We start from the raw sequence: 72,089 nt of genomic DNA on the forward strand, positions 1-72,089 counted from the left end.
CGCTTCCTCAATGATATGGGCTTCTTCTCTTCCTCTTTTATTATTGTCCTTCTTGATCTTAGGACAATCTCTTTTGTAATGCCCATATTCTTGACATCCATAGCATTGAATCTTAGCCATGTTCCTTTTCTTTTTCTGAGAACCAGACTTTCCAAATTTTCCCTTTCTTCTTGTCATAGTAGCATAAGCTTGATTTTGCTCACCTGCTCCTACATTAGATTTGGCCTTTAGTCTAGATACTTCAAATCTTGCACAATGACCATAGATTTTGGAATGGAGTAGCTTCTTTCTTCCCTTAAATACTTGAAGTAAAGTTACCCAACTCCTTCAATAGTGCATTCAGTACAACTGTAGTCATTTCTCTATCAGACATGACTTCTCCCAGATCTTGAAGATGATCCTTGATTTCAGATATCCTCATAAAGTATGAGGCTATTTCTTATTCTTTTGACATATTTAGCTTGTAGAGTTCTTGCCTTAATGAGATGACTTCTCCAACAGTGCCTACAGAATACAACTCTATCAGTTTGTCATATATTTCTTTTGAAGTTTCGAGTTTTGATACATATTGGATGAGGGGGTCCTTGATTGATTCTATGAGAATCCTTTGAGCCCTAAACTCCCCTTTCATATACTTTGCAAGTGCTTTAGAATCTTCCTGTGTTGATTTGGAAATAGATCCTTTGACATGTTCCATAACCTCATTTTCAATGAGATTCAGATCTGTCCTTTTCTTCCATGCAATATAGTTTAAAGCCCCAACCAATTTGTTGATTTCCTTGCAAAAAGAAATTTTGATAGATTCATATGTGGACATAAATATACTTACTTGATAGGATTCTCCTTCTCCTTGTTGCTTTCTTGATGTTGATGATGATATAGAGAATAGAAAACTTCTCCTTGATGAAGGTAGTTTTCTTCAATAATGATCCTTGATCTTCCCACAGAGAGAGATATTTCTTTATATCCTTCAATGGTGATGTCTTTGTTGATGATGATCAATGATGACATCTTGATGATGTCTTCAATGGTAATAACCTTGCTTCAATGAGAGAGGTATCGCCTTAGAATCTTGATGACAACGTTCTTGGTCTTGCTTTTCTAGAAAGGAACTTGATATATAAGTCCTTCAACTTGAGTAGGGTCTTTGAGGTCTCTTGAGATGGCTTGAGGGTTCCAAGACTTCTTTCTAGTGTAGACTTCTTCTTTGATCTAGGATTTTTTATACTTCTTTTGTAGATCTTGACTTCAACATGATCTTCTAGATTTGCTTTGATGCCTTCCTCGAGATTTGATCATTGAGTGTCCCTTGATAAGATTTCCTTCCTTGACTTTGTCACCTTAGCTCTGAAACCATGTTGAGAAATCTAGGGCATAGCAATTATGGGATTTCTCTTTGTTAAATAATTGCTTGTGAATGCTTTTTACTTCTTAGATTAACTTAGATTATTATAGTGTTATTCTTCATCAAACATCTACCAATCCATAAACCTTAAAGAAACGAGACACATAATATAGGCAATCATCAAGGGCCAAAACCTCTCCCACTTGAGAGGAAAACCAAAACAAATTCTTCTTCTTATAGAGACTTGAATTGACAAATACCAAGACCAAGACCCTTGACCTATTTGACCTCTCCAAGACCCAAGTTACAAAGCTTCCTCTTCTTCCTTAAGTCAACGATAGGCAAACTCCTTGTTTCTTTCTCCTTCTCGGCTACCTTGTACGGTTTCGACTTCTAGGACAGACCTGAAACTTTCGGCCCTAATTCAAAGCCCTAGTTGCAACACCTTGTTACTACTTCGCTTTGAATGAGGAGACTTTCCTTCAACACTTTGGCTTGATGATTGCAATGTCTTCTCCTTGGCTTCAAGAATGATCTTACCAACCTCAGCCCTTTCTTGCAATAGACAATGATACTCTCGGCTCTTCCTGCAGCAGATGATGCCTCTCTTCTTCGCACGTGAGAAGAAACAATCCTAAAACATATCCAAAGAGAATACCAAAGGCTTTGCTCTTCCTTCACCTTTCTTCGCTTGGATAAAGGGCTTCTATTGACCCTTAGATTTCGGCCCTAATTCATAAGCCCTAGTTACAGCGCCTTGTTACCACTTCGCTTTGAATGAGGGGACTTCCTTCTACACTTTGGCTTGATGATTGCAATGTCTTCTCCTTGACTTGGCTTCAAGAATGATCTTACCAACCTCATCCCTTTCTTGCAGCAGACAATGATACTCTCGACTCTTCCTGTAGCAGATGATGCCTCTCTTCTTCGCACGTCTGACAAGAAACAATCCTAAAACAGATCCAAAGAAATACCAAAGACTTTTCTCTTCCTTCACCTTTCTTCGCTTGGATAAAGGGCTTCTATTGACCCTTAGATCGAACTTCTTCACACCTTTCTCACTCAAATTTCCTTGACCGAAATTTTTTCTTCTAAAATGAGGCCAAGCTGCCTATTTATAGTTGTTTTCTTATCAAATAAGCCGACTTGTTAGAGGGTGAGCCAGCATGTCCATTGGTGAAGATTATTTATTCCATCTTGTAGCCCGACTTGAAGGAGATGCTTTTGCTTGGTCTTGGAGGGTCTTCTTATACTTTTAATGACAAACAAAAATGTAACATGCCCAAGAAGGGTTCTTCAAACATGACATTGATTCAATTTGACTTCTATGACATGATGACAAAAACCTAAAGGCTCACAATGGGAGCCATAACTAAAAATAAAATTCCTTGCTCATGAAACCCATGAGACAAGCTTTACAATATTAATTTTATTTTTTCTTATTTACATCAATTACATAAAATCACAATTACACGTCATTATGAAGACTGAACCTAGTTACACGTTTCAACACTTGTGTGCCCTACATTACAATCACGCCTATGCACTCTTCGTGTTTTTTTATCTTAGACATCATATCATTGTGGTCGCTTTAGAGGTTGAGACTAGCGACAACAAGCCCCAGTGAATTAGAGCGGTTAGAGGAACTACTCCCTGCCTTACGATGGACGTATCTATCCTCTTCATATTCCAAGCCCTCTAGATTTAACCATAAAATCCTTTGAACTTGTTGCCTTTTTAGAGACCTACTTTGTTGAACATTATCCCTAGGTATTTTATTTGGCAGAAACATTGGAGGGTATTTAGCCTAGGAATTCTTGGGCCATCTAATCTCCAAAGATCTGTTTGGGAAGCCTCCCTTGTGGAGAAAATATCCATCCACATACCAGCAAAGGAACAATTAATAAAGTAATAGTGGTAATTGATCTCATTGTTGCCCTTAATCTAGAGTGCTTAATGAAGTTTTGCACTAGTGTGCTAGATTTTGCAATAACAGTGCTCTTCAACCTAACTCTAGTTAGTGATGGAGCTCTTTATTTTGGATTAAAATGTCCTATAAAAAAATATCAAGTGGTAGTGCATGAAATGAAGAGCAGGGTATTGTAAAACACTTCAAAGGATCATGCAAGGGTTCAAAATTATTTGCAAAGGCATTACAATTACGAGAAGATGATGGTATTCTTTAGTCTACAGTTATAGTCTAGTTGCATGAGTTGGAAATGGCTACTCTAATTTGTTTGAGTTTTGATGCTAAAAGAAGAGCCCTCTGAGATTTTAAGCATGTTTTTAAACATAAAGTCTATATATTGAAGTATCATCCATGTCACTTGTTTCATCTAATCAGCGTGCAATGATAATAGGTAAATTCAAATTTGATGAGAAATATTGTGGTGGCAAGTTTCAATGGTGGATGGGAATTCAAACATTGACATTGTTGAAGATGGAAGTCTTATTTTCATTCCTATTGACTTAAAAACATAACATTGTGGAACTTCTAAACCCATTTTGAGGGAAACCATCCAAACACCTACAACTTTGTTCATGCCAATTGGAATGTTGATGAAAAGTAGGCATGAAGACATGCACGAACATCTAGGTAGCTAAATAATGACTCTACAAGAACAAAGAGAAAATATCCCTCCAAGATCAAGGTGTCGAAGATGATCCCCTTGTTTCATAGTTTGGTTGTTTTCCTTCCTTTTATGAATTCACAAATGAGTCCCACGGAAGAAAATCTAATAATGACTTGAGAATATATGCATAAAATATGATGTTTAGGGCATTGGAATGCCTCACACACATTTGACAAACTCTCCGCCAAAATCAAGTCTTAAACCTAAACAGAAAAAGAGCATTGTTACATCTATTTATTGTCTCCATTCCTCAATGTCTAGAATTCTACAACTTGCGTGATAAGCTACTATAATTAATAACAATTACGTCTTATGCATAACTTTCACAAGAAGGATTTGATATCGATTTAGTGTGCCATGTTGCAAGATTATGACAGAGTTAAAAAAAAAACTCCACAATCAGATTAGAAATGCATTGACACAACCAAAGCTTTATGGTGGTTTTTCACTACTTCTCTTAAAGTATCAAGCTAAGATTAAGGAGACCAAATCCTAGACTTGTAACATGGTAGAGAAAAATATACATGTCAGTTACAAGGAGAGCAACGAGAGCGTTCAGGACAAAGTCGAGTGATTATCAAAGACAAGGACCTGACAACCTCTATTGAAGAATATGGCCTTTTAGGAATGGACCATTCCGAAAACAAGCAAGGGAGGAGGCATATATGTACTTGAGGGTAAGCCTTGGCTGCAAATGCACATTGGTGGAGAAGAAATATAATTTCAAATATTTTTATTAAAAATGAATTCTCATCGTCCATTTTTGGAATGAGGATGAATCCATGTAAGACTAAAGAGCCGAGTACGAAGACCAAGGGTCACCCCAAAGGTTAAGCATCACCCTATTTTGCATAAAGAGCAGTTTTACTTTTCATTTGAGAGGACTTTTTTTCTTTCCAATGCATGCTATCTTCCATGTAAATAAAGAGGTTATAATTAGTCAAATTCTTCATACTCCTGAAAAATAGGTTTAGTTGTGGAATATTCCCTTCTATCCTAGTTTCTCTAAGTGCTTGTGTGTTGTAACATGGTTTCATGTGCACTGTTCTCTTCACATTGTCTTACAAGTCGCAAATCTTTCATGCTAGCAATATGATATACTCTTGGGGATTTGTAAGATATCTTTGTTCCTCAAACCAAGCATCGTTTTTGCTGCAAATGTAGATGGGGACTCTACTCCCTTCATCTTTGCAGATATCTTTGTTCATCAAAGCAAGCATCGTTTTTGCTGCAAATGTTAGATGGGGGAATCTACTCCATTCATCTTTGCATTTCTTTTATTGATTTATTTATAACAAACAGGTCTCTCGGTGACTGAAGCTACCATTATGTGCAGAGAAAAAGGTTCACTTGGAGTTCTTCCAATGATCATGGGCTTTTCTAAAATCCACTAGTAACATCTTGAAGTTTGATGTTGACCAGGGTCAATAGACAATTCTCCCTACTTCCGGTACCTTCCAATTTTGTTTCATGTCAAGTCATTCCATTATTTCACTCCGATCAGATTAATTTGCACTGTGTATAATTCGTCTTTTCCGTAGCATAGCAGATGCACTATTTATTAAAAAAAACAAAAAGCAAAACAATGTAATAGAATTCAACCAATAAAGCAACAAAGAATCAACGAGAAAGGTCTAATTAGACAATCTGACAGTTAACCTATGATGTTGACAATGAGACATTTTCTCACATCATGTTGACACTGAAAACAGAGATGATAAGCTTCATTTATAGTATTGCATTTTGCTTACAAATGTTGTTTATGGCTTGAACCCAAATCCATGCATGGGAAGCCTATCATCGAGCTTGCAACGGCCTTTGTATGATTTTCCATAAAACATAGTTAATTTCTTGATGAAATTTGATGGTAATGAAAGACAACCACATTTAAGAATATTCGGATGTGGGTAAGTTGCATTTGCATAATATCGTCCATGAGGATGTTGTTCCTAAATTGTTTCGTTACAGCTTCAAAGGAAATGCATGTGATTGTGATTGGTATGATGTACTACCAATTTGGACAATCCAAAATCAGTTTCAATTCAAAAAAGTATTTCAAAATGCTTATGGCAATATTGATAAAAGTACACGTAAAAGATAAAGAATCTATCGAAAAAGTTCAACACAATTCCAACAAATGTATTAGCGCCTTCATGACAAAATGCCTTCACCCAAAATAATTTGAGAGTTAAATGTGCACTCTTCAAAATCCATTGCTATTTTCATTATACAGAAGGGAATAACCAACTTGTCTGAAGCTTATGAAAATGCATAAATCCTTGAAAAGGATTCCAAGAAGTATTCTTTGACCTCGACTTCTTTTCCTGATTCCAAAGAAACAGCATGACAAAGATAATCATTTAAATCAAATATATGAAGTGGAAAATCAAACCCTTGAAAAGGATTCCAAGAAGTATTCTTTGACCTTGACCTTTTTTTCCTGATTCCAAAGAAACAGCATGACAAAGATAATCATTTAAATCAAAGATACGAACTGGAAAATCAAGCGAGCATTTACATCAAAGATATGGACTGGAAAATCAAGCGAAGGCATTTGTTGCAGGTACGTGCTCATACACGATGATAAATGAGAAGAAGAAAAGCATGGTGTGCTGTAACAACAAACAACATAACCGTTTTAACGTGAAACGAGACTCGCTATAAATTTGATTGATGAATATTATCATAAAATTCCTCTACCACCCACGCCCTTGTATGCCAAATGTCTTATACCAAGCAAATGTTGTTTGAATTATAATATTGTCATTCCAGAAAGAAAAGATTGCATGTATTAACATGATTTGTTAAATGACGAGGGATGTATTGCAAGTTTTTTATTATTTGCCTTTCGCACGATTAAAAGGATGTTCAATGCCAGACATTCGTGTATCAAATGACTGGAAGTTAAGGATAATGAGTTTGAAGCCCAATGACAATCCCTCGAAACAAAAAATAATATTCACCACTAATGCTGAAAAAGGTGAATTTCGTTTCAGTCCCAACACATGCATGAAATCCAAAATTGAGAACCAAATTGCATTGGAGATTGCCAAGGAAGTGTTTGATGTGGCTACATCATAGTTACAATCATATTTCAGCCAGTCATTAAGTACCGTGACAAGATGTTTGCATTTGAAGCATTCAATAAAGATTACCATTCTGCAGTGCTTGGGTGACCTGCAATCGAAGTCGCATAGCAGAGCAAACACAACAACAGTGAATCTGCAAATGCGCTAAATATGAACAAACAATTCACAAACATACTCTCTTTACAAATTAAAATTTACAGCAAATAGTTTCACCGAAAATCTTTGCAACTGTACCAAGTCAATGGTTTATGCTCAGGCATCTTCACATTCACTAACCCGATGTACAGGTCTCAGGTACCCCACAACAACCAACACTGCACAAACCTGAATAAAAGAATTGCCAAATGGCCATTGTTCATTCGTAAACTTCATATTTATGACTGTATTCCTTGGCTTTTAACATCACGATTTGAATTTCAAATGCAATGCTTCATATTCCAAGGTTTTAATTAAAAAAATAAAAAAGGACAAGAAATATTTCACCACTTTACAATTGTTTCTATTTTTAAGGCAAAAAGATTCAATAATGGTGTAATAAAATAATTATGCCATGGTTCTATTCACTCTTTTGTAGCCAAATAGTTTACCCACATAAAATATAAGAGAGACCATTCTACAAAGTACAATCTAAATGTCTAAATCTGTGGAGAATGTGGGAACTGTCACACGCGTATCAAATTATGATCTAAGAATCAAATGGGTGTTAATACAGGTGCTTAATACAGGTGCCTGTTACTTCTGTATTCACAAACTGGAATATCTTTCACCATATACCAGTCAAAGACCTGATCTATTCTTGTTCTCACAATCTACAAATAAACCTGTCAAAAGCTGTAAAGGGATAGTGTTTTGTGCATGACATTTATAGAGAGAAATGCAGTCGTACAATATAAAGATATTTTGTTCTTCACATTGACAAATCGGGTTGAGAATCAATTCACATCATTGAAATGCTTTCTGCCCCTTCCTATCCTCATTGACCATAAGATTTCTCTGCATTTCAACAGCTCTCGGGACAGATTTGGGTTCCCTGAACAACACCCTCACTTCACCTATCCGAGATACAGAAAACATGTGGAGAGACTTGTGCGAATACTCACCAGAATAATGAGTTCTGTATGGTTCACGAGTTCTGTATGGTTCACAATATTCTGACCTTTCTTGTAAGCTCTGAAGGCCATGGTATTTGCAGCCTTAGTTCGTGAGCAAGGGCATAGTGTAACACAGGATTATAACATACAAATTGCCATTATCTCAACACAATGCAACTCTCCAGGAATCAAATTTGTGACCAACAAAGCAATAAATTTGTTTAACACTATCTAGAAATTGCTCCCGCCTGCAAACAAAAATACTTGCACTAAAATATGACCAACGTAATTCTTTCCACACTAATATGGCCACCACAGCTTAGTATCCAATAGTTTTTCCCCTTTCAGGAAAAAAACATAAAGATGGCATTACCCAAATTTAGCAATTAAATGAAAAATCTTTCTACTTGAAATTGCAAGTGAGCCAAAGTTCCAATAGTCTGATACAGATTTTGAAACCTCGATAACAAACTCTACACTCTCCGATTTCAAATTTCTCAAAGAAAAATTCTCTAAAATGAGAAGAGACCAAACAATGATACTTTCACACCTCATAAAAGAAATTATGGACAATTCATTATTCATCTAAATAATGCATTGCAAATTTTTATAATATAGATATCAGAAACCCACATTTTAAGCTTCTAATTTTAAAAAACAAAAAATTTACTGCCACAGAAGCATCCTATAATTCTTTCCGAAGAATAATGCTTCTGTTCAGATAACTAATGACTCATTCAAGTGCACATGAGCATTCCTTACCTCAAAACAGAGGAGAGTGAAGTATTTTTGGGCCTCAGATATAAAACTGTAAGGGCAATCAAACCATAAAATTTTACCGTGTTTTGTTTCGCTAGAATAGTTCTCTCACATGCCAAAAATGTTACTCAGTACATTGATGTTGGCAAACACCAGAATATAATATTATCATTAACCATGGATATTACCTCCCATAACATATTAAGAGCCATAAAAAACACCACCATTCGTGAAGATATTGATGGAAGGATCCATGTTTGGTGGCCCCAATGAATATGTAAAAAAACAATGCACTGGCACTGCTAAACAATATTTTGTACAACCAAGTACACATCCCTTGTTGAAAATACTGCATCTTGCAACTACCTCCCACGCCCACGACCACGGCCGCGACCTCGTCCACGTCCACGTCCAATAGGTTTTCCTAGACATTGAATATCAAGAGAACAATTCTAGATCAGATGAAAGCCAACAATGGAACATTTGTATTATCAAAGCGCATGCAAAAAGTGTATGCTCTCCTCTAGCAAATATAACTTATACCAGCTGTTGGCTTCTTTGGTTTGATTCTCGGTGTATCCTCCACCAGCAGGGTTTCTAAATTTAAGCTGTCAGGCAAAATATAGTATCGAATGTTATTGCCCCTCACACTTAGGTGGTCAAGTGTTACTGGATTTTTCCCCTTTAATGTTAGTTTCACTGTCTTCAAGTGTGTGTTCATGCTTATGTCAACTCCTGTTTCATAATACAAGTGCAGCATACACAATAGTGAGATGCAAACCACAAGCCACAATCTTTTTAACTATTTCAAGGGAAAAACGCCGTCGACACAAAACAACTATATAAGAGTATTGGAAATTATTGTCAAATAAAATCTAAATAAAGGCATGACACCATAATTTTTAGGAAATACAATCAAAATATAGACACGCTGCCATAACTATCATAAAATAGAATCAAAACAGGCATGATGCCATATCTGCACCATCTCTTGCTAACCAAGGCTCTTGGGTGGACGAGCACAAAGCACCAATTTTCAATACTCCAGTAGTACAGCATTCCAGCAGTGTTTTCAATATAATATATATTTTCAGGCGTGTATATTCAAAATAAAAACATGCAGATTGTCAAACTAGTTGCAGAAAACATGAAATCATAGATTTAACTAGTAGATTAATGATATAATCATTGTAACATCAACCATTAGAAAACTGATGTTGACCATCTAGCAGTTTAACTTGCAACATTGTCATCAAATGATCAATCACAACATCAATCATCAACAAACCAGAACAGATAACATCAACCATGAAATGAAATAAGGCATCATGACCAAAGAGATCAAATTTCAAAATTAAACTTCCATGCCACCATAACAAAGACATAATTCTACTATCTAGTAAGTCTTTTACCTGCCATGAGCAACTTCTAATTTCTTTTCCCTTGGTCTAACAACCGTTGCAGATGGAAGCAGTCATGGAATGCTAGGACAAGCAATGTTTTACAACTCGGACTCGGACTCGGACTCGGCCGAGGATCGACTCCGACTCGGACTCGGACTCGGTAATGACTCGGCCGGCTCGATTTCAATGACTCGGTCGTTGTAAAAAATACAGATTTTCATTCAAGTTTCCAAACACACAACATTATAATATACATGGAAGACAACCATTCAATTCCATATTAAGAGGTGAGTCACATAAATGAACATTTCACACGGTTATATCCAGTAGATAGAAGGTTCAAAAATCAAATGCTGAATCAGGTTTCCCTAAAGCTGCCTGAATTAGTTTGCTGAAAGACTTTAAAGAGCTGCACTTGAGTATTTGACTAGCATTTAATCTTTGCCTTGTGTCAGACAGTTAATTTTGATTGTGTCAGACAATTAACTTTGGTTATAGAGTCCACAGACTAGTATGAGAGTGCCAGCTTTACATCCTGGAAATTAATAAGTTTGCGTGTTTTTCATTTTACCCAACAGATCATATCTGAAGGTTGTGCAAAAATGTTTGCAAGGATACCGTCAAATACTGATTGTGGTATAGGCATCTATGGTGAATGAGGATACCATGAGATAGTGGTAAGCAAGAGGTCAAAGCAAAAAAATGTGAATGGCAAACTAACAGGAAAGATTGGAACCTTAAACAACAAGAAATGAAGCACAATGTAGCAAAAGAGTGCAGAGTGTGTAAGATTGCATCACATTGGCTATTTGAGTGTGATTTGCATGTGCAACCCCACTGATGCATCCAAGTGAAAATTTGCTTGACCCCTACTTACCTTTACCAAATATCAGCAAAAACATGAATTTTTTTTATTAAAATCGCTGCCCAGCCGTCCTTTCCATGACTCGGCCGAGTCAATACGGACCCGGCCGGGTTGACCGAGTCAGCAATGACTCGGCCGAGTCATTGCTGACTCGGTCAGCCGAGCCGGGTCATGGGCCGGGTCAAGCTGTGGGCTAATGAAACGGTCCGAAACGGCCGTTTCCGTTTCAACCCGGACAACAACCCACCACATGCTAGACAGGCCCCATGTAACAGTGGATGTTCTGAAGCAGAAGCTGCTACAACCTGAATCCAGCTAGTACCTACTACCAACAATGGTAGAGGATGGAGGTGGCACCTCTGCTGCATGATCAATGTCATGAGTCTCGTCAACCAAAAGTTCAGCCTCCAAATGCCCTAAACCTATGGCTACACCCTTGAAATTGTCATCCATTAAATAGTGGTCCCAAGCCTTATATGTTCTTTTTCCATCACCTCTCAACAATGGGACAACAACCTCAAGTTGTAGTGCACAAAAACAAAACTTTCCGCCCAATCTTCATTAAAATTCCTTCTCTTCATTATTTTTGAACAATTGTGAACTTTTTTTTTTGGTTTTGCCTAGGTTGCACGAAACGGGGAAATGGGTATGAGTTTCCAAAACGGGAAGCGATACGAAACGCGACCTCCCCAAATTTTGGAAACAGGGAAACGCGAATATATATATATATATATATATATATATAAAAATATTTAAATGTATATATATATATATATATATATATATATGTGCAATCATAAAGCATAAATGATACATTATAATTTATTACATTTAAACATTAAGATTTAATTTACATCACATTTACTCATGAATGATCACATGTGAAAATAAAAATATCGGAATATCCAAAAGCAACTTTTATTATATATCCAAATCTCAAAATCAGCCTTTATGTATATTAATATATGAGGCTGCAAGTACAATAAAGACTATAAGGCTGCAAGAGAGAGATCCAAATCAGGATTTTCTGCATCCACATCCCATTCTTTAGAAGGACCACTGTTGTATTGGGAGTCTCCTCCTACATAGTCGAACGACCTTAGTGCTCTTGATTAAATACAAGTTTCATACCCTAGTACCCTAAATGCTCTTGATTATTGGGAGTTTCCCTTGCATAGAGGGCTTGGTTCTCTTGAGTAAATACAAGTTCCATACCCTAGTACATGATAAAATCCAATGGAAACATTGCAATCCCCCCAATCCTGAAATCCTGAAAAACAGATAAGTCTACTGGATTTTGAGTGAGATGTAAAATTCTACTCTCTCCATATGAAATCCAATGAAGGCGAAACCACTCTCAAACATCCTGAGTCATTTCATGGTAATGTTAAAAATTTAGGTAAAAGTGATATTCTCCTTTATTTTTCACTGCATATCAACACTAGGGCAAAAATTCACTTTTATAACTTTAGACACGCATCTAGAAGCAACTAGAAGTCACTAGCATACCCTAAAAATAAATTAAAAAACAAATTTAAGAAAAATATAAAAAAATAAAAAAAACACACACACACACAAGTAAACGCTGAAATGTGTTTGGTACGGCCGTGAAATGCGTTTCTGGCCGTACTGGCCACGTTTCAGTTTCGTGAAACGTGGCAGTACGGCCGGAAACGCGTTTCACGGCCGTACCAAACACGTTTCACCGTTTCGTACCAGTTTCCGTACAAAAACGTACCCTTGACCCACATTTCCTGCAACATAGGGTTTTGCTTGGTTTCGAGGGAAGTTTGTCACCGAATTTGTGCCCTCCTTATAGTCAAGTTGGCCTATTGATCTTGTGAAGGAACACATTTTCTTATTCTATGAGCATCCATAGAATCTTGCACCATCATTGTAGTTTGCATTAAGTTAGTTTTCACTGAAGGCATTTTAGTCTTTTTGTTAGATTTTGAGTGTGTGGAGCATATTTTCTGAAAAAAAAAACTAAGAATAAATAACAAAAAAAAAAGAATGGCTTATACAAGTTTATTCGTAGAACCTTGTAGAAATCTCTTTTCATCGAAGAAAAATAGTTGCATTTGCATATAGCTAAGTTTCTATTGATTTCTTTTGCCTCAAAACACCATAAGTTTCACTCTCCTTTTACCCGTGACCTAAAGAACAGTGTTTTAAAATCAAGCGATTAATTAAAAAGAACTAGAACATTTTTTGATTTGTCATTAGTTACATCAACAAGTCTAGCTCTTTAGGGCCTTGGAATAGGTGAGAGGAGAGTTAACTCTCCAAGGCCACTCAAATAGTTAAACATAGATGTTGAATAATGAGAGAAATCCAGTGTCGTTAGAAAGATTAGGAAAGCTCCGTGACTGGGAATCAAGCACGAGGGAGAGTGAAGACAAGGAAAGAGAGATACCCACTCTCCTACTTGTTGGATCCTGCCCCGAAACTGTTCCGCCCGGCTTTTGATACGAACTGGTGTCTATAGTTGCTATTCCTAGGGACCACATAGGTCATTGCAGAGCGGAATCCCGCGACAACTGAGGCAGACGTTGCATCACGTTCATTAGTACTTCTGTAGGGTACCCTTGTGAAGCTCGGGTACTTGCACCGGTAAAGGCTTTTCTTTGGGGGTCAGCGTCACTGTTTATGTTACCTTCACTAGTAGGCTTGGGCCGTAATTATCCCAATCTATCTTGGGAAGGTCCCTTACTTCACTTCTTGTATTTTGGTGTCCAATCCTCGTCACCTGGAGCGGAAATAATTGGAAGTTGCTCGATTGGTTGCATCTTTAGGGACTTTATAGTTGAATGCTCTTTGCTCTTTGTATTTAGTTGGTTTTAGGTGGATTTGTCTTGTCATTTTTGGACCTTAGATTCTCAGTGATTGACCAACCACTCCACTAGTCTTGAAAGGCTTTTGATCTTTCTTTTGAAAGTTGTGGAGTTGCCTCCTTAAGGGCAAAGGTTTGATTGTGCATCTCTCTTCCTTGGAAAGTCATTTGTACAATCTCGTAAGGGAAGGATCTACGTATAAGTTGGGTATGGCCAATATTCCTGTGGAGGCCAACCAAGGGACCCTTCCAAAAGGGGATCCTTGTGCTTTTCCTTTCTTTGGAAACGTTGGTACCCCCTTGATGGCCACTTTGAATATTCCTGGATTGAATGTTGGACTACCAGTTTGGCTGTGGTCCACTCTGAATATTCCAAATGTTCTTGAAGCTTCTCAGATGAATGCTTTATTTCAAGGGCATCAAATGGGTGTTAATTGTTCATCTTCTTCAAAAGAGAAATCTAGGATTCCTCTTTCTCCTCCCTCTTGTAATAAGAGATCTAAAAAGAAGAGAAAGAGGAAGAAGAAGAAGAAGAATAGTTCTATCCATGAATCATCACCAACCCCTGCAAGTCATGTTGGAGATGAGCTTTCAGCCGCTACAAGTCATGCTAGGGGCATAAGTCTAGTCACTGCAAGTCATACTAGCAATGAATCATCACCAACCCCTGCAAGTCATACTAGCAATGAATCATCACCACCCCTGCAAGTCATGTTGGAGATGAGCTTTCAACCACTGCAAGTCACGCTGGGGGCATAAGTCTAGTCACTGCAAGTCATACTAGCAATGGGTCACCAAGTCACGCTGGGGGCATAAGTCTAGCCGCTGCAAGTCATACTAGCAATGGGTCACCTACCTCTGTGAGTCATATTTTTGTTGACTCACATGCTTTTGTGAGTAGGGTTGGGGGCACAAGTCCTATCTCTCTTGAGAAAGAGTCACTAACCTCTGCAAGTCATGTTGGGCACCCCACCAACCACTGCTAGTCATGTTGGTGGAATGGATGTTGATCAGAAACCTAGGCGTAGAAGATTTAAACCTAAGTTCCCTTGTAAGTTATGTAAGGGAGACCATCTTACTCATTTGTGCCTTGGTATTCCAGTGGTACAAAGGATATGGTCCGAGTCTGAAGATTCTTCTACTCCTGAATCTGTTATGGTTTCTCAACAGTCTCATCAACCATTGGTTGATGAAGTGGTCGAGCCAATGCAATCTTTGGTTGATTCCACTCCTCTTTTGGGGGGTGAAGTGCCTAACAACAGAGTCTTCTTGATTTCTAGTACAGAGTCTTTTGGTCTAGGGGGCATTTCGGTCTCTTCGAGTGTACCCCCTCCAAGTTCTAGGAGTGTCTCCTTTGATTGGGATAATCTTGTCGAGCCTCATCTTCCTTCTACTGCACCTTTCCAAATAAGGGTTAGAGTTAATTCCACAAACGTCTATCGATGTATGGTGGATGAAGGATCCTCTACAAGTATTATATCCTCCTTGACTTGGAAAGCTTTGGGTTCTCCAAAGTTGTTGGCAACTTGATAATCAGTTGTTAGCCTATGATAGAAGACCTGGTGAATCTATGGGTGTTCTTCCTCAATTGCTTATTACTTTAGGTGGGAAGATTGTCTTAATCGATATGATGGTGGTTGATCGCCCTTTAGATTTTAATATGCTACTTGGGCGTGATTTTGTCTATGCTATGAATGTTGTGGTGTCTTCACTCTTTCGAGTGATGTATTTTCCTCATAACGGAAATATTGTCACTATTGATTAACTTACATCTGATAATCACCCCCTAATTCGAATTTACTACAGAATACCCCTTGGTATGTTCCAAGTGTTCAGGTAGACTCTACCCGGTCACGAGTGAACTATGTGACATTGTATCCTCAATGTTCAATTGCTTCTGAGAAGGATCCTTTGAACTATTATTTTCCTTCTCGGGACTTGGTCCCGGCAGTTGACCGAGTGATTTCTCTTATGGGGACATGGGACCCCTTAATTCCTTCTTTTGATCCTTCTAGTTCTCATGATTTCTTGGAAGTTGAGTTGCCTTCACAGGAGGAAATTTTTTAAGCCATGAGTTTTAACTACCAAAAGAGTCATTGGCATGAGCTTCGCAAGGGACTTGTCCTGAAGAACTATTACGCATAAGCCACAAGGCTGCGTGGTTCGTTGTAACATATTGTACATACAAGGTACGCATTTTCAAGTTTTGTATTCTATAACACAAGCTTTTGTCTGAAGTTTATATATGAGATATATTAAGTTCTTGTCTAGTGTTCCTAATTGTGTCTACAGAACTTGGAAGATTTCTCCTTTGGGCATTTTTATGGTTGATCCACTTTGACAGGTATTGGTTCTCGAAACTGGCATACAAGTTAGGTTTTTCACCTGCATTGTGCATTTATCAGTTTCCTTTCCCATTTTGGCCTTAGGATCAATCCCACCAAGATATGACGCAGAACCTTCTCATTGCTTAGAAGTGGCATAACTTGTGTGGTAGAGCCTACCTTATCATGGGCGCCCTAGATAGTACCTTCTTGTCACTTGGCACCCATGTTGAACTCTTGTTCTTAGGCTCGGGAGTCCTCTTTAGTCCCGCCATGACTTTTGCAATGAAGCTTCATTTTCCTACTTCTTTGCTATTTTTCTAGCTTTATACCCTAGAGCAATGTTGCACGAAGCGGAAGCGCGGAAGCGTCATTTTCCAAAAATCTAGGAAGCGAAGCGTCCGCGGAAGCGTCTGCTATATATATATATTTTTTTATATTTTTTTGCATTTATACTCAAAACAAACATCCCAAATACCAAATTAATTGTAGAAGACATGAAAACATGCATATTTTTGCATAAATCAAGATAGATATGGCATCCATGATTCCATTGTAGTTACTAGTATGTACAACAATCATCTATATTCTAGCTATTACAAACATACATCAAATTTTTAAGCATATTATAAAACATAAAACATTTAAGCATATTATAAAACATAAAACATAGAGCATATTATGATTTATCTAGCAAGTGAGCAACTGTCAACGTTTGTCACGTCCAAAATTCAAATAATAATGTTTACAAAATATGTCACTTGGTCACTGCCAAGCCAAAAAGGTTCAAAATTCTAATTCACAAGTCTACAAGTCTCTTCCGGGCCCGAAGCGTGGCGCTTCCGGAGGCCCGAAGCGCCCTCTCAGTTAATAGAAATCTATTTTTAATAGAAATAGATTATAGAAAATAGAAATCTATTTTTAATTGATCACAATTTTAAAAAAATATTTGTTATCATATAAATAAATGATATTAAATTTTATAAATAGTTTTAGTTTTTTATAAATTTATTTAATATTTACTAGATAAATTTTTGAACCTGGGAGATTATTTCAAACATATTTTTTATATTTACATTTAATTTTTGAGATTTTGTTATTGTAAATAATAATTTTTATATTATATATATTTGTCCCTTCTAATATATATTTTTTTCAGTATTTTAGATTATTTTAAATTAAAAATATCTAAAACATTTTAAACACTATTCATAAGTTTTCTTTTCCATTTCCTAAAAACAAATTAAGTATTTATAAGATGTATACTCCAGAACTTTCCTTACTGGTTTTTAAAGAATTTTCGTACCAAAATTCGAATTGGAACTTCACTACTATGATCCAAACTACCTATTCAGGACTTGTAGAAGAAGTCAGAGGATATTCCAGTGCCCAGTCCATTTCGACGACCGACCACACATTCTCACGAAGGTTGAAGAAGACACATATAGCAGCAGCTTCACGGAGTTTTCCATTGACGAGTTTCAGGTTTCAATACATACATACGTTTTGATGACAATAATGTCAAATTTGCAAGATGATTTGCATTACCTATCCACACCATTGACCATCGTTTCCTGTGTCGAGCATTGCCATAATTCGAGCAATGTTATAGCGGCCTGCATCCCATATTAATTAGAATCCTTGACAAAGAGCCTGCCAGTTCGAAGCGTGCGCTTCCGGGCCCGAAGCGTGGCGCTTCCGGAGGCCCGAAGCGCCCTCCGAAGCGCGGATCCGGGGCAACGCAACCCATATTCCAGGAATCGTTTTAAAATTTAGGAATCGCGCTTCATGAAAACCGGAATCGCGCTTCGCCTGGAGGTTCCGGAACGCTTCCGTACGGGACGCGATTCCGGCTTAGGATCCGGGGGGGGGGGGCGATCCCTGCAACTATGCCCTAGAGGCTCCCACATGTTGAGTTGTACCGCTGCATTGCATGTTGACTATTTGCCTCTTTTTGGCCTTAAGTCGACTTCACTTGGACTCGTGTTTAAGCCTCTTTTTTGGCCAGACCCTTCTATGAAATCAACCCTGCAATCATTTAGTCTCTGCAACTTGACACCCGTTTATCCGTGGAAAGAACACTCCTTCGAGTGTCATTGACTAGTTTTGTCACCTTGCATTGAGCATAAGAATGTTCCCCTCCCAAGAACTAGAACATTTGTACTTCGACATTCGTTTTTTCCACTGTACTATAGGCATTCTTTTATTATTTTTCGGTCTTTCTAAATATGAAAAAGACAAAAAAAAATTATTCCAAAAAGAGCGGGAACGGGATATTACTTTCATAATTGATGGCAGCTAGAGTCAGTTGTGTCACCCTTGAACAAAGCACTCAAAATTAAGTCTTTCCTCCATTGGGATGGGCTTTAGTTTGACTTAGGAGAGCCTTAACCTTGTTATTGAGTCAGTACTCCTCCGGTTGGTTATCTCTTCCAATCATATGGAGAGTTTGTTTGTGCCTCTTGCATGACAAACTTATACAAAGTTATCATATGTTGCCATATTGTCACATTTGAGTCGTGCTTTTGTTCAAGGGAAGTAAACCTGAGTCGGCCTTTCTGCTGTCTCTTGACTTATTTTCAGTCGGCCATCCCTGGTTGTCAGAGTCATGTTCACTATCACATCAGCTATTTGGTCCTTTGCTCGTGCTGGTTTGAGAAGGTCTCCATTGACTTCTTGCTAGCGGGTCTTGCTCTTATCGACTACGACAAATTGCTCTAAGAGTAGACCTAGAGCTGCACCCTGGCCCTATTTTCATTATTGATAGGTCACCTTGTGCTCAGCATCGATCAATATCATGGGTCTTTGACTGAGTGGTTTCCCTTGTGTTCGACGTCAGCTTTCATTATCACACATTGGGATTCGTGCAGTACCTTGGTTTCCATTTGACCCTATTGGTGGATTCCTCGCCTCTGTGTCAGCTTTCATTATTGGTTGGTTCAGAGGGTTTTTGTCGTGCGCTAACTACATCTTGTGTATGCCGGAAACGTACTTTCGTTTGGTTACTACATCTTTTTTCGTCTGATTCCTTCCACATTATTGGCCTGTGGGTTACACTCGCACTGGATTGATGAAGGATGCCTTAATGCCTTCCTTCCAGCAGATCTTTTCCCATCGACTTCAACTCATTGCTCTGGGAACAAGGTCTAGAGTCCATTTGGCAGTACCTTAGGGTTTGCAGTCATCAATGGCAGACTCCTTCACTATCAACAGTGGGAAAACATCATTGTCTCCTGATTGATAGATTCTTCCAAGTGTTCGACTTCAGATCATTTATTCGCACTTGTTAGATTTTACTGGGTACCTTGGCTCTCATCATCATTATCGGTGAGTAGTCTCGCGTTTGTTAACGGTATACATCAATGACCGATAATCAAACGATTTCTCACATGGTCAACTTCAGATCATTTATTCCCATTGTGTAGAAATGTACCACAGCAGTCGGTGAATTTATTCCCATTGTGTAGAAATGTACCACGGCAATCGGTGAAGACCTTGGGTTTGCATCAGCATTTGTTGGATCACTTGCCAGTTCCTCCTGTTTCTGCTAGTGACACCATCTACCTTATATGTTGCAGTTCATCACAACGACATCCTATATGTTGGCACCCGAGTTGCGTGCAGTACCATTTGTTCCACTATTTGACTTAGTACTTTTTGGATCAGCGTTATGACTTTAATGATCAGCGTTCTACTTTAGCATCAATGATCAGTTCTTTATATGTGATATTGTGACATGTACTTCTATGGATATGATTGGATGATCCACTATGTATTTTCAGTTCTTTTATACTTGTATACATATTGGGTCCGCTTTTGTATTTGATATGTGGACATGCTTTATTATCTATGAGCATGGGTATGCCCGCCTCAGACAGCAGCTTTCTTTCTAATCTCTTCCACTGGCTTGGCAAGCTGAAATCTGGTGAACTCCTTTCAAGTCCTGGCATGATTCTTTCTATACACTTAATACATTTCGGATATCATGTACCCCTTCTAACCTCATATATTAGGGGCATCTGTTGTAGCACCATTTACCACCCTTAGTAGATTTGATGCTCTATGATATGGCCTAGGGCAACCCTTCCCTACCAGACTTGGTTCAAATTCTAAAAAACAACGTTTTAAATCCCATACGTGATTATGCCCTATCTAAAGCGCGTGTACACGTGGGTCAGTCTATACCCAACCCACATATATGTGTTAAAACATTAAAAATATATATAATCTCCCTTAATTCAGGCAGAGTTTACAGGTTTGACCTGATACTCACCTACTATAGCACGTGGCCCAACTATTTCCCAACTGAAAAAACTAATTTGGAAAAGTATAAATAAACCTCCATGGGAAGGCCTAAGAGAGGAGAAAAGATTAGATATTTATATTATAGTTGATTACATCCCTGATCAAGTCTAAAGATATCCCTGTGCCTTTTGCACTCCCAAGTCATAGGAAACCTTTGTTTCCTTCTTGAGATGTCCATCATCCCTTCATGACATCCTTGTGTATACTTATGGAGGAGGATTGTTAAGGCCTGGGCAAGACGGATCTGGAGGACGATTTCGCTTGGAGTCAGCAGATGACTCAAGTTGTAGTTCTTCCGTATTTTCTTTAGCTTACATTAATAAAAAGGCGTTGTCTTGTTCCTAATGATCATGGTCTTTATGCATTAATTTATGTCATGATTTGCTTATAAAAGCTCATGTTAATACTTATTTGCTTACATGCTTATATGATCTAACACTTGTATCATGAGAATGTTTTCTATTACTGTTGTTGTATATGCTTTGCTTGAATGAATTGTAGGTTTTAAGGCATTGGAAGAAGCAAAGGGTTTGGACCCTACGGGAACGACCTCAAACGTAAGACCTCCATGTCATACCTCTTCTTCCTACTTCAGTAGTTTAACTATTAGGGCTGCTTGTTTGCGTGTCTCTTTATGGTGTATGCCCTCTGCTCTGTTGGGGTTCTCAACCCAAGACCCTAGGGTGATTCTACCCAAAACACCTGGGGTCTAGGGACCATATCTCAAACATCATTCTTCATAATTGACTCGTATTCTTCATTCATAGCATCCTTCCATACTTGTTGCTTCACGGCTTCTTCGAATGATGAAGACTCATTTTGAATGATAGTGCTCATGGCAATCAAATATCCTTGATCCTTGTTTGGCTTCTTGCTTTCACGGAAAGTCCCCCTTAGTGCAATGTGCCTCTCAGCATCTTCGAGAGTCTCCCTAAGCCATGAGGGTCTCCTCTTGGAGGAGGAAGGCTCATGAGTAGTGTTGAAAATATCGATAATGGCAAAATATCGGCGAGGGTCCAGAAAACATCTTATCGGCAATATCGGCAAAAATATCAGCAAATATTGGCAAGCATAAAATATCAAGGTTTGAAGATTATCTATTGTTGCATCCCCTGATGATGGACTCACTTGGCAGTCTGAAACATTGGGTTCAAAAAACTCTATAATAGGTCATTCCTCCTCTATCTAAAACTATCCTCACCTGTATGGATTCATTATTTAACAATATTCATTTTTTTCATATTTTTAAACATATAAAGCAATAACAACATGAACTAAACACATTGGCACATAAATATGAAGAAAGCACTGATATATATGATGTCAAATAGAAATGATAAATCAAACTTCAAAGGCGATACCAAGTCCTGTTGATCCCTGATAATTGTCCAATCAAGGACTCAAACAAAATAACATCACATATCTTGTTGATCTCTGATAATTGTCCAATCAAAGGACTCAAGCAAAATAACATCACATATCTTGTTGATCTCTGATAATTGTCCAATCAAAGGACTCAAGCAAAATAACATCACATATATAAAACTTTAAAAGTATTTCATCATCATGAGTTATAAACTTATATGTAGCAAAACAAATAAAACTAGCAGTTATCTATTTGAGACCAATGGCCTCTCCCTAGCAGCTTTCTTTCTCTCTTGTTCAGCAATTGCTTCAAGAGTTTTTTTGTATAACCTCCGCACTAGAAACCATACAAGGCATTACATCTGCATCATGTGCAGGGAGTCTAGCCAAATGGTATTTCAATCGCGTAACCCCTCCTGACATCTTGGTCCCACACAATTTGCATGATATATATGCCCGATTTGCCCCACCAACAGCCTCCCCATACTCCCAAAATGGGTCCAAGGCTTTTGGCATATTTGACATTTGTAGTGAACTAATTCAAACCTAGGGCACAAAAAAAACAAAAATTGGCATTAAACCCCCCAACACAAAAAAATAATAAGTAATAACCACCTCATTTAAAAAAAATTACTACATTATTTGCATTTTGCAATGTAAATGAAAAATGGCAATAACAGTGTGCATAAGAAAGTTGAAAAAAAAAAATGAAGTTTGCTATCCAAATATGGAGAAAACTCTTGCATTGGCTCATGGGCATGAAAATCATAGCAAATGGAAAAAAAAAAAAAAAAAGAAACAAAATGTTGGTAGGCAAAGAGGCAAGCAAGCATAACCCTAAATCTATGAAAAAATCATTAACATAGGGGTTTTTAAGAACATACCTGTTTATGGAAGAAATGAAGTTTGTCTCATTGTTCTTCAATCTTTGATTCACAAAAAAATCTTAGTTGGTGGTGATAATCGTTGTTTGATCCTCAATACCTCCTTGACAACCACCACAAAACTCTTCCCCTTCTTTCTCCAACACTCAGAAACAGAAATGAAGAAAAAAAAAACGATTTTCCCTTTTTCTAGCCGTAGCATAACATGCCCGACGATATTTTCTATCGTCTCGCGATATTTTCGGGAGCCAAAATATCGCAATATTTTCTTGGCGATATTTCGGCTCGCCGAAAATATTGCAATATTTTCGATTATCGACGATATCTCGCCAATATTATCATCACTGCTCATGAGGGAGTGGATCAATAGGATCCATAGATTCATCAACATCAAGCATTGTTTCGTCATCTTTTTCACCCTAATTACCAGTGTCAGCTTCTTTGTCCTTCCTTAGGATAGGAAGGTTGTTGATCTTCCTGAGGGCCATATCTTCGTCGAAGGTGACATCATGACTTATCTCAACTTCCTTTTGACCAGCCACATAAATTCTATATCCCTTAGAATTTTCACTATAGCCCACAAAGATTCATTTCTTCCCAGATACACCCAATTTGCTTCTTTTCTCTTTCGGCACATGAAAATATACGGGGCTTCCAAAAATTCTAAAATGAGAGACATCGAGTTTCTTACAAATGAACATTTCTTCAGGAGTCTTAGAGTCCAATGCTTGATGAGGGCATCGATTTTAAACATACACGGACGTATTTGCAGCTTCAACCCATAGAAACTTCGGAAGGCCTTGATAATGAAGCATGGCACGGACAACTTCTACAATAGAGCGATTCTTCCTTTCAGCCACACAATTCTGCTTGGGAGTGTATGGCGTTGTAGTCTCCCTCTTAATGCCAGCTTCTCTGCGATAAGCTTGGAATTCATTGGATTCATACTCGGTCCCATTATTAGTCCTCAATATCTTGATTTTCTTCTCGAATTGGTTTTCGATCAAGGCTTTGAAATGTCGGAACCAGGTGAACACTTCATCCTTCTTCTTCAAGAAGTAGATCCAGGTCTTGCGAGAATAATCATCCACAAAGGTGAGATAATATAAGGACATAATACCAGATATGTTGGAGTGAATCAATTGCAATATGTATGTGGCCTTGCTTCGGCACATCCTGAACATACACCTTCATGCTCTACTTTGAACTCAGGCATACCTGTCACCATCTGTCTCACATCAGGTAGGGCCATATAATGAAGATGGGCAAACCTCCGGTGCCATAGTTCAGATTATAGAGATGTGTTGCAAAACATGGCTCCAAATGGACTTCCGCCAACTTGATATAAAGTGTCAACCCGGAACCCAAGAGTAAAAGCATCCTTGAAATTTCTTTTCCAAACACGTACCTTTCCATCAATAAGCCACCTTGAATCCTTTATCTTCCATTGTTGAAATGGACACCAGGCTCTTCTTGAGATCGGGTACATATAGTAGTTCTTGCAAATGAATAATGTTGCCTTGATTCAATTGAAGGGTAACATTCCCTACTCCCTTCACGGAATAGGTGGCATCGTCTCCAAGGATGATCTCCAAGTTTGTCTCCTTTTCTATCAGATTAGAGAGGGCTTCCTTGTATCTGGTGAAGTGCCTTGAGGCACCACTATCAATCAGCCAATTTCCCAAAGTGTCCGGAAGAGAGGGAGTGGAGAGGGAGTGGAGAGGGGCGATATAAGATAGTACTCTTTTTTGCTTATTGTTAACAACATTGGATTCATCATACCTGGAGTTCCTTGATTTCTTGGAGGGTCGACCATTTCTTTGATGTCCGGCATTCCTATTTCCTTTGCCATTGGACCTGCCATTCCTTTGATCGTTGTTGTTGAAGTTGCCCCTAGAGTTGTTATGAGTCATGATCTCGAGGTGTATCCCTTTTATTTGGACACTCCCTTGCATAGTGGCCAAACTTATTGCAAACAAAGCATCTTCCCTTCCTTCCATTTTTGAATCTCGGTCTTCCTTGACTTTGCTTCTTTGAAGCTGCATCGTTCTTCCTCTTGGCATGAGCAGAGAATGCAGTGGAGTTGCTTCTATTAGAAGGCATTTCTTGCTCCATTCTTGTTTCTTCTTAAATGCATCTCGACATCAATTCTTCAAACCCTGCAATTCGATCATTGTTGAGTACCATACTAGCAGCTAGTATCAAAACAATGGAATTCTGCCCAGTCAAAGTTTGGTCAAACAGTCAACCTGCGATCAGCCTAACCACAGTCAAAGTTTGGTCAAACAATCAACCTGCGATTAGCCCTAACCACGGTCAACGTTGGTCAAACAGTCAACAGATTGCCTCAATTTTTGTGCCCAGAAATGCGGCCTGCCCAATCATAGATAACCCTCACAAAAATGCAGTCAAACAAGTCAATGCTTGGTCAACGCAGCCCAAAATAGTCTTCTAGAAATTTGGTCAAACCTAGTCAACGTCCAAAATAGAAATTTAGTTGTCCTTTCCTTCGCACGTGTGAAGAGATAAGCTGCCCATAAATCTGTACCCAATCAGATGAGGAGAGAGAGAGATGTGTGAAGATGAGTGTGTTGAAATGAGGATGAGGCATCATGTATTTATAGACTAACATTGAGGATGAATAGACGTGATTGTTGGGCTTTTGAGCCTACATGAGTTTGTTGGCCGACCTTGACAATTTGTTCATAACATAAATAAATTCATATTTTCATTTGTATATGTCAAAATCGGATGATCTTTAGATCAATCCTACACCTCTCAGAGAGAAAAATCCAAGAAAAATATTAGTTGTCATAAATAAGATGACCCATGTGGAATTTGGCCCTAGTTGCCAATTTTAACATAAACATCTAAGGAGATGTATGATAAGCTAGTTGGGATGTTCAAAGTAAACAATGCAAATCAAATCCTCTTTCTCAAAAACAAGTTGAAAGACATCAAGATGGATAGAGGAGGGTGTATTCAATCCTACTTTATGAGGATTACCGAAATCAAGAATGATCTTCTATCTATTGGAAAAGTTGGTGCTGACAAAGAGCTCACTCTCATTACACTTGGAGGTCTTACAAGAGCATGGGATGTGTTTAACACCACCATCCTCAACAATAACAGGATTTCGGGTTTTGATGAATTATTGGCTAGATGCACTCAAGAAGAAATAAGGATGATGAAAAGAGATAAGACCTCTAATGGAAATGATCCTACTGCTTTCTCTGCTCATGCTAAGAGGAAGAAAAATGTTGGTCCAAGGAAACAAGGTCAAGGATTTAAGTCGGAATTCAAAGAAAGAAGAAATGGAAGATGATACAATTGCAACAAGTTTGGCCACTATGCTAGAGAGTGTCCTCAAAAGAAGGATACTCCAAAGGATGATGACAACAACTACAAAGGCGATGGCAATCAAAAGAACAACAAGTTCAACAATAAAGGAAAGAGGAATGCTCCTGCTACTCGATATGGAAATGGTCGACCTCCCAAAAGATCAAGAAATTCCAGGTATGAGGAAAGTAATGTTGTAGAAAAACAAAATGAATTTTATCTTATTTCCGCTTTATCTACTGCCTCTCCTCCGGATACATTGGATCATTGGTTGATTGATAGTGGAGCCTCAAGGCACTTCATTGGGTACAAAGAGGCCCTCTCAAATTTGGTTGAAAAGAAGACTAACTTGCAAATCATACTTGGAGATAATGCCACCTATCCCGTGAAAGGAATAGGTATTGTCACTCTTCACTTGAATCAAGGTCAAACCATTCATCTACAAGAAGTATTGTATGTACCTGATTTGAAGAAGAACCTGGTATCTATTTTTGCAATGGAAGATAAAGGCTTCAAGGTAGCATTCATTGATGGAAAGGTACGTCTTTGGCAAAGAAACCCTAAAGATGCATTTACACTTGGATTTAGGGTTGATGGTCTTTATCAAGTTGGAGGAAGTCCTTTGGGAGCCATGCCTTGCAACACCTCTTTTCAATCTGAATTATGGCACAGGAGATTTGCCCACCTTCATTACAAAGCCTAAGGAAGACGGTCACAGGTATGCCCGATTTCAACATGAATCATGAAGGTGTTTGTCAAGGTTGTGCAGCTGGGAAACTTACAATGGGACCATTCCCCTCAAGCGAAAGTCAAACCTCTGATATTTTTCAACTAGTCCATTCTGACCTATCTGGTATGTTGCCCATAACATCATTAGGAGGATACTTATATTATGTTATCTTTGTGGATGACTTCTCTCGCAAAACATGGATCTATTTCTTGAAGAAGAAGGATGAAGTGTTCAAATGGTTTTGTGCTTTCAAAGCCTTGGTGGAGAATCAAACAGGGAAGAAGATCAAAATATTAAGGACCAACAATGGAACCAAATATGAATCAAATGAATTCAATGACTTTTGCAGAGAGGTTGGCATTAAGAGGGAGACAACCGTTGCATACACTCCTGAGCAAAATGGAGTTGCTGAAAGAAAGAATCGAATGATCATGGAAGCCACCTGTGCCATGCTTCATGATCTAGGTCTACCGAAGTTCTTATGGGGAGAAGCTACAAATACTACCGTATATGTTCAAAATAGGTGTCCACATCAAGCATTAAACTTCAAGACACCTGAACAAGTTTTTAGTGGTAAGAAACATGATGTTTCTCATTTTAGAATATTTGGTTGTCCCGTGTATTTTCATGTGCCTAAAGAGAAGAGAAACAAATTGCGAGCATGCAGGAAGAAAGGAACATTTGTGGGCTATAGTTAAAACTCAAAGGCATATAGAATCTATGTGCTTTGTCAACAAGATGTGGAAGTAAGTCATGATGTTACATTCAATGAAGACACTGCTCTTGGGAAAGCCAGAGACCTCCCCATTCCAGGAAAAGAGAATGATGATGCTACAGGAAAGCAGGATGAACCTTCGTCTAATGAGCCTATGCCCATGAAGGCCCAATAGATCCCATTGATCTACCTCCTAGTGATCCCTCTACCACAAAGAAAAGACCTTTGTGGCTCAAAGACACTCTCGAAGATGTTGAAAAGCATATTACTCCAAGAGGGACATTTCGTGAAAGTAAGAAGCCCAACAAGTATCAAGGGTACCTTGTTGCTATGAGTATCATTGTTCAACATGAACCTTGTAGGTTCAAAGAAGCCGTGAAACACCAAGTATGGAAGGATGCGATGAATGAAGAGTACGAATCCATCATGAAGAATGACGTCTAGGATGTGGTTCCTAAACCCAAGGACAAGCCTGTGGTCACTTCTAAATGGCTTTACAAAATCAAACATGGAGCTGATGGGAGTGCTGAAAAATACAAGACCGGATTCGTTGCTCGAGGCTTCTCTCAAAAGGAAGGAGTGGACTATGATGAGATAGTTGCACCAGTTGCCCGATATGCCACTATCTGTTCAATTATTGCTCTTGCTGCCTCTCAAGGATGGAGCCTACACCAAATGAATGTGAAGACAAACCCCAAGAGCTTGGTATGAGAGGATTGATAGCTATCTTATGAAGCTTGGATTTACAAGAAGCGAAGCTGACCCTAAACTATATTTCAAGGTTGAAAATGACATGCCTCTCATTTTGGTCCTTTATGTGGATGATCTCTTTCTGATAGGTGCAGACCCTCTCATTTATCAATGCAATAGAGAGCTAGCTTCCGAGTTCGAGATGAAGGACCTAAGGTTGATGCACTACTTCCTAGGCCTAGAGGTCTGGCAAAAGCCAGGTGAGATTTTCCTTTCTCAAGGAAAATATATTGTGAAGTTGCTCGAGAGATGTGTGATGATGGATTGCAAGTCTGTGTCTACTCCAATGGAACTCAATGTTGACTTGTTTAGCTTGGGAGGTACTCCAAGTCCTAGGGTTCAAGGTTTGGAGAGCAAAGCGCCACAAGGGTTACTTGTGGGCTTAGAACCCAAGGATGGGGTTTTGCACCTAATTGTGTTTGGGGAAATTCTCGAGAATCGTCGAATTCCAAGTTGTAGAAGTGGAGAAATGAATTTTTTGAAGTTGACAATTAATTATTAGTTTTCAAGTCATGTAAGTTTGATGTAAAAATTAGCCAATAGATGTGTCTCTTCATCTATTCATTGGAGCCCCTTTATTGGCTTAATTAAAGGGTGATGTGATGTGTTTTAAGGCATCCAAGTGTGCAACATCTTCTCATGAGAAGGAGCTCTGAAATTGCCCTAGCAGCAGCAAGAAGGAGAGGCCCTAGGCAGCGTGAAGGAGCATTTGAACTTTATGATGAAGGTCTAGTAGTTGAGGTGACAGCAGATTGTCTTTGAGCTAAAAGGAGGACCGAGATTGTTGTTTTGAGGCCGAGTAGACTTGTTGTCGGGTCAATTGCTAAGGGTCAAAAACATTGTTGTTGGAGTGTGTTTGGGCCCCAATAAGGGGACCGTATCACGATTTTAGGGTTGTTGTGCTAGGTCACAAGCCATAGCAAACAGTTGGGCTTGTTTGTGGGTTGTCAATGTTTAACTAGTGCCCTAAGCAACCAGTGTGGGTGAGGAGGAGACCTTTGAGGGTATGTCGTAGCACTTAAAGGGCTTGTTTGGGGACCGTCAAGAGGGTTTAGGGCTGTAGCACGTGCCCTAACCAAGGTTGTCACAAACATCAGGAGCAAACACCATTACAACAGTGTTTAGGAAGGAATGTTGGGTCAAAGGAGTTGACCAGTTTGGATCGTGATCATTGTAGCTTGTTGAAGTCGTGTGGAGGGTCTTCCAAGGAGGTGAAGAGTCTTCCTAGGAGCAGAATTGACAATGATTGGATTGAGTGCCATTGATCTTATTGGAGGGCGATGTGTTGGCTACCCAAAGTAGCCCTAGAGCAGCATACAAGAAGGACATTGTTTGGTGCGTGATTGGGTGAAGGTTGTAGCTTAATGAGTAGCTCTTTGATGGACGAAAGAGGCTACTAGAAGGTAGTTTCGAGCTCTGGAATTAGGCCTACCCAGGGAGCAGATTTATGAGCCCGTGTACTTGCCGCAGAAGTTACATGCAACATTGTTAGGTGGCAGCCCTCCTGGAGTCTCGATGTGTAGTGGCCTTCATGGACTAAGGCACTACTAGTGAGCAATACGGAAGCGAAGGATCGGCAGGACAAGATACGACATAGAAGTTGCAGCGACGTTTGCCATTGTATCTTGTACACCATAGACTGTTGTATTATTCAGATTTGGTTTAATATAACGAAGATTAGCGACTGTACATTATTGTACAATTTTGTTAAAAAATTGTCTATATTATGTGCATGTGTGATTTATTGTTGTTTATATTCCCGATGTGCAAAGTAGTATCGTTGAGACTCTTGGTTTGGTAGCGTCAGAGATTTTAAGATTCTATCCTAGACCCAAGGTCGTGGAAATTCAACATAGTATCAGAGCGTGTCTAAGCTACTTTGGAAGTAAGTAAATCAGAGTTGTGCGTAGTGAAGTACGGCGTGAGAAGGTGTTGGTCACATTGTAAGTGAAGGGCTCACTACAATGTCAAAGTTGCAGGCAGGTCTCCAATATGAGGACAAGTTGGAGGGGTTGCCCAACTATAGTCCTTGAAAGGAAAGGATCAAGTTGGTCTTGCAGGTCAATAGGCTCTGGGAGTCCGCCGAGAAAGAGATCAAGAAGCCAAACGACCCTAAGGAACTAGAAATATATGAAGATTTAGATGTGAGGGCGAGATTAATCATCCTAGATGGTGTGAAGGATGCCCTAATACCTCATTTGTTTGAGAAGAACAATGCACATGAGATGTGGATGGCTCTTCAGAATTTGTTCCAGAATAAGAACGAGAACCGGGTATTGGTATTGGAGGATAAGTTGAAGTCCACCAAGATGATAAACGGTGAAAGCATGACCTCATATCTGACAAGATTGTGTCAAGTCAAATATGAGCTCGCTGCCATTGTTGTGTCTACCTCAGATGGAGATATGGTAGGGATTGCTTTGAAAGGGTTCACCGACGAATGGAAGACCACCATTAAAGGAATTGTTGCCAAGGAGAAGCTGTCAGACTGGGATAGGTTGTGAAATGACTTCTTTCAAGATGAGTTGTGAAACAAGGATCTTCATCCAAAGAAGAAGTCTTCAAATGATGACATGGCACTTACAGTGCGAATGAAGGGTAAGCAAAAGAAGGACTTAAGTAAAGTCATGTGTTTCAATTGTGGCGAGATGGGTCATTATTCGTCGAAATGTTCCATTAAGAAGAAGGAAGATGATGAGAAGAGGAAAGGAAAGCAAGTCACCAATGTTGCCACTTCAACTGAGATAGATAATCTCTCCAGGAGATTGGACGAGGAGGACTTTGCTATGATTTCTCATTTCTCGTAGGGTACGGTCAATGAGGATGGATGGTACATGGATAGTGGTGCGACCAAGCATATGACAGTGTCACAGGAGGTTTTTGAGACTCTAGCTAAATGGGACTCAAAGTTGCACATGGTGTTGGGCGACAAGAGTCAATTGGAGATCCGAAGATCGGGATTTGTGCCATTCAAGATGGAGACATGACGTGTGATGTGGGTCCAGGATGTACTGTTTGTACTAGGACTCAGATATAGCGTGCTTTCCATCTCAATGATTGAGAGGAAGGGGTTTGAGGTCTTGTTCCAGGATGGGAAGGCAAGATTCAGGCCCAGAGACTCTAAGTCCGATGGGATTGTACTCGGAGTTAGAGAGCATGGTCTCTACAGGTTAACGTGCAAGCCTGTGGATCATCGAAAGAAGCAAGTGGAGCAAGTGCAGGTTCCAGAGAAGCAGGAGCAGGTGCAGGCTTCAGTGGAGCAGGTACAGGTTCTCAAGAAGAAGGTACACCTTCCCGAGAAGGTCCAGATTCCAGAGATTCAGAGGGAGTCTAGCTTGAGAGGGAGCTTGCAGATTCAAAGGGAGACTCTGCAGTCCAAGAAGAGCGCATGGTTAGTGGGGAGCAAGGGTGCTCCTACAACTACCAAGAAGGAATCATGGAGAGAGTGGAAGACGTTACAGGATAAGAAGAAGAAGCAAGGTGCTTCCAGCAGTGACAGCGACACTTCCGAGAAGGGCATAGTTCACCATATAGGGATTGCTGCGATTGTGAGCGCCACGAGTTGGGCAAGTGTTGCGAGCAGTGATGACGATGACGAAGTACTTCCTAGTCTTGGAAGTACCTCCCTCGCTAAGAGGGAGTGTTGATTTGTGTAGCTTGGGAGGTACTCCAACCCTAGGGTTCAGGGTTTGGAGAGGAAAGTGCCACAAGGGTTACTTCCAAGAATGGGGTTTTGCACCCAATCGTGTTTGGGGCAATTCCGGAGGCACATTTCTACATGTGATGGCATGAGACGATAGAGGGCGGAAAGGAGCATCCAACGCTTCGAGAATCGTCGAATTCCGAGTTGTATAAGTGGAGAAATGAATTTTTGAAGTTGACAATTAATTATTAGTTTCAAGTCATGTAAGCTTGATGTAAAAATTAGCCAATAGATGTGTCTCTTCATCTATTCGTTGGAGCCCCTTTATTGGCTATAAATAAAGGGTGATGTGATGTGTTTTAAGGCATCCAAGTGTGCAACATCTTCTCATGAGAAGGAGCTCTGAAATTGCCCTAGCCACAGCAAGGAGAGGCTCTAGACAGCGTGAAGGAGCATCTGAATTCTATGATGAAGGTCGAGTAGTTGAGGTGACAGCAGACTGTGTTTGAGCTAGAAGGAGGACCGAGATTGTTGTTTTGAGGCCGAGTAGACTTGTTGTTGGGTCAATTGCTAAGGGTCAAAAACATTGTTGTTGGAGTGTGTTTGGGCCCCAATAAGGGGACCGTCTCACGGTTTTAGGGTTGTTGTGCTAGGTCACAGGCCATAGCACACAGCTAGGCTTGTTTGTGGGTTGTCAAGGTTTAACTAGTGCTCTAAGCAACCAGCATGGGTGAGGAGGAGACCTTTGAGGGTATGTCATAGCACTTAAAAGGCTTGTTTGGGGATTGTCAAGAGGGTTTAGGGTTGCAGCACGTGCCCTAGCCAGGGTTGTCACAAACAGCGGGAGCAAACACCATTACAACAGTGTTTAGGGAGGAATGTTGTGTCAGGCCAGGGTAACTCCAGAATGAGCAGAAGAAAAACTGATGTCTAATTTCATTAGAGAACTATTGATTATATACAAGAAGGAGACGGAACAGTTCATCTTCTTGATGACTGTTCACGTTCCAGTTCACCCATCCGTTGAGGATTAGGTGTCAACATTCCCCCCCTTAATCTGAAGGGATGTTGGTGAGTCCAAGCATCGTTCTGAATCTTTCAAGCTTTTCTCTTCCAAGTGCTTTGGTGAAGATGTCTGCAATTTGCTCGTTTGTGGAACAATGACGGAGATGGATTGTTTTGGCCTCAACATGATGTCGGATCAGATGATATTTAGTATTGATGTGCTTAGTACGATCATGGAACTTTGGGTTCTTGGCCAACTTTATTGCAGAGGTGTTATCAATCATGAGTGGAGTTGATTGTATTTGTTTTACCTGCAAATCTTCAAGAATTTTCCTGAGCCACACAATTTCTTTCGTTGCTTCAGCTGCTGCCACGTATTCTGCTTCTGTTGTGGAATCTGCTGGTACTGATTGTTTGCGTGATCTCCAGGAGACAGCTCCTGATCCAAGACTCATAGCATATCCTGAAGTAGATACCCCAGTTTCTTTGTCTCCATCGAAGTCTGAATCAGAGTATCCAATCAAGTTGAAGTCGTCCACCTGTGTATACTTGATTCCAAGGTCTTGAGTTCCCTTCAAGTACCTTAGAACTCTTTTTGCAGCAGACCAATGTCCCTCACAAGGCTTTTGCATAAACCTGGAGAGGATTCCAACAGCAAATGAAATGTCTGGTCTGGTAGTAGTGAGGTAGATGAGACTTCCTACAAGCTGTCTATACTTTGTTGCATCCTCAAATTCCTTTCCTTCAATAGATGTGAGCTTCAAGTTTTGTTCCATTGGAGTAGAAAGAGGATTGCACTCTGTCATGCCAAATCTGTTTAACAAATATCCAATGTATTTCTTTTGAGAAAGAAATATGGATTTTGGATGTTGGGTTACTTCAATGCCAAGATAGTAATGAACATAGCCCAAATCAGTCATTTCAAAACTTTTTCCTAATTCTTTCTTTATGGATGCAATATAGCTTTCATTGTTCCCTGTCATTAAAAGATCATCTACATATACCACAAGATATACAACTGTTTTGCCAACTTTCTTGACAAATAAAGTTGCATCATCAAGATCAAAATGTTTGAAGTTGAGTTTCAGAAGATGCTCAGTTAGTTTTTCATACCAGGCTCGTGGTGCTTGTTTGAGGCCATACAAGGACTTCACAAGTTTGCATACTTTGTGTTCATGTCCTTTCACAGCAAATCCTTCAGGCTGGGACATAAAAACATTCTCTTTTAGATCTCCATTCAAGAATGCAGTTTTTACATCCATTTGATGGACTTTCCAACCGTTCTGAGCAGCTAGTGCAAAGAGTGTCCGGATGGTGGCCCATTTTGTTGTGGGGGCAAAAGTTTCCTCATAATCGACCCCTTCCTTCTGTGCAAAACCTTTTGCCACAAGCCTAGCTTTGTGCTTGTCAAGTGAGCCATCAGCTTTGTACTTGTTCTTGTAGACCCACTTGCAGCCAATTGGTTTGGTTCCAAATGGAGGATCAACCAGCTTCCAAGTGCCATTCTTTATGAGGGCATCATACTCCTTCTGCATCGCTTCTTTCCATTCATCATGAGAAGCAGCTTCTTTGAAGGAAGTTGGTTCAAAATCTGTAGACAAGTTCAATTCACAATCATAAGTAACATCCATATCAACAGGTGAATTAGAGTTATCTACATCACCTCCATCTTGTCGGTTTGTATTTTTGGTTCCTGTTTTTCCAATTTCATCAGGATGAACACTTTCAAGTGTCTTTGTCAGCCACTTTGGGGACCTTTCTGAGATGGTCCAGGCTGCTCTGTTGATTGAGTTGGCACTGAATCAAGATTAAGTCTCCCAATTCTATCAATTACATCACTTAAAGCATCATCCGTTGTTGGAGTGTCATGCAGGGGAGATTGTTCTTCAGAAGAAGAAGATTCCACATGTTGATCTAGTATAGGAATCCCCCCTTCAAGATGTGGAATCTGATTATCAAACTCTTGAAATGATTTCGGTTTTGTGAATCTATCCAAGCGATCAAGTTGCCGCTCAACAACACTGTCAGATTTGGATGATTCAAGAAAAATGACATCTCTAGATACAACAAACTTTTTATTTACTTCATCATAGAGACGGTATGCTTTAGAGGTGTTTGAGTACCCCAGGAAGATACACTTACGACTTCTAGCACCAAGTTTGTTTCTATGTACCTTTGGTATTAAAGCATAACAGGTGGAACCAAAAATCCTGAGATGTTTTACCGAAGGAACATGTCCATACCACAATTCATAAGGAGTCTTGTTTCTTATAGCACTAGATGGACATCTATTCTTTATATATGCAGCACATAGAACAGCATCAGCCCAAAACATTATCTTTACATTTTTGAAGAAAAGCATGGATCGTACCATATTCAAGATTGTTCTGTTCATTCTTTCAGCTACACCATTCTGTTGAGGATTATAAGGCACAGTTGTTTGATGTTTAATCCCATGTTGGCGAAGATAGTGTTCAAATTCATTTGATGTATATTCTTTTCCATTATCAGTGCGAATAGACCCAATATGAGATTGTGCATCATTTTCAATCCATTTATGAAAATTCTTGAATGTTTGAAAAGCATCAGATTTGTTCTTCAATAAATAAACCCAACACATTCTGGTGTAATCATCAATAAATGTCATGATATATTTATTTCCATTTGCAGAAGGAACAGGCATTGGACCGCATAAATCTGAATGAATGAGTTCAAGCTTCCTATGTGCTCTTGAATGTGAATCATGAAAAGACTGTTTGCTATGCTTTCCTAGAATGCAAGCATCACATTGCTTATGTTTTCTAGGAATTGTAGGCAAACCAGCAACACCATTTTTCTTTAATAAGCGGAGACTGTCATAGTTTAAATGTCCAAATCTAGCATGCCATAATAAACTTGATGGAAGTGTACCTTCTTCATGATGAGAAATATATGAGAAATGTTGTGCATGAGCAGAAGTTCCTTGCAATTTAAGAAGTCTTTCTTCTTCTATACCCCTCATGACAAGTGAGTGGTCAGATGCCTTTCTTACCTCAAGCTTGCCATCAAACATATGAATGGAGTGACCTTGCTGGCGGATGTGGACCAGGGACAGCAAGTTTCTCTTGAGCTGTGGGAGATATAGAACATGGTCCAGAAGAAAGTCTGGCAGACCAGGCAGTTTAAGCCTGATTGTGCCAAGCCCTAATGGCTTGATTTTTGACTGATCTGCAAAGTATACTGCTCCATCAACATTGTCAGTGAAATCTTCAAAAAAATCTTTCCTATGAGTCATATGACAGGTTGCTCCTGAATCAAGCAACCAGTCATTTTTCGAAGAAGCAAGTGAAGCATTAAACAAATCTTCATTTACTCCAATGTTACATTGTGCTTCAATATAGTGAGCGGATTCAGGTGCCTTACCTTTGTCTGTGTCATCAGTTTTACCTTTCTGCTGATTTCTTCTCTGCTCAATTTTTGTCCCATGGTAGCTTGCATGTAGAAGCATCATGTGATCCATTTCGTTTGCAGCGAATGCAATGCAGATCTGCCTTTTCTGCTTGAGAATGTCTGCCCCCCCTGCCTCTGAAGTATCTTCCTCTTCCTCTTCGTCCACCTCTTCCTCTTGTAGAATCTTGAGCAGGATGCTTTTCTTTATGAGCAAGGCAAACAGTCTCTTCAGAAGATTCAGGGACTGTTTTCTTTCCAAAGGCTTTCTCTCTTTCAGCAAACTTTTTCACAAGAGACTCAAAGGTTATGTCTTTAAGATTTCCATTTGCTTGTAAAGACTCAAGATAATTGGAGTAGGTAGGATAGAGTGCTTTGAGAAAGGCAATAAGAGAGATATCCAGCTCAACCTTAGTGGATTTAATATCATGCATTATAGACTTTATTTCAGATGCAAGAGCAAGGGGATCATTATTTTTCAGTTCAAGAGTGAAGAGTTTAATCATGAGCTGAACAACTTCAAGTGCAGAATGTGAATCATAGAGTTCTTTCAGCTTTTGTAAAGCTTCAAAGGCAGTGGAATAGGATGAAATATGACGACTTACTTCTTCATTTACAGATGCTGCAATCAATGCATAGGCTTTGCTGTTCTTGTTTTCCCAAATGACAAGTTCTTTATCTGATGTAGGCTGCACAGGGTCTTTGTCTTCTTCTCCGACACACACTCCTTTCCACAACTCATTGTAGATGAGGGTGTGTTTTACCATCCGAGACCATTCAGAATAGTTCTCCTTGCCAGTAAGAACTATCCCGACCATAGAAATGATTGAATGCATTCTGTAAAAATTCTTCTGCTGAAAAAAAAATCCTTATGCCACAGCCTTATGCACTTTATTTTCTTCTAAGGTTTAATAGAAGCATCAGTATTTCTTATATCTCTGCAATACTACTATGTTTTTGAAAAAAAAAAACGCTCAAGAGATCACTTCAATATATCTCTTCAATACATATCAATATATCACTGCAATACTATTTTGAAAGCAGCGCAGTATTTGAGAGTTCAATTACAGAGGGTGTACAAAAAATTAGTGCCAATTTCGGCTCGATATGTATGCTCGTTAAAATCCAGAGATAAAGAAAATGATGAATTCGTGCAGGATTCGATACCAAACGAAGTGCTCCGATACACTTTCAAACGATGATACCACACGATGATTCAAAACACGCCAAGCAGAAATCAGAACACAATGGTTAAATATTCAAGCAAGCCTGGTAATCCTTTGGCTAAGGCTAAAGCCTATCTTGAGGATGTGCTTTCCCACAAGCAAGCAATACCTTTCCGTCACTTTTGTGGCGGGGTAGGACGTACCGCCCAAGCAAAGTCTCGGCATTCAAATGGCCAGGCCAGGGCCGCTGGCCACAATGTAGTCCGTCCAGCAGCTTAAAAGTCGCGAAGAGCCGATTCCGCTAAGCCTTCGATTTGAACAGATGAAGCAGAAATTCCGGCACAGCATCGACTTCTCAGGGCGAGTACTACATGCACGACCAGGGATCCCAATTCGTTCCGCAGAACTACGTGGAGAACACCTTCCAAGATTGCTCTGCAACGATATAAGGCAGCATTTTATTGTATCGGATCTGTCAATTGGCTGTATTTGTTCGCACAGGATTTTGGCTTACAGCTAAGGGACAGGATCAGTTTGATATTCAAATTGAAGGAGAGAATTCTTTTGAAGCTTTAAAACAACAGATTGGAGAGTTGGTTTTGGCTATCCGCTTCAAAGACAAGAAGGTCGTGGCTCGTATAACGATAGATGCATGTTACCTGTCTCAATGGAGATGAATGTTCTTGGGCAGAACATTCACAGTAATATTCAACAATATGGAGTACAACGGAAGCACGTTGGAGGTCCACGGAACTGATGGGTTTGATCAGACACAGCGCAAGTATGTTGTAGTTGGAGGAACGGGCAAATTCAGAGTTGTTACCACTGAGTCCCTCTCTGGCCCGGACAGAGCGTATTCAATATCAAAAAAAAACGCACATTCAACAGCGCATAACTATGGACAGTGCGCAGTCTCAGGACAGAGGCGCTCAGGACAGAGGGCGCAGTCTCAGGACAGAGGCACGCAGTCTCAGGACAGAGGGCGCAGTCTCAGGACAGAGGGCGACTATTTTTAGAACCTGGGACCTGTGCTCTGATACCATGTCAGGCCAGGGTAACTCCAGAATGAGCGGAAGAAAAACTGATGTCTAATTTCATTAGAGAACTATTGATTATATACAAGAAGGAGACGGAACAGTTCATCTTCTTGATGACTGTTCACGTTCCAGTTCACCCATCTGTTGAGGATTAGGTGTCAACATGTTGGGTCAAAGGAGTTGACCAGTTTGGATCGTGATCATTGTAGCTTGTTGATGCCGTGTGGAGGGTCTTCCAAGGAGGTGAAGAGTCTTCCTAGGAGCAGAATTGACAATGATTGGATTGAGTGCCATTGATCTTATTGGAGGGCACTGTGTTGGCTACCCAAAGTAGCCCTAGAGCAACATACAAGAAGGACGTTGTTTGGTGCGTGATTGGGTGAAGCTTGTAGCTTAATGAGTAGCTCTTTGATGGACGAAAGAGGCTACTAGAAGGTAGTTTGAAGCTCGGGAATTAGGCCTACCCAGAGAGCAGATTTATGAGCCCATGTACTTGCAGCAGAAGTGACATGCAGCATTGTTAGGTGGCAGCCCTCCCAGAGTCTCGATGTGTAGTGGCCTTCATGGAGTAAGACACTACTAGTGAGCAGTACAGAAGTGAAGGACTCGCAAGACAAGATACGACATAGAAGTTGCAGCGATGTTTGTCATTAAATCTTGTATTCCATAGACTATTGTATTATTCAGATTTGGTGATTGTACATTATTGTACAAGATTTGGTGATTGTACATTATTGTACAATTTTGTTAAAAAATTGTCTATATTATGTGCATGTGTGATACTATGGTTTATATTCCGCTGTGCAAAGTAGTATCGTTGAAATTCTTGGTTTGGTAGCGTCAGAGATTTTATGATTCTATCCTAGACCCAAGGTCATGGAAATTCAACACTCGACTTCAAGAAGCTATGTGGAAGTGTTGATGGGCCTGAATTGGCAAATCCTTCCGAATATAGACAACTTGTGGGGGCCCTGATGTTCTTGGTAAAGTCCCGTCCTGACATATGCTTCGTTATGAACATGTTGAGTCAATTTATGGTCCATCCTCATCACATACATTGGATTGCTGCTGAGAATCTCTTGAGATATCTCTGGGGCATAATCTATTATGGATTGAGATACACTGTCAAGAATTTGAGGTTGCATGGATATACAGATGTTGACTAGGCTGGTAGTGTGGTAGATCATAAGAACACGTCAAGTTGTTGCTTCTCATTAGGATCTGCTTCAATTTCTTGGATGAGCGGGAAGCAAAAATCAGTTGCACTAAGCACCGTCAAAGCCAAATACATTGCACTAGTATGGCCTGTTGTGAAGCCATTTGGTTGAGAAAGCTCTTCAGTGAGCTATTTGAGCACGTGTTGGATACCACCGTGATCTTCTGCGACAACCAAAGTGGGATTCACCTTTCAAAGAATCTCGTGTTCTGCGACCGCTCCAAGTACATTGATATCAGGTACCACTTTATCCGGTATATGGTACAACGGGGAGCAATAAGGTTCCAACACATCAGCGCTAATGAGCAGGTCGCAGATATCCTGTTAAAATTGGCAACTAGGGCCAAACTCCACCTTGGACAACTCATATGATGGAGATAATATTTTTATTAGAGTCCTCTTTCCGAAAGGTGTAGGATTGATCTAAAGATCGTCTCATTCTGACAAGCATAAATGGAATTATGAATTTATTTCTTCTATGGACAAATTGTCAAGGTCGGCCAAAAGTCTAATGTAGGCTCATGAAGCCCAACAAATGTGTCTCTTCACCCTCAACATTGTGTATAAATAGAAGAGGCACTTTCCTCATTTGGTCACTCATCATCATCACACATCTTTCTCTCTCTACATTTGATTGGGTCATACAAAATTACAAGTAGCCTGTGCCTCTCCACATGTGTGAAGGTTTGACTGGGATTTCTGTTCTCTACGTTGACCGAGTTGCAGCTAGCTTTGACCAATGTTGACAGGGAGTGTTTGACTTCAATGACTGCGATTTTTGTGGGAGAATTTTTGTTTGGGCAAGCCGCATATTTTGGCACAAAAACCGAGATTTTCTAGGCAGTTTGACCAACATTGACTACAACCCTTTGACCGCAAAAGTTGACTATGTGTTGACCAAGTTTGACTAGATTTTTCAAGACTATTTTGGGTTGATTTGGACTATATTTGGAGGCCGAGTTGACTAGGTTTGACCGAGATGATTTGGAGGAGATTTACTATTGGTTTGACCAACGTTGACTTTCTGGTCAGCGCATCCTGTTGACTGCAGTTTGACTAGACTGTTTTACAATGATCAGGCAAGTAAATTTTGTATATTGTACTCTCTCTTTGTTGAATTTTTGAAGAATAATAAGAAGATTTGATCAAAGGGTTTTCCCCACATTGGGGTTTTTCCCTGGCATTCGCCAAATATTGTGTCCTCTTGTCTTGGCTTGTCTTCTACTTATTATTTATGTTCTATCTGCATTTACTATCATGTTAATGTGATTGTTAATTTGGAAATTGATATTGGGCTAATAAGAAAAATTGAAGTAAATTGCTCTTAAGCACAAAACATACCATTGTTATCTAAAATTAACATGGGATCAGAGTTGAGGTGAAGACAAAGCCCAAACAAGAGTGAGAAGAGCAATCACTAAGATTTGTTGATCAAGGACAAGATTCAATGGCCTCATCATCTTAACTTCAAATCTGATAACAAGCTCAATGATAATTCTGATTATCATGCACGGAAGATGTCTCTTGACTTGACTTTGGAAGAGCATGATGTTATGGACTATGTGCAGGGAAAGATTATTGAACCTCCTTCAAATGCACCGATTGCCGCTAAGACAAAGTACAAGAAAGGTGAAATCAAAGCTAAGAAGATCCAGATCATCAGGGATTCTATTCATAGGCATTTAGTTGCTTACATCTCCGATTTGGGCACATGATGTATGACAAGTTGGTTAGCATGTTCAAAGCTAGCAATGGAAACCAAATCCTCTTTCTCAAGAACAAGTTGAAGGACATAAAGAAGGGAAGAGGAGAAGATATCCAATCCTACTTCATGAGGATTACCAAAATCAAAAATGATCTTCTATCAATTAAAGAAGTTATTGCTGACAGGGAGCTCACTCTCATTGCCCTTGGAGGTCTCCCTCATGAATGGGATGTGTTCAACACTATTATCCTCAACAATGACCGGATTCCAGGTTTTGATGAATTGTTGACTAGATGTACTCAAGAAGAAACAAGGATGATAGAGAGAGACATGCCTTCAAATAGGAATGATCCTATTGCATTCTCCGCTCATGCTAAAAAGAAGAACAATGCAGGTTCAAAGAAGCAATGTCAAGGAAGACCGAGATTCAAAGATGGAAGAAAGGGTAGATGCTTCATTTGTAACAGGTTTGGCCACTATGCTAGGGAGTGTCCTAATAGAAGGGATACACCTCGGGATGATGACAACAACAACCGCAACAATTTCAAGGGCAACAACAATCAAAGGAATGGCAGGTTCAACAACAAAGGAAAAAGGAATGCTCCCACTACTCAACATGGAAATGGTCGACCTCCCAAAAGATCAAGAAACTCTAGGTATGATGAATCTAATGTTGTAGATAACAAGCAAAAATAATTTTATCTTATATCTGCCCTCTCTACTGCCTCTCCTCCGGATACCTTGGGAAATTGGTTGATTGATAGTGGTGCCTCAAGGCACTTCACTGGGTATAAGGAAGCTCTTTCAAATCTGATAGAAAAGGATACAAATTTGGAAATCATTCTTGGAGACAATGCCACCTATCCTGTGAAAGGAGTTGGGAATGTTACTCTTCAATTGAATCAAGGTAACACCATTCATTTACAAGAAGTACTATATGTACCCGATCTAAAGAAGAACCTAGTATCTATCTCGGCAATGGAAGACAAAGGATTCAAGGTGGCATTCATTGATGGAAAGGTACGTGTTTGGAAAAGAAATTTCAAAGAAGCATTTACTCTTGGATTCAGGGTTGACAACCTATATCAAGTTGGAGGAAGTCCATTGGGAGTTATGTCTTGCGACACATCTCTTCAATCTGAATTATGGCACCAGAGGTTTGCTCATCTACATTATAAGGCTCTAGCCGATGCAAGGAAGATGGTGACAGGTATGCCCAAATTTAAAGTAGAACTTGAAGGTGTTTGTCAAGGATTTGTCGAAGGAAAACATACAAGGGGACCATTCCCCTCAAGTGATAGCAAGACTACCGATATTTTGCAATTCGTTCATTTTGATCTATCTAGTATGTTGCCCATGACATCTTTGGGAGGATATTTATATTAAGCTATCTTTGTGGTTGACTTCTCTCGCAAAACTTGGATTTATTTCTTGAAAAAGAAGGCCGAAGTGTTCACATGGTTCTGCTCTTTCAAAGCCTTGGTTGAAAATCAAACAAGGAAGAAGATCTAAATATTGAGGACCGATAATGGAACCGAATACGAATCAAAATATTTCAATAATTATTGCAGAGAAGTTGGCATTAAGAGGGATAATTCTACCGCATATACTCCTGAGCAAAATGGTGTTGTTGAAAGGAAGAATCATTATATTATAGAAGCCACTCGTGCCATGCTTCATGATCAAGGCTTTCCAAAGTTCCTATGGGGAGAAGTTATCAACATTATCGTGTATGTTCAAAATAGATGCCATCATCAAGCATTGGACTCCAAAACTCCTGAAGAGGTTTTCACCGGTAAGAAATCTGATGTTTCTCACTTTAGAATTTTTGGCAACCTCATGTATTTTCATGTGCCGAAAGAAAATAGAAGCAAATTGGATGCATCTGGGAAGAAAGGAACATTTGTGGGCTATAGTGAAACTTCAAAGGCATATAGAATCTATGTGCCTGGTCAAAGAGAAGTGGGAATAAGTCATGATGTCACTTTTGATGAAGATTCTACCCTTGGTAAGATTAAAAACCTTCATATTCCAAAGAAGGACAAAGAAACAGATACAGGAAAGCAAGGAGAACCGCAGGATGAGCCGATGCCCGATGCTGAAGGACCGATGGATCCCATTGATCCACCTCCTCATGAGCCCTCCCCTCAAAAAGGAGACCCTCGTGGCTCAGGGACACTCTCGAAGATGTCGAGGGACATATTGCACCTCGGGGGACATTTTGTGGCAGTAAAAAGTTGAATAGATACTAAGGGTAATTAGTTGCCATGAGCACCATTGTTCATTCTAAGCCTTGCACATTCGAAGAAGTTGTGAAGCACCAAGTTTGGAAGGATGATATGAACGAAGAGTATGAAAGGAAGAATCATTATATTATAGAAGTCACTCGTGCCATGCTTCATGATCAAGGCTTTCCAAAGTTCCTATGGGGAGAAGTTATCAACATTATCGTGTATGTTCAAAATCGATGCCATCATCAAGCATTGGACTCCAAAACTCCTGAAGAGGTTTTCACCAGTAAGAAATCTGATGTTTCTCACTTTAGAATTTTTGGCAACCTCGTGTATTTTCATATGCCGAAAGAAAATAGAAGCAAATTGGATGCATCTGGGAAGAAAGGAACATTTGTGGGCTATAGTGAAACTTCAAAGGCATATAGAATCTATGTGCCTGGTCAAAGAGAAGTGGAAATAAGTCATGATGTCACTTTTGATGAAGATTCTACCCTTGGTAAGATTAAAAACCTTCCTATTCCAAAGAAGGACAAAGAAACAGATACAGGAAAGCAGGGAGAACCGCAGGATGAGCCGATGCCCGATGCTGAAGGACCGATGGATCCCATTGATCCACCTCCTCATGAGCCCTCCCCTCAAAAAGGAGACCCTCATGGCTCAGGGACACTCTCGAAGATGTCGAGGGACATATTGCACCTTGGGGGACATTTTGTGGAAGTAAGAAGTTGAATAGATACTAAGGGTAATTAGTTGCCATGAGCACCATTGTTCATTCTAAGCCTTGCACATTCGAAGAAGTTGTGAAGCACCAAGTTTGGAAGGATGCTATGAACGAAGAGTATGAGTCGATTATGAAGAATGATGTCTAGGATGTGGTCCCTAGACCCAAGAACAAATTTGTTGTCACCTCGAAATGGCTCTACAAGATCAAGCATGGAGCTGATGGAAGTGCTGAAAAGTTCAAGGCCACGTTTGTTGTTCGAGGCTTCTCTCAAAAGGAAGTTGTGGACTATGATGAGATATTTGCACTAGTTGCCCGATATACCACCATTCGTTTCATCATTACCCTTGCTGCCTCACAAGGATGGATTTTACATCAAATGGATGTCAAGATTGCCTTCTTCCATGGCTCACTTAAGGAGGAAGTCTATGTTGAACAACCCAAGGGGTTCGAAGTTCAAAATCGGGAGACACATGTATGCAAGTTGAAGAAAGCCCTCTATGGGTTGAAGTAAGCTCCCTGGGCTTGGTATGAGAGGATCAACAGTTATCTAATGAAGCTGGGTTTTACAAGAAGTAAAGTTGATCTGAACCTTAAATTTAAGGTTGAAAATGATTGACCTCTCATCTTGGTACTTTATGTGGACGATCTCTTTCTGACAGGTGCAGACCCTCTTATTTATCAATGCAAGAGGGAGTTTGCTTCCGAATTCGAGATGAAGGACCTTGGATTGATGCACTACTTCCTAGGCTTTAAGGTCTGGCAAAAGTCAAGTGAGATTTTCCTTTATCAAGGAAAATATATTGTGAAGCTACTTGAAAGATTTGGGATGGTGGATTGTAAGTCCATGACTACTCCAATGGAACTTAACTTCAAGAAGTTATGCGGAAGTGTTGTTGGGCCCAATTTGGGAAATCCTTCTAAGTATTGTCAACCCGTGGGGGCCCTGATGTTCTTGGTGAACTCCCATCCGGACATATGCTTTGCAGTGAATACATTGAGTCAATTTATGGTCGATCCTCATCACATACATTGGATTGCTGCCAAGAATCTCTTGAGATATCTTCGGGGCACAATCACCTATGGACTGAGATACACTGCAGGGAATTTGAGGCTCCATGGTTATTCTGATGTTGACTGGGCTGGCAATGTGGTGGATCGTAAGAGCACATCGGGATGTTGCTTCTCACTAGGTTCTACTTAAATATCCTGGATGAGCAGGAAGCAGAAATCCATTGCTTTGAGCACCACCGACACCAAATATATTGCTGCTAGTATGGCCTCCTGTGAAGTTGTTTGGTTGAGGAAGCTCTTTAGTGAGTTGTTTGGGCATGTGTTGGATACCACCATGATCTACTGCGACAACCAAAGTGGGATTCATCTTTCTGAGAATCTCGTGTTTCATGACCGCTCCAAGCATATTGATATCAGGTACCACTTTATCCGGGATATGGTACAACGAGGAGCAATAAGGCTCCATCACATTGGGCCTCCTGAACAGGTCGCAGATATTCTTACAAAGCCCTTGGGGAAGGTCAAATTGTTAACCTTCTGTGAACGACTTGGAGTCATGGAGAGACCCTCTTATGAGGGTCTCATTTGAGTTGCATATTGAGCTCTGGGAGCTTCGGGGGGCTTAGGGGTGCTTCTTGGAGCTATGACCGACCATAAGGTGAGTGGTTCACCTTCCCCAAGGGGTGTGTTGTGTACAGGGTGAGTGGTTCACCTTCCCCTTTGATACCCCATGATGGTTGATATATGCATAGCATGAATGGTTCACCTTCTCCTATGGCATATGAGCAAGATGAGTGGTTAAACTTCTCCTGACAATACATCCTACCCATGCAGTCGGGGACTCATGAGAAGTACCTCTCATCTGACCAATGAGTAGGGAAATGAGGATAGGGACCATAATACTATCGATGGACGCATCGTGTACTACTGTACTCCCTATGCTAGGATGTTTGATATTGACTTTAGGTCAGTGGAGAGTGGTATGATACACTCTCGATCATTTCTTCTTTATTATTTCTTCATGGTTCAATAGAGAAGGGACGACAAGGATGGTACAAATTGACAGATGGTTTGGCAGGTGGAGTTCTCCCTAGTTGAGAGGGACTGATAAATTGGCAACTAGGGCCAAACTCCACCTTGAACAACTCATATGATGGAGATGATATTTTTATTGGATTCCTCTTTCCGAGAGGCGTAGGATTGATCTAAAGATCATCTCATTCTGACAAGTATAAATGGAACTATGAATTTATTTATTCTATGGACAAATTGTCAAGGTCAGCCAGAAGTCTAATGTAGGCTCATGAAGCCCAACAGATGTGTCTCTTCACCCTCAACGTTATGTATAAATAGAAGAGGCACTTTCCTCATTTGGTCACTCATCATCACACATCTTTCTCTCTCTACATTTGATTAGGTCGTACAAAATTACAGGCAGCATGTTCCTCTCCACATGTGCAAAGGTTTGACTGGGATTTTTGGTCTCTACGTTGACCAAGTTGCAGTTAGCTTTGACCAGCGTTGACCGGGCAGTGTTTGACTTCATTTCACTGCGATTTTTGTGGGAGAATTTTTGTTTGGGTAGGTCACATATTCTGGCATAGAAACTGAGATTTTCTAGGCAGTTTAACCAGCGTTGACTACAGCACTTTGCCGCAGAAGTTGACTGTGTTGTGACCAAGCTTGACCAGATTTTTCAGGATTGTTTTGGGCTGATTTGGACTATCTTTGGAGGCCAAGTTGACTGGGTTTGACCGCGCTAATTTGGAGGAGATTTATTGCTGGTTTGACCAACGTTGACCTTCTAGTTAGAACATCCTGTTGACTACAGTTTGACTGTACTGTTTTACAGTGATTGGGCAAGTAAATTTTGTATATTGTTACTCTCTCTCTGTTGAACTTTTGAAGAATAAGATTTGATCAAAGGGTTTTTCCCTGGCATCTGCCAAATATGTGTCCTCTTGTCTTGGCTTGTCTTTTGCTTATTATTTATGTTCTATCTGCATTTACTATCATGTTAATGTGATGGCTAATCTAGAAATTGATATTGGGCTAATAAGAAAAATTGAAGTAAATTGCTCTTAAGCATAGAACATACCATTGTTATCTAAAATTAACATATCCTCATGAAGCCTTTGGGGAAAGTCAAATTCTTAGCCTTCCGATAGAGACTTGGAGTCGTGGAAAGACCCTCCCATGAAGGTCCCGCTTGAGTTGGACACTGAGCTCTGGGAGCTCCTAGGGGCTTGGCGTACTTCTTGGAGCTATGGATGACCATAGGATGAGTGGTTCACCTTCCCCTATGTGGTGCACTATGTATAGGGTGAGCAATTCACCTTCCCCTCTGATACCCCATGGTGACATGTGTGTAGGGTGAGTGGTTCACCTTCCCCTCCGATTGACATATGCATAGGATGAGTGGTTCACCTTCTCCTACGGCATATGAGCAGGATGAGTAGTTCACCTTCTCCTATTGCCCCAACATACATCCTATCCATGTAGTACGAGACTCATGGGAAGTACCTCTCATCTGGCCAATGAGTTGGGAAACGTGGATAGGGACCATAGCACTATCGATGGACGCATTGTGTATTGCCATGCTTCCTATGTCTAGGATGTGCATGGTGTTCAACAACTTCATCTGGGATCATCTGAGGTTCTACCTCTAGACTGACTTTTGTCAGTGGAGAGTGGTAAGGTCTTGTAACTCACTCTCGATCAATTCTTCTTCATTATTACTTCATGGTTCAGCACAGAAGAGATGAGATGACAGAGATGATACATGACGACAAGATGGCATGATGATCGATGACGACAGATGGATTGGCAGGTGGAATTCTCTCTAGTTGAGAGGGAGTGTTAAAATTGGCAACTAGGGCTAAATTCCACCTTGGAACAACTCATTTGATGGAGATGATGATTGCATTGAATTCCTCTTTTCGAGAGGACCAAAATTGATATAAAGATCATCTCATTTGGACACGCAGGCTGCAGAAGTGTGATTTTGAATTTATGCCCACACATGTTCAAATTGTTCAGTTTGGCATCATCATCATGTAGCCTCAAGAAGCCCAATGAATGTGTCTCTTCACCCACAAAGAATTGTATAAATACAAGAGACCTCACACCTCATTTGGCATCATCATCACTCACACATTCTTCTCTCTCTTCATCTGATTGGTTCATACAGCTATTGGGCAACTTCTCTCTTTCACATGTGTGGCAAGAAGGACGAGTTTTCTGGGTAGAATAGCAGACCAAAATTTTAGAGTTCTGTAACAGGTTTGACCAGCATTGACCGAGGGCTGGTTGACCAAGTTTGACTGCATTTTTGGGGTCAAAAGTTTGATCTTTTTAGGCCGCATTTCTGGGCACAGAAATCAGGGAATTCTGGACTGTTTGACCAGTGTTGACTTCAGGGTTGAGTGCAGTTTGACCACAGAAAAGTTACAACAGTTTTCTCTTCCCTTTGACCGAGTTTAACCAAGCTATTTTGGGCTGACTTTGACCTCCTGATCAGGCTGAGCTTGACTGAGCAAGACCAAATTGCTTTGAAGTTGATTTACTGTTGTTTTTACAGCATTGACTTTCTGGTTAGGGATGAAGTTTGACTACAGAAATTGTTTTGGTTTTGAATTGGGCAAGTCAATTTGACTTTTGTACACACTCTCTCTGCTGAACTTTTGATATAATAATAAGAAGAATTGATCAAAGGGTTTTCCCGGAGCATCTGCCAAATCTGGTGTCCTCTCTTGTCTTGGCGTGTCTTCTGCATTTTGTATTTTGTTTCATGTTCTATCTGTCTTTACTGTCAATATGATTATTGTGATTGCTATTGGAAATTGGAAACTGTTATTGGACTACTAAGTAACATACCATTGTTAACTAAAATTAACAATTTCCAATCTGGAAACTAGCTTTGGGGTGCAAGTCCCCGTGTTAATGAGAAAGGTGCAGACACTTTCGGTTCCATGCCTTGCAAGCCATCTTTGGCATATGGTTGTTATCTGTGTGACATTACATGCTATTGCAAACAGTCTTTGGAATGTTGTTGTCATCTGTGTGATTTTACAGGCTATTGCAAGCTGTCTTTGACATGTGGTTGTCATCTATGTGAGATTACAGGACATCAGGTTATAATGGCATGTCCCTATGTCGGGATTTCCTCCTCTTCTTCTTCCGATGGGTTTTTAGCAAAGCATCTCCTCAATGTGCATAAGAAGCCCAAACTCTGGTACCGTCAGCATAGGCCACTACAATGCTAGGAAGATTTATATGTCCAGCTAAAGAGAATCTTGATCACCTTGTTTCGGTTCATCTTCTAGGTTTAATACGTTTTCTGTTCTTGAAATCTCTGCCACAACAATACTTCCCCGTATCGCCAAACCCTAAACCCTCAATCTAGCAAACTCGGATTCATTCAGGGGTAGCAAAAATCCATATTTTATCTGAAGAAACAAAGGGTTAAGTATAGAACCTGTAATGGTTCCATGGACTACAGTTCCGTTCTTGAGCTCGATGGAGACTGTCTCATTATTCAGCTTCATCAAAAATCTGTCAGACGTGCACAAAAGGGCTTAAGTTTATAGCACCATCTTCCTAAAGGTCCTTGTTGTGGGGCAAAATCCCACAGAAATACTCAAATTTCACTGGAACTTAGTCTTCTAACAATCTGCAGGAGACAACCCTCGGTAGCATGCAAAACCTCAAATATACAGCGGGTATGTAAAACCCATAAACTTTAAAATGAAATACAAGACGCCATGAAACAATACCTGACGAGCTTCATGCTTGCAGAGCGTTGAGAAAATGCAGCGGTAGCAGATGTTCTGTAACAAAATGCAGCTTCCGATTCAAACTTCTGGGTTGAGCCTCTTACACTCTAAATAACTTCATATTAAAATGAAAATTTGAAAAACAAGCTTTCGGATTAAATAGAAGGGGGTTTCACGTAAACGAAGCGTAAGTCCAAGCGGTTAACGAGCTTGTTTTATTGATTCAATTATGAAATACAAAATAAGATTTTAATTTTAAAAAGTAGATAGCAATACATTATAATAATAATTTAATTTAATTTAATTTTAAAGTTAAATTGATGTTTCATTTTAAAGTTAAAGTTAATTTCGACATAAATTGGTGTATGAAATTTAAATCTGTTTTTGGAGTCATTTCACTGCTAGAATTTGCAGAGGTATAGTTAGAATTTTAGGATTATAGTTTAGGTGGTTGAGTGTTCAGTTGTTCTCCTTTCTATTAGGTTTAATTTCAAAAGATATGTTGGGCCTAATGTGATAAGGTCATAAGAGTAAGCATCGTCACCTATAGGATGTATTGGTTCTTGCTAAGTCATAAATTATTGATATATCTCGTTTGTCAATAGTTGGATACACTCTTGGTGTTATAGTGGCAACTAAAAGATTTGATCATGGGCCTCACCCAAATTATGGCCTCATCTAGATTGCAGTTGGATATACTCTTGGTATTATAGTGGCAACCAAAAGATTTGATCATGGGCCTCACGGAGATTGCTCCAACATTCACTATGGCTCAAAAAAAATAAAAATAAAAATTGAGAGAGGTATACATACTCTACCCCTTTTGATTTGAACTTGTGATCTTTTGCAAAAAGTGAGTTAATGATGTAAAGTTCTCTCTTCTATTTAATTTTTTAAAGCTAGATACAAGTGTTTTAAGATGCTATAGTCTAACTAAGAGACGAAGTGGTTTTTTTTACAGGAAAACCAATTATACAATTTCAAGCAAGATTGTGAGTTTTTGTTGTTTAAAATACATTTTTGAATGCATGAATGGATTCGGCGAAAACCCCTTCTACAAATTAACTTAAACTCGAAGTTTTTTAAAATATCTGTCACATTTTGGTTAAAAGTAATCGAAAAAAAAAGTGTCATATTCATCAACTAGCTAGACTATGCTTTTAAAAAAGGGTCAAAACATTTTATTGCAAAAATTTATGGCCAAGGTTCTCATTAATTAGTAGAATTATAACTTTCTTTGAAATTTTTCAATAAGAAAAGAGTTGAATTTGTCTACCTATTAATTTATTCCATGTATTAATTGTGAAGAGTAGGAGAAGCATGAAGGGTTTTTTTGGAATACAGTATAGTGCTATATGTTTTATTGATATATAAGCTACACAAAGTAGGAAGGGGAGTTAATTGGGTCTAGCCTACGTGGTTGAGAGGAATGTCTGTTATTCTCACCCAAGTTCAATTCCCTCAAGTAACATGTTGAGTTCTTAACAATTATATCATTGTAATGAGTTTGAACCTTATGGTTGATTGACCTTGTGCCCAAGAGATTATGGGATTTATCTTGGGTGCCCTCCTCGAAATGAGGGGAAGTATTTGAGGGTGTTCCCCAAGTGTCTAACCTAGAAAAAAATTACAAAATTAAATAAAATAAAATAGGGAGGGGGACGCCTAGTAAGCAATGAGAATGATCAAAGTACAACAAGTCAATATTCTTGTTAAAGAAGAGAACAAGCTACATAAAGAAGGGAGGGGAAGGTCAAGCAAGTGAGGATAATGATTACCTCGAAAGGGGAGGGAAAGGTTAAACAAGCAAGGAGAATGAATATGAAAAGAGGAGAGGGGAAGGTCAAACAAGCAAGGAGAATGAATATGAAAATAGGGGAGGGAAAGGTCAAGCAAATAAGGAGAATGATCACCTCACAACTAACTAATATTCTTGTTAAAGGAGCAAGCAAGCTACACAGACAAGGGAGGGGAAGGTCAAAAAAGCAAGGTTAATGATTAGCTCCAACAATCAAAATTCTCATTAAAAGAGAGAGCAAGCAACACAGAAGAGAGAGGGAGAGAGGCAGAGAGAGAGCAAGCAAGCAGGATGATCACCATGCAATGAATCAATGTGGAATCAATATTCTTGTGAAAGGAGGGAGAATACTACACAAATGATGGGAGGGACAACTTAGTGAGCAAAATGATGATTACTACATAGCAAATCAATATTCTTGGTAGAGGGTGGAGTCAGCCACACTAAGAAGAGAGGGTAAGGTCGAGCAAGCAAGCAATATGTTTACCCTACAACTTCAAGATACTCACCAAAGGAGCGAGCAAGCCATGCAAGAGGGGAAGGCCAAACAAGTAAGCAACAACCAATCAAGGCACTTGTTAAAAGATGTAACCAACCATGCAAATGAGCAAAGGGAAGGTCAAGCAAATAAGTGGAAAAATCATCCCATAAGCACTAAATATATACATGTTAAAGGACGGAATGAGTGACACAAATGTTAGAAGGGAAGGTGAAACAAGCAAGATGAGTTGATCACGTTGTAACCAATCAACATACTTGTTGGAGGAGGGAGATAGCCATGAAGAGGAAAGAGGGGAAGGTTGAACATGAGAGCAAAATTATCACCCTGATACCAATTAATATATTTGTTAAATGAGTGAGCAAGCCACAAAAAAGAGGGAGAGGCCCATGTCACAAATGTTATCAAATGTATTATTATAATAAACGTACATAAACACATGTTATAAACATTGACTAGGGACAACCTAATTTTAAATATTAAATTAGTTTGTTTATACGTAGGGCCCTAATAACGTGAAAGTGTTTATAAATAACGTTATAATATCAAATAATAGATATTAAATAATTTAACGTGAATTTTAGTAAATTAACCATTAGTTATACATGGTTTAGGATAATATGTGCTTTGGCTGATTTGTACATAAACACAATAATATCATTAGATAGTGATAATATTATAATATTATTATCTCCATAGGCTATTATATGCGTTTAAGTATGGAATCGTCTATCAACTTTTAGTACGCGTTATCCTTCCTGATGTATACTCTATTATGCCCGCCTCTCACACGTATTATGCATTAGGTTTTTGTTTGACCATCTATTTTGGTAAAAAAATGTTAAATAATTTTCAATTTTACAAAGTAAAATTTTAACAATTACTTTCTTATTTATTGCAATATTTTTAATCAGCATTTATTTGTTGTAAATATAAAAATCTTATTATTCCATACTTCTTACTTAATTCGTGATTGCACAATAATAAATAATAACTTATAACTTATAACTTAAAGGTTGAATGCTTATTATGCCTACCCCCCTCTAAGATTTTTGTATATTTTCGGTAGCTGTTAGATCGCATTTATTAGGATATCTCTCCTCCTAAATATAAAGGAAACTTGTGGGCTAGGAAACGTGTGCCCATTGTAATTTATTGAACTTCGTCGTCGCTTTTCTTGGAGTACATGTCCTCAGAACTTGTGCGCATTAATGCTTATTAGACTCTATGACCAGATGTTCAGAATCAGTGCGATAAATCTTTACCTTTTGGGCGATCTCATATTACACTTGGTTAGGATATGTGAGTTCTTACTGTAGAAACAAGGTGGGGGCTCGTACAATATAAATTATATTAGTGATGGAGTACATCTGTCATTTTATAGTGGAAGTTGTACATTAAATTGTGCAGTATTAATTAATAGTGAAGCACATCTCGCATCATTACATAATAAGACGTGAAAGAATTGAACCAGTAGTATTTTAGATAAATGAACTTAAATATGGTTTAAAAATAATAAATTTTAATTTATATGTTAAACTTTGGAAAAGTTTCATAAATTTTTGGACAACTTAGATTTAATGTCAACATCAATTTTTTTTAATACGTTATTACCCTGCTACTGCAGGGAATAATAAAATTTTATAGTGTTTTAAGCTTCTATCTCCAATATTTAATGGTGTTTAAACTATATATCTCAAAACATAACTATATAAGAACAATAATTCATAACTACTTTTTTCTAAAAATTAGCAATAACGTGTAAAATTATGATTTTATTATATGCGAGTCATTATGACATTTTTGGAAATCACTAACAAGTTAACAATGACGTGTATATTTTAAAATAAATTGTATTTGACAGCTAGAAATAGTCAAGACTTGTATATATACATCAATTCAATTCTAAACCCTGCTTGAAGCGATCAAAACGTGTATACATACATCAATTTTAAACCCTACTTGAAGCAATGAAAAACCATGGAGAGAACGTGTATACATACGTCAATTTTAAACCTTGCTTGAAGCAATGAAAAACCATGGAGAGATGTGAAGTCCATTTTGAAATTCCAACCCTCCTATTAATGAGTTATTTAAAGTGAATAACTTTGCAGAAACGTCAATTTGGCGTTATGTTACATCATTAAAGGAGGGAGGTCAATAAATGCTATATATGAGAAGCTTGGCAAGGTACGATTTGATGGATGATGCACCCGTCACTACATCTCATCTTGATATGGAGAATGAATGGCCCTGATTCGATTTCAAGTTCGCTCATAACTTTTGCCAAAGGACAATTCTAGAGTTATATTTGTCCTCTCAAGTTTTAACTACCATTGATGAAATTAGTGTTGGGAAAAGTATGATATTCTTTTCCCTCAAAAAAGGTACGATTTGATGGATGATGCATATGCCAATCCGTCCAATCCAAGAGATCAACAACGAATGCCCTCGGATTTTATCCACATTAAACGATTACAACTTTATTACTTGGCTTAACTAGGCTACAATCAAAATATGAAAGATAATTAATAGTGAAGTACATCTGCCATCATTACATAATAAGAGGTGAAAGAATTGAACCAATAGTATTTTAGATAAATGAATTTAAATATAGTTTTAAAATAATAAATTTTATTTATAATGTTAAACTTTGGAAAAGTTTCATAAATTTTTGGACAACGTAGATTTAATGTCAACATCAATTTTTTTTTAATACGTTATTACCCTGCTACTGTAGGGAATAATAAGATTTTAATTTTAAAAAGTAGATAGCAATACATTATAATAATAATTTAATTTAATTTTAAAGTTAAATTGATGTTTCATTTTAAAGTTAAAGTTAATTTTGACATAAATTGGTGTATGAAATTTAAATCTATTTTTAGAGAGTCATTTCACTGCTAGAATTTGTAGAGGTGTAGTTAGAATTTTAGAATTGTAGTTTAGGTGGTCGAGTGTTTGGTTGTTCTCTTCTCTATCGGGTTTACTTTCAAAAGATATGTTGGGCCTAATGTGATAAGGTCATAAGAATAAGCATCGTCACCTATGGGATGTATTGGTTCTTGCTAAGTCATAAATTATTGAATAGTTGGATACACACTTGGTGTTATAGTGGCAACTACAAGATTTGATCATGGGCATCACCCAAATTATGGCCTCATCTAGATTGCAGTTGGATATATTCATGGTGTTATAGTGGCAACCAAAACATTTGATCATGGGCCTCACGGAGATTACTCCAACATTCACTATGGTTCAAAATAAAAAATAAAAAAATTGAGAGAGGTATACATACTATACCCCTTTTGATTTGAACTTGTGATCTTTTGCAAGAAGTGAGTTAATGACGTAAAGTTCTCTCTTCTATTTAATTTTTTAAAGCTAGATACAAGTGTTTTAAGATGTTATAGTCTAACTAAGAGATGAAGTGGTTTTTTTTACCGGAAACCAATTATACAATTTCAAGCAAGATTGTGATTTTTTGTTGTTTAAAATACATTTTTGAATGCATGAATGGATTCGGCGAAAACCCTTTCTACAAATTAACTTAAACTCGAACTTTTTTAAAATATCTGTCAGATTTTGGTTAAATTAATAGGAAAAAATGTGTCATATTCATCAACTAGCTAGACTATGCTTTTAAAAAGGGTCAAAACATTTTATTGCAAAAATTTATGGCCAAGGTTCTCATTAATTAGTAGAATTATAACTTTCTTTGAAATTTTTCAATAAGAAAAGAGTTGAATTTGTCTACCTATTAATTTATTCCATGTATTAATTGTGAAGAGTAGGAGAAGCATGAAGAGTTTTTTTTGGAATACATTATAGTGTTATATGTTTTATTGATATATAAGCTACACAAAGTAGGGAGGGGAGTTAATTGGGTCTAGCCCACGTGGTTGAGAGGAATGTCTGTTATTCTCACCCAAGTTCAATTCCCTCAAGTAACATGTTGAGCTCTTAACAATTATATCATTGTAATGAGTTTGAGCCTTATTGTTGATTGACCTTGTGCCCAAGATATTATGGGGTTTATCTTGGGTGCCCTCCTCAAAATGAGGGGAAGTATCTGAGGGTGTTCTCCAAGTGTCTAACCTAGAAAAAAAAAATTACAAAACGAAATAAAATAAAATAGGGAGGGGAATGCCTAGCAAGCAATGAGAATGATCAATGTGCAACAAGTCAATATTCTTGTTAAAGAAGAGAGCAAGCTACATAAAGAAGGGAGGGGAAGGTCAAGCAAGCGAGGATAATGATTACCTCGAAAGGGGAGGGAAAGGTTAAACAAGCAAGGAGAATGAATATGAAAAGAGGGGAGGGGAAGGTCAAACAAGCAAGGAGAATGAATATGAAAATAGGGGAGGGAAAGGTCAAGCAAATAAGGAGAATGATCACCTCACAACTAACTAATATTCTTGTTAAAGGAGCAAGCAAGCTATACAGACAAGGGAGGGGAAGGTCAAGAAAGCAAGGTTAATGATTACCTCCAACAATCAAAATTCTCATTAAAAGAGAGAGCAAGCAACACAGAAGAGAGAGGGAGAGAGGCAGAGAGAGAGCAAGCAAGCAGGATGATCACCATGCAATGAATCAATGTGGAATCAATATTCTTGTGAAAGGAGGGAGAATACCACACAAATGATGGAAGGGACAACCTAGTGGGCAAACACGATGATTACTACATAACAAATCAATATTCTTGGTAGAGGGTGGAGTCAGCCACACTAAGAAGAGAGGGTAAGGTCGAGCAAGCAAGCAAGATGTTTACCCTACAACTTCAAGATACTCACCAAAGGAATGAGCAAGCCATGCAAAAGGGGAAGGCCAAACAAGTAAGCAACAACCAATGAAGGCACTTGTTAAAAGATGTAACCAACGATGCAAATGAGCAAAGGGAAGGTCAAGCAAATAAGTGGAAAAATCATCCCATAACCACTAAACATATAGATGTTAAAGGACGGAATGAGTGACATAAATGTTAGAAGGGAAGGTGGAACAAGCAAGATGAGTTGATCACCTTGTAACCAATCAACATACTTGTTGGAGGAGGGAGATAGCGATGAAGAGGAAGGAGGGGAAGGTTGAACATGAGAGCAAAATTATCACCCTGATACCAATTAATATATTTGTTAAAGGAGTGAGCAAGCCACAAAAAAGAGGGAGAGGCCCATGTCACAAATGTTATCAAATGTATTATTATAATAAACGTACATAAACACATGTTATAAATGTTGACTAGGGCCAACCTAATTTTAAATATTAAATTAGTTTGTTTATACGTAGGGCCCTAATAATGTGAAAGTGTTTATAAATAACGTTATAATATCAAATAATAGATATTAAATAATTTAACGTGAATTTTAGTAAATTAACCATTAGTTATACATGGTTTAGGATAATATGTACTTTGGCTGATTTGTACATAAACACAATAATATCATTAGATAGTGATAATATTATAATATTATTATCTCCATAGGCTATTATATGCGTTTAAGTATGGAATCGCCTGTCAACTTTTAGTACGCGTTATCCTTCCTAATGTATACTCTATTATGCCCGCCTCTCGCACGTATTATGCATTAGGTTTTTGTTTGACCATCTGTTTTGGTAAAAAATGTTAAATAATTTTCAATTTTACAAAGTAAAATTTTAACAATTACTTTTTTATTTATTGCAATATTTTTAATTAGCATTTATTTGCTGTAATTTTAAAAATCTTATTATTCCATACTTCTTATTTAATTCGTGATTGCACAATAAGAAATAATAACTTATAACTTAAAGATTGAATGCTTATTATGCCTGCCCCCCTCTAAGATTTTTGTATATTTCTGGTAGCTGTTAGATCGTATTTATTAGGATATCTCTCCTCCTAAATATAAAGGAAACTTGTGGGCTAGGAAACGTGTGCCCATTGTAATTTATTGAACTTCACCATCGCTTTTCTTGGAGTACATGTCCTCAGAACTTGTGCGCATTAATGATTATTAGACTCTATGACCAGATGTTCAGAATCTGTGCGATAACCCTTTACCTTTTTGGCAATCTAATATTACACTTGGTTAGGATATGTGAGGTCTTAGTGCATAAAGAAGGTGGGGACTCGTACAATATAAATTATATTAGTGATGGAGTACATCTATCATTTTATAGTGGAAGTTGTACATTAAATTGTGCAATATTAATTAATAGTGAAGTACATCTCATATCATTACATAATAAGAGGTGAAAGAATCGAACCAATAGTATTTTAGATAAATGAATTTAAATATGGTTTAAAAATAATAAATTTTAATTTATAATGTTAAACTTTGGAAAAGTTTCATAAATTTTTGGACAACTTAGAGTTAATGCCAACATCAATTTTTTTTAATACATTATTACCCTGCTGTTGCAGGGAATAATAAAATTTTATAATGTTTTAAGCTTCTATCTCCAATATTTAATGGTGTTTAAACGATATATCTCGAAACATAACTATATAAGTACAATAATTCATAGCTACTTTTTTCTATAAATTAACAATAACGTGTAAAATTATGATTTTATTATATGCGAGTCATTATGACATTTTCGGAAATCACTAACAAGTTAACAATGACATGTATATTTTAAAATAAATTGTATTTGACAGCTACAAATAGTCAAGACTTGTATACATACATCAATTCAATTCTAAACCCTGCTTGAAGTGGTCAAAACGTGTATACATACATCAATTTTAAACCCTACTTGAAGCAATGAAAAACCATGGAGAGAACGTGTATACATACGTCAATTTTAAACCCTGCTTGAAGCAATGAAAAACCATGGAGAGATGTGAAGTCCATTTTGAAATTCCAACCCTCCTATTAATGAGTTATTTAAAGTGAATAACTTTGCACAAACGTCAATTTGGCGTTATGTTACGTCATTAAAGGAGGGCGGTCAATAAATGTTATCTATGAGAAGCTTGGCAAGGTACGATTTGATGGATGATGCGCCCGTCACTACATCTCATCTTGATATGGAGAATGAATGGCCTCAATTTGATTTCAAGTTCGCTCATAACTTTTGCCAAAGGACCATTCTAGAGTTATATTTGTCCTCTCAAGTTTTAACTGCCATTGATGAAATTAGTGTTGGGAAAAGTACGATATTTTTTTCCCTCAGGAAAGGTACGATTTGATGGATGATGCATATGCCAATCCGTCCAATCCTAGAGATCAACAACGAATGCCCTTGGATTTTATCCGCATTAAATGATTACAACTTTATTACTTGGCTTAACTGGGCTACATTCAAAATATGAAAGATAATTAATAGTGAAGTACATCTGCCATCATTACATAATAAGAGGTGAAAGAATTGAACCAATAGTATTTTAGATAAATGAATTTAAATATGGTTTTAAAATAATAAATTTTAACTTATAATGTTAAACTTTGGAAAAGTTTCATAAATTTTTGGACAATTTAGATTTAATGTCAACATCAATTTTTTTTTAATACGTTATTACCCTAGGGTTGCAAGGAATAATAAGATTTTAATTTTAAAAAGTAGATAGCAATACATTATAATAATAATTTAATTTAATTTTAAAGTTAAATTGATGTTTCATTTTAAAGTTAAAGTTAATTTCGACATAAATTGGTGTATGAAATTTAAATCTATTTTTGGAGAGTCATTTCACTGCTAGAATTTGCACAGGTGTAGTTAGAATTCTAGGATTGTAGTTTAGGTGGTTGAGTGTTCGGTTATTCTCTTCTCTATCGGGTTTAATTTCAAAAGATATGTTGGGCCTAATGTGATAAGGTCATAAGAGTAAGCATGGTCACCTATAGGATGTATTGGTTCTTGCTAAGTCATAAATTATTGATATATCTTGCTTGTCAACAGTTGGATACAATCTTGGTGTTATAATGGAAACTAGAAGATTTGATCATGGGCCTTACCCAAATTACGGCCTCATCTAGATTACAGTTGGATATACTCTTGGTGTTATAGTGGCAACCAAAAGATTTGATCATGGGCCTCACGAAGATTACTCCAACATTCACTATAGTTCAAAAAAAATAAAAATAAAAATTGAGAGAGGTATACATACTCTCCCCCTTTTGATTTGAACTTGTGATCTTTTGCAAGAAGTGAGTTAATGATGTAAAGTTCTCTCTTCTATTTAATTTTTTAAAGCTAGATACAAGTGTTTTAAGATGCTATAGTCTAACTAAGAGACGAAGTGGTTTTTTTTACTGGAAACCAATTATACAATTTCAAGCAAGATTGTGATTTTTTGTTGTTTAAATTACATTTTTGAATGCATGAATGGATTCGGCGAAAACCCCTTCTACAAATTAACTTAAACTCGAACTTTTTTAAAATATCTATCAGATTTTGGTTAAAATTAATCGGAAAAAAATGTGTCATATTCATCAACTAGCTAGACTGTGCTTTTAAAAAAGGGTCAAAACATTTTATTACAAAAATTTATGGCCAAGGTTCCCATTAATTAGTAGAATTATAACTTTCTTTGAAATTTTTCAATAAGAAAAGAGTTGACTTTGTCTACCTATTAATTTATTCCATGTATTAATTGTGAAGAGTAGGAGAAGCATGAAGAGTCTTTTTGGAATACATTATAGTGTTATCTGTTTTATTGATATATAAGCTACACAAAGTAGGGAGGGGAGTTAATTGGGTCTAACCCACGTGGTTGAGAGGAATGTCTGTTATTCTCACCCAATTTCAATTCCCTCAAGTAACATGTTGAGCTCTTAACAATTATATCATTGTAATGAGTTTGAGCCTTATTGTTGATTGACCTTGTGCCCAAGAGATTATGGGGTTTATCTTGGGTTTCCTCCTCGAAATGAGGGGAAGTATTTGAGGGTGTTCCCCAAGTGTATAACCTAGAAAAAAATTACAAAAGGAAATAAAATAAAATAGGGAGGGGAACGCTAAGCAAGCAATGAGAATGATCAATGTGCAACAAGTCAATATTCTTGTTAAATAAGAGAGCAAGCTACATAAAGAAGGGAGGGGAAGGTCAAGCAAGCGAGGATAATGATTACCTCGAAAGGGGAGGGAAAGGTTAAACAAGCAAGGAGAATGAATATGAAAAGAGGGGAAGGGAAGGTCAAACAAGCAAGGAGAATGAATATGAAAATAGGGGAGGGAAAGGTCAAGCAAATAAGGAGAATGATCACCTCACAACTAACTAATATTCTTGTTAAAGGAGCAAGCAAGCTACACAGACAAGGGAGGGGAAGGTCAAGAAAGCAAGGTTAATGATTACCTCCAACAATCAAAATTCTCATTAAAAGAGAGAGCAAGCAACACAGAAGAGAGAGGGAGAGAGGCAGAGAGAGAGCAAGCAAGTGGGATGATCACCATGCAATGAACCAATGTGGAACAAATATTCTTTTGAAAGGAGGGAGAATACTACAGAAATGATGGAAGGGACAACTTAGTGAGCAAAACGATGATTACTACATAACAAATCAATATTCTTGGTAGAGGGTGGAGTCAACCACACTAAGAAGAGAGGGTAAGGTCAAGCAAGCAAGCAATATGTTTACCCTACAACTTCAAGATAGTCACCAAAGGAGTGAGCAAGCCATGCAAGAGGGGAAGGCCAAACAAGTAAGCAACAACCAATGAAGGCACTTGTTAAAAGATGTAACCAACCATGCAAATGAGCAATGGGAAGGTCAAGCAAATAAGTGGAAAAATCATCCCATAACCACTAAATATATAGATGTTAAAGGACGGAATGATTAACACAAATGTTAGAAGGGAAGGTGGAACAAGCAAGATGAGTTGATCACCTTGTAACCAATCAACATACTTGTTGGAGGGAGATAGCCATGAAGAGGAAGGAGGGGAAGGTTGAACATGAGAGAAAAATTATCACCCTGATACCAATTAACATATTTGTTAAATGAGTCAGCAAGCCACAAAAAAGAGGGAGAGGCCCATGTCACAAATGTTATAAAATGTATTATTATAATAAACATACATAAACACATGTTATAAACGTTGACTATGGCCAACCTAATTTTAAATATTAAATTAGTTTGTTTATACGTAGGGCCCTAATAACGTGAAAGTGTTTATAAATAACGTTATAATATCAAATAATAGATATTAAATAATTTAACGTGAATTTTAGTAAATTAACCATTAGTTATACATGGTTTAGGATAATATGTACTTTGGTTGTTTTGTACATAAACACAATAATATCATTAGATAGTGATAATATTATAATATTATTAGCTCCATATGTTATTATATGCATTTAAGTATGGAATCGTCTGTCAACTTTTTAGTACGTGTTATCCTTCCTCATGTATACTCTATATATGCATTAGGTTTTTGTTTGACCATCTATTTTGGTAAAAAATGTTAAATACTTTTCAATTTTACAAAGTAAAATTTTAACAATTACTTTTTTATTTCTTGTAATATTTTTAATCAACATTTATTCGCTGTAATTTTAAAAATCTTATTATTCCATACTTCTTACTTAATTCGTGATTGCACAATAATAAATAATAACTTATAACTTATAACTTAAAGATTGAATGCTTTTAAGGATATCTCTCCTCCTAAATATAAAGGAAATTTATGGGCTAGGAAACGTGTGCCCATTGTAATTTATTGAACTTCGCCATCGCTTTTCTTGGAGTACATGTCCTCAGAACTTTTGCACATTAATGCTTATTAGACTCTACAACCAAATGTTCAAAATCCGTGCAATAACCCTTTACCTTTTGGGCGATCTAATATTACACTTGGTTAGGATATGTGAGGTCTTACTGCAGAAACAAGGTGGGGACTCGTACAATATAAATTACATTAGTGATGGAGTACATCTGTCATTTTATAGTGGAAGTTGTACATTAAATTGTGCAATATTAATTAATAGTGAAGTACATCTCGCATCATTACATAATAAGAGGTGAAAGAATTGAACCAATAGTATTTTAGATAAATGAATTTAAATATGGTTTAAAAATAATAAATTTTCATTTATAATGTTAAACTTTGGAAAAGTTTCATAAATTTTGGACAACTTAGATTTAATGTCAACATCAATTTTTTTTTTAATACGTTATTACCCTGCTGCTGCAAGGAATAATAAAATTTTATAGTGTTTTAAGCTTCTATCTCCAATATCTAATGGTGTTTAAACTATAAATCTTGAAGCATAACTATATAAGTACAATAATTCATAACTATTTTTTTTCTAAAAATTAACAATAACGTGTAAAATTATGATTTTATTATAGGCGAATCATTATGACATTTTCGGAAATCACTAACAAGTTAATGATGACGTGTATATTTTAAAATAAAATTGTATTTGACAACAAGAAATAGTCAAGACTTGTATACATACATCAATTCAGTTTTAAACCGTGCTTGAAGCAGTCAAAATGTGTATACATACATCAATTTTAAACCCTGCTTGAAGCAATGAAAAACCATGGAGAGAATGTGTATACATACGTCAATTTTAAACCCTGCTTGAAGCAATGAAAAACCATGGAGAGATGTGAAGTCCGTTTTGAAATTCCAACCCTCCTATTAATGAGTTATTTAAAGTGAATAACTTTGCAGAAACGTCAATTTGGCGTTATGTTATGTCATTAAAGGAGGGCGTTCAATAAATGCTATCTATGAGAAGCTTGGCAAGGTACGATTTGATGGATGATGCGCCTGTCACTACATCTCATCTTGATATGGATAATGAATGGCCTCGATTCGATTTCAAGTTCGCTCATAACTTTTGCTAAAGGACCATTCTAGAGTTATATTTGTCCTCTCAAGTTTTAACTTCCATTGATGAAATTAGTGCTAGGAAAAGTACGATATTTGTTTTCCTCAAGAAATGTACGATTTGATGGATGATGCATATGCTAATCCGTCCAATCCTAGAGATCAACAACGAATGCCCTCGAGTTTTATCCACATTAAATGACTACAACTTTATTACTTGGCTTAAGTGGGCTACATTCAAAATATGAATGATAATTAATAGTGTAGTACATCTGCCATTATTACATAATAAGAGGTGAAAGAATTGAACCAATAGTATTTTAGATAAATGAATTTAAATATGGTTTAAAAATAATAAATTTTAATTTATAATGTTAAACTTTGGAAAAGTTTCATAAATTTTTGGACAACTTAGATTTAATGTCAACATCAATTTTTTTTAATATGTTATTACCCTGCTGTTGCGGGGAATAATAAGATTTTAATTTTAAAAAGTAGATTGCAATACATTATAATAATAATTTAATTTAATTTTAAAGTTAAATTGGTGTTTCATTTTAAAGTTAAAGTTAATTTCGACATAAATTGGTGTATGAAATTTAAATCTGTTTTTGGAGAGTCATTTCACTACCAGAATTTGCACAGGTGTAGTTAAAATTTTAGGATTGTAGTTTAGGTGGTTGAGTGTTCGGTTGTTCTCTTCTCTATCGGGTCTAATTTCAAAAGATATGTTGGGCCTAATGTGATAAGGTCATAAGAGTAAGCATGGTCACCTATAGGATGTATTGGTTCTTGCTAAGTCATAAATTATTGATATATCTGGCTTGTCAATAGTTGGATACACTCTTGGTCTTATAGTGGCAACCAAAAGATTTGATAATGGGCCTCACGGAGATTACTCCAACATTCACTATGGTTCAAAAAAAATAAAAATAAAAATTGAGAGAGGTATACATACTCTACCCCTTTTGATTTGAACTTGTGATCTTTTGCAAGAAGTGAGTTAATGATATAAAGTTCTCTCTTCTATTTAATTTTTTAAAGCTAGATACAAGTGTTTTAAGATTCTATAGCCCAACTAAGAGACGAAGTGGTTTTTTTTATTATCGGAAACCAATTATACAATTTCAAGAAATATTGTGATTTTTTGTTGTTTAAAATACATTTTTGAATGCATGAATGGATTCAGCAAAAACCCCTTCTAGAAATTAACTTAAACTCGAAGTTTTTTAAAATATCTGTCAGATTTTGGTTAAAATTAATCGGAAAAAAAATGTGTCATATTCATCAACTAGCTAGACTATGCTTTTAAAAAAGGGTCAAAACATTTTATTGCAAAAATTTATGGCCAAGGTTCTCATTAATTAGTAGAATTATAACTTTTTTCGAAATTTTTCAATAAGGAAAGAGTTGAATTTGTCTACCTATTAATTTATTCCATGTATTAATTGTGAAGAGTAGGAGAAGCATGAAGAGTTTTTTTGGAATACATTATAGTGTTATATGTTTTATTGATATATAAGCTACACAAAGTAGGGAGGGGAGTTAAGTGGGTCTAGCCCACGTGGTTGAGAGGAATGTCTGTTATTCTCACCCAAGTTCAATTCCCTCAAGTAACATGTTGATCTCGTAACAATTATATCATTTTAATGAGTTTGAGCCTGATTGTTGATTGACCTTGTGCCCAAGAGATTATGGGGTTTATCTTGGGTGCCCTCCTCGAAATGAGGGGAAGTATTTGAGGGTGTTCCCCAAGTGTCTAACCTAGAAAAAAATTACAAAATGAAATAAAATAAAATAGGGAGGGGAACGCCTAGCAAGCAATGAGAATGATCAATGTGCAACAAGTCAATATTCTTTTTAAAGAAGAGAGCAAGCTACATAAAGAAGGGAGCTGAAGGTCAAGCAAGCGAGGATAATGATTACCTCGAAAGGGGAGGGAAAGGTTAAACAAGCAAGGAGAATGAATATGAAAAGAGGGGAGGGGAAGGTCAAACAAGCAAGGAGAATGAATATGAAAATAGGGGAGGGAAAGGTCAAGCAAATAAGGAGAATGATCACCTCACATCTAATTAATATTCATGTTAAAGGAGCAAGCAAGCTACACAGGCAAGGGGGGGGGGGGGGAAGGTCAAGAAAGCAAGGTTAATGATTACCTCCAACAATCAAAATTCTCATTAAAAGAGAGAGCAAGCAACATAGAAGAGAGAGGGAGAGAGGCATAGAGAGGGAGAGAGGCAGAGAGAGAGAGCAAGCAAGTAGGATGATCACCATGCAATGAATCAATGTGGAATCAAAATTATTGTGAAAGGAGGGAGAATACTACACAAATGACGGAAGGAACAACCTAGTGAGCAAACACGATGATTACTACATAACAAATCAATATTCTTGGTAGAGGGTGGAGTCAGCCACACTAAGAAGAGAGGGTAAGGTCGAGCAAGCAAGCAAGATGTTTACCCTACAACTTCAAGATACTCACCAAAGGAGTGAGCAAGCCATGCAAGAGGGGAAGTCCAAACAAGTAAGAAACAACCAATCAAGGCACTTGTTAAAAGATGTAACCAACCATGCAAATGAGCAAAGGGAAGGTCAAGCAAATAAGTGGCAAAATCATCCCATAAGCACTAAATATATACATGTTAAAGGACGGAATGAGTGACACAAATGTTAGAAGGGAAGGTGGAACAAGCAAGATGAGTTGATCACCTTGTAACTAATCAACGTACTTGTTGGAGGAGGGAGATAGCCATGAAGAGGAAGGAGGGGAAGGTTGAACATGAGAGCAAAATTATCACCTTAATACCAATTAATATATTTGTTAAAGGAGTGAGAAAGCCACAAAAAAGAGGGAGAGGTCCATGTCACAATTGTTATCAAATGTATTATTATAATAAATGTACATAAACACATGTTATAAACATTGACTAGGGTCAACCTAATTTTAAATATTAAATTAGTTTGTTTATACGTAGGGCCCTAATAACGTGAAAGTGTTTATAAATAACGTTACAATATCAAATAATAAAGATTAAATAATTTAACGTGAATTTTAGTAAATTAACCATTAGTTATTGTTATGATACCAACTCACAAAAAGATAGAAAAGATATATCAACGCCTTAGAAATAAGCCTCTTCGAGGGGGGAACCTCCTTTACATTACACAAATGAACAATTTTGGATTATACAAATGACAATACCTCCTTTCTATATATAGGAGTCTAATGGGTCATAATATAATCAGAGCCGACATAACAGTAATAATGTAAGGGCACAATAATAACAATAGTGGGCTTCTATCGGGCATAATAGTAACAATATGGGGACTACATGGGTACAACAATGTAATAAGGGGGTTGTACTAATAACAATAATGGGTTACACTAGTAGTATAGGGGCCTAACATGCTCCTCTCCTTAAAAAAGTGTTGTCCTCAACGTTTGAGTAGTTCTTGATGCTTCTGTATAAAATTCTTGTCCTCCCCTGTGGAATCTTCAGCGGGTAAGTTCTTCCACTTGATGAGATACTCTGAAATTGATCGATTTCATAGCTGTTGGGTTCTTGTTTCTATGACTGCTCCAAGTTCCAATATGATTTTTCCTTCCTCTTCAAGTTCCGGCAATATTGTTTGAATTGGGATCTTTTGCAACTTTTGAATGAGTGGCTACACTTCTTCGTCCTTGTTCCATTCATCCCTTGCTTTGTTTATCCAATCTGGTTGGATAATAGAAATAGCACAAAACAATGCTTCCACATCCTCATCCTTTCTTGAGAGTGCATCTGCAACAAAATTTTGCTTCCCTTTTCTATAGATGATGTCAAAGTCATAATCCAACATATTTGTGACCCATTTTTTTTGTTCTTCTAAAGATAATATTTGTTCCAAAAAGTATTTAAGACTATCATGATCCATTTTTACCTTGAAGTGTCTTCCCATTGGGTAAGGTCGCCATTTCTTAAGTGCATGTAGTATTGCCAACATTTCCTTCTCATAAATAGCTTGCTTCAAATGTAGCCGTAAAAATACCCAATCACCTACATCAAAACATTTTTCACTGCGATGTTGATCTACCTATTGTTTCATTCGATTCTGCACCAAAGTGGTGTTATCCTTTAAAAATTGGAGAACTTGTTGTTGATGCTCGATGTTACCTTTCATTGCTTAAACCTTTTTCTTCTTGACATGTCCTTCTATCTTTAGAGTTTGAGGAGTGGTAATTTCTTCCAATGCTTTACAAGATATGGTCGGATTCATTTCTTGATGCTCGATGTGATCTTTCACTTTTTGAACATTTTTCTTCTTGATATGTCCTTCTATCTTGATAGTTTGAGGAGTGGTAATTCTGGCCAATGCATTACAAGATATGGTTGGATTCATTTCTTCTTTCTCGATGTGATCTTTCACTTCTTGAACCTTTTTCTTCTTGATCTGTCCTTCTATCTTGAGAGTTTGAGGAGTGGTAATTCTTGCCAATGCTTTACAAGATATGGTTGGATTCATTTCTTCTTTCTCTGGGGTTGGTTCCTGGTGTATATCCTCTTCTTTTAATGTTTCTTGATCCTTTTCTTCCTCCTCTTCATAATCTATGTAAAATAATTTCTTCTCAGTGCACTTATGACCTTTAGTGCATTTGCTATCACAATTGTAACAAAGCCCTTTTTCTCTTTTTTCTTCCAATTGTTGTGGTGTCACCCTTGTAGGTTGTGGAATGCTAGGAGAAATAACACTTCCATGTTTATAGTTGTGAGGGGCAGAATTCCTTGTTTCCATAATTTTGCTTTCCACTTTTCTTGCCAACCTGAATGCCTTCTCCAATGAATCAGGTTCCCAAAGACGAACCTCATGTTGAATGTTATCCTTTAAAGTCCCTATAGAGACATCAATCCTCTGCTTCTCTGAAATATCATTTTCCCTTATATTCAATTTTTGAAAGTCCTCAATGTTATTTGCCATTGAACACTTTTGTTTGAGATTTATCAATTGGCTAAAGAAGGTGCTTCTCTTTGTATCCTCATAATGTGCTATCATTTCCTCCATGAAAATTGACCACATGACAAGTGGTTTACGAGAACAAAGCCCTTTATACCATAAAAATTGATTCGATTCTAAATAATTAGATGCAATACATACCTTTGGTAACAGTGGTACACCATGTAGATCAAAATATTTCTCCATCTATAGTATCCAATTTACCGGATCCTTGCCATCAAACTTTCTCATCTCACTTTTTCTTGATTTTAGGAGCTTGATCTTGGAACGACTGTAACTCTGTAATTTCGGATCTTCCAGTTCTGAAATCGTGACCTGCAGTAGTCCTCTGTGTCCTCTTTCCAATGTCACCAGTCTGATCGAAATTGGATTCTCCAAGAAAGAGTTATGCACAATCTCCCAAGATGACCTGATTATACCCCTTTTAAGAATAACAAACTTGTATGACATTCCACGTGTCAATGTTTTGACCTTCGGATCTGAAAAATACACACAAAAAACTAGAGTTCGTCCTCTTTCTGTAACTTACAAAATTTCAATTTGATGCTCAGAGAGAAAGTTATGACGATTTTCCCAAGGTCACCTGTTTAAGATGTAATTCGGGAGTCTGCAAAAACCCTAACTTCCTCAGATCATATATCCGAAAATATAGTGAGACAAGATCTAAAATTTGGACCCGAGGTTCAAATTGATTTCTTCTCAAATGGGTTTTCTTTTTAGCTTCTGAAACATCGCAAAAAAAAGTTATACCGAAAATTCCACAATGACCTGTTTGGAGCAGCGAAAACCCTAGAATCCAAAGCTCTGATAGCAAATGTTATGAAACCAACTCACAAAAAGATAGAAAAGATAGATCAACGCCTTAGAAATAAGCCTCTTCGAGGGGGAAACCTCCTTTACATTACACAAATGAAAAATTCTTGGATGATACAAATGACAAGACCTCCTTTCTATATATAGGAGTCTAAGGGGTCATAATATAATCAGAGCCGACATAACAATAATAATGTAAGGGCACAATAATAACAATAGTGGGCTTCTATGGGGCACAATAGTAACAATATAGGGACTACATGGGTACAACAATATAATGAGGGGGTTGTACTAATAACAATAAGGGGTTACACTAGTAGTATAGGGGCCTAACGGTTATAAATGGTTTAGGATAATATGTACTTTGGTTGATTTGTACATAAACACAATAATATCATTAGATAGCGATAATATTATAATATTATTATCTCCATAGGCTATTATATGCGTTTAAGTATGGAATCGTCTGTCAACTTTTAGTACGTGTTATCCTTCCTGATGTGTACTCTATTATGCCCGCCTCTGGCAGGTACTATGCATTAGGTTTTTGTTTGACCATCTATTTTGGTAAAAAATGTTAAATAATTTTCAATTTTAACAATTACTTTTTTATTTATTGCAATATTTTTAATCAGCATTTATTTGTTGTAATTTTAAAAATCTTATTATTCCATACTTCTTACTTAATTTGTGATTGCACAATTATAAATAATAACTTATAACTTATAACTTAGATATTGAATGCTTATTATGCGTGCCCCCCTCTAAGATTTTGTATATTTACTGTAGCTGTTAGATCACATTTATTAGGATATCTGTCCTCCTAAATATAAAGGAAACTTGTGGGCTAGGAAACGTGTGCCCATTGTAATTTATTGAACTTCGCCATCGCTTTTCTTGGAGTACATGTCCTCAAAACTTGTGCACATTAATGCTCATTAGACTCTATGACTAGATGTTCAGAATCCGTGCGATAACCCTTTACCTTTTGGGCGATTTAATACTTGGCTAGGATATGTGAGGTCTTACTGCAGAAACAAGGTGGGGACTCATACAATATAAATTATATTAGTGATGGAGTACATGTGTCATTTTATAGTGGAAGTTGTACATTAAATTGTACAATATTAATTAATAGTGAAGTACATCTCACATCATTACATAATAAGAGGTGAAAGAATTGAACCAATAGTATTTTAGATAAATGAATTTAAATATGGTTTAAAAATAATAAATTTTAATTTATAATGTTAAACATTGGAAAAGTTTCATAAATTTTTGGACAACTTAGATTTAATGTCAACATATATATTTTTTGAATACGTTATTACCCTGCTGTTGTAGGGAATAATAAAATTTTATAGTGTTTTAAGCTTCTATCTCCAATATTTAATGGTGTTTAAACTATATATCTCAAAACATAACTATATAAGTACAATAATTCATAACTACTTTTTTTCTAAAAATTAACAATAACGTGTAAAATTATGATTTTATTATATGTGAGTCATTATGACATTTTCGGAAATCACTAACAAGTTAACAATGACGTGTATATTTTAAAATAAATTGTATTTGACAGCTAGAAATAGTCAAGACTTGTATACATACATCAATTCAGTTTTAAACCCTGCTTGAAGGGGTCAAACCATGTATACATACATCAATTTTAAACCTTGCTTGAAGCAATGAAAAACCATGGAGAGAACGTGTATACATACGTCAATTTTAAACCCTACTTGAAGAATTGAAAAACCATGGAGAGATGTGAAGTCCATTTTGAAATTCCAACCCTCCTATTAATGAGTTATTTAAAGTGAATAACTTTGCAGAAACACCAATTTGG

The 72,089-nt window shown here is 37.8% G+C and overlaps 1 protein-coding gene across 3 annotated transcripts; it reads right to left on the reverse strand.

The window, feature by feature from the left end:
- Positions 1 to 8,712: 8,712 nt before the first annotated feature.
- LOC149171520 (small nuclear ribonucleoprotein SmD1a-like) lies at positions 8,713 to 50,586 on the reverse strand. 3 transcript variants are annotated; one of them, XM_089424105.1, is made up of 4 exons: positions 50,373 to 50,586; positions 50,075 to 50,151; positions 9,461 to 9,525; positions 8,713 to 9,341 (listed from the first exon to the last, which is right to left on the reverse strand). In XM_089424105.1, the coding sequence occupies exons 2-4, from the start codon at positions 50,087 to 50,089 to the stop codon at positions 9,119 to 9,121; spliced, it is 303 nt and encodes a 100-aa protein (XP_089280231.1). In that variant the 5' UTR covers positions 50,090 to 50,151; positions 50,373 to 50,586; the 3' UTR covers positions 8,713 to 9,118. The 3 variants fall into 3 exon arrangements, with proteins under 3 accessions (XP_089280231.1, XP_089280229.1, XP_089280230.1); XM_089424103.1 differs by having other exon boundaries at positions 9,461 to 9,652; positions 50,373 to 50,547; XM_089424104.1 differs by having other exon boundaries at positions 9,461 to 9,652; positions 50,075 to 50,269; positions 50,373 to 50,545.
- Between the last annotated feature and the right edge of the window lie 21,503 nt (positions 50,587 to 72,089).

The sequence above is a fragment of the Pinus tabuliformis genome, chromosome 4_2 (genome assembly GCF_031772625.1).
Source record: "Pinus tabuliformis cultivar Carrire ecotype Pingquan chromosome 4_2, CPIR1, whole genome shotgun sequence".
Lineage (NCBI taxonomy): Eukaryota > Viridiplantae > Streptophyta > Pinopsida > Pinales > Pinaceae > Pinus > Pinus tabuliformis.

Excerpts from the sequence above, each read along its gene's own strand:
- LOC149171520 (XM_089424103.1), bottom strand. Across the intron at positions 9,653-50,074 it reads AGTCCATGGAACCATTACAG|GAGTTGACATAAGCATGAAC; the intron begins GTTCTATACTTA and ends ATTATGAAACAG. Across the intron at positions 9,342-9,460 it reads ACCAAAGAAGCCAACAGCTG|GAAAACCTATTGGACGTGGA; the intron begins GTATAAGTTATA and ends TTCAATGTCTAG.